At 41.3% G+C, this 71,431-nt stretch overlaps 4 protein-coding genes across 13 annotated transcripts; 3 read left to right on the forward strand and 1 right to left on the reverse strand.

The window, feature by feature from the left end:
- The first annotated feature begins 3,257 nt into the window (after positions 1-3,257).
- On the forward strand, positions 3,258-7,363 carry ARMCX1 (armadillo repeat containing X-linked 1). 7 transcript variants are annotated; one of them, XM_082610447.1, is made up of 5 exons: positions 3,258-3,365; positions 3,707-3,775; positions 4,204-4,366; positions 5,112-5,226; positions 5,480-7,363. In XM_082610447.1, exon 5 carries the CDS (start codon positions 5,610-5,612, stop codon positions 6,972-6,974), a length of 1,365 nt encoding a protein of 454 aa, XP_082466573.1. In that variant the 5' UTR covers positions 3,258-3,365; positions 3,707-3,775; positions 4,204-4,366; positions 5,112-5,226; positions 5,480-5,609; the 3' UTR covers positions 6,975-7,363. The 7 variants fall into 7 exon arrangements, with proteins under 7 accessions (XP_082466573.1, XP_082466576.1, XP_082466574.1 ...); XM_082610450.1 differs by having other exon boundaries at positions 4,264-4,366; XM_082610448.1 differs by having other exon boundaries at positions 3,710-3,775.
- A 10,923-nt stretch (positions 7,364-18,286) lies between these two features.
- On the forward strand, positions 18,287-28,875 carry LOC309796241 (protein ARMCX6-like; the record flags this gene model as incomplete). Its single annotated transcript, XM_082609287.1, has 2 exons — positions 18,287-18,446; positions 27,712-28,875. 2 exons carry the CDS (start codon positions 18,287-18,289, stop codon positions 28,260-28,262), a joined length of 711 nt encoding a protein of 236 aa, XP_082465413.1. The 3' UTR covers positions 28,263-28,875.
- Positions 28,876-45,023: 16,148 nt separating this feature from the next.
- Positions 45,024-47,930, reverse strand: LOC309796522 (protein ARMCX6-like). 3 transcript variants are annotated; one of them, XM_082609751.1, is made up of 4 exons: positions 47,822-47,930; positions 47,446-47,525; positions 46,995-47,114; positions 45,024-46,682 (listed from the first exon to the last, which is right to left on the reverse strand). In XM_082609751.1, exon 4 carries the CDS (start codon positions 46,531-46,533, stop codon positions 45,637-45,639), a length of 897 nt encoding a protein of 298 aa, XP_082465877.1. In that variant the 5' UTR covers positions 46,534-46,682; positions 46,995-47,114; positions 47,446-47,525; positions 47,822-47,930; the 3' UTR covers positions 45,024-45,636. The 3 variants fall into 3 exon arrangements, with proteins under 3 accessions (XP_082465877.1, XP_082465875.1, XP_082465876.1); XM_082609749.1 differs by having other exon boundaries at positions 46,989-47,114; XM_082609750.1 differs by having other exon boundaries at positions 46,989-47,114; positions 47,434-47,525.
- Positions 47,931-53,495: 5,565 nt separating this feature from the next.
- ARMCX3 (armadillo repeat containing X-linked 3) lies at positions 53,496-58,266 on the forward strand. 2 transcript variants are annotated; one of them, XM_082610215.1, is made up of 5 exons: positions 53,496-53,632; positions 54,162-54,241; positions 54,541-54,601; positions 54,876-54,946; positions 55,215-58,266. In XM_082610215.1, exon 5 carries the CDS (start codon positions 55,364-55,366, stop codon positions 56,498-56,500), a length of 1,137 nt encoding a protein of 378 aa, XP_082466341.1. In that variant the 5' UTR covers positions 53,496-53,632; positions 54,162-54,241; positions 54,541-54,601; positions 54,876-54,946; positions 55,215-55,363; the 3' UTR covers positions 56,501-58,266. The 2 variants fall into 2 exon arrangements, with proteins under 2 accessions (XP_082466341.1, XP_082466342.1); XM_082610216.1 differs by lacking the exon at positions 54,876-54,946.
- Positions 58,267-71,431: the final 13,165 nt, after the last annotated feature.

Here is a 71,431-nt window from a genome sequence, read left to right on the forward strand (position 1 = left end):
TCCTTCAAAGTATTTTTCTCACTTTGTATGTATATGTGATTATTTCATTAAGGACCTGTTTTCACTATGAGAGCAGAATTAGTGTCTGTTTTTGCTCATCAACATATTCACAATAAGCACAGCACTTGTGGCAATGCTCCCTCTTTCTCTCCCCCTCCCAATATTTTGATGTAGACAGTTACATTTTCTCAGTCTTACATAAAGGGTTATGAGAGTGCAGGTTTTAAACATCTCCCCCATCACAAAAACACAGATGAAGAAAAGCACAGCAGAAACAAATAGCTAACATTACACCAAATGGTGAAATATTAGCGCCATTCTCATTTACTTCGAGAACAAGATAAGGAGACTCTCAGATCACCATTATTATTCAACATAGTTCTGGAGGTTGTGGTTGATGTAGTACATCCAGAAAATCAAAGAATAAGAGATAATAATGATTGGAAAAGACAAAATTAAAAAAATCATCATTTTCAAATGATTATGTATGCATACCTAGAAAAACCAGTTATCAACTGAAAAACTACAGACATACCTTAGAGATATTGCGGGTTCAATTCCAGACTACCACAATAAAGCCAGTATCGCAATAAAGTGAGTCACACATTTTTTTGGTTTCCCAGTGCATATGAAAGTTTTGTTTACACTATACAGTGGTCTATTAAGTGTGCAAAACATTGTCTTTAAAAATGTATATACGTTAATTTAAAAATATGTTACTGCTAAAAAATGCTAACCATCATTTGAGCCTTCAACGAGTTGTAATGTTTTTGCAATAGTAACATCAAAGATCACTGATCACAGATCACCATAACAAATATAATAATAATGAAAAGGTTTGAAATATTGTGAGAATTACCAAACTGTGACATAGAGACGTGAAGTGAGCACATGCTGTTGGAAAAATGGCACTGATAGACTTGTTTGACACAGGGTTGCCACAAACCTTCAATTAGTAAAAAAATCAATGTCTGTGAATCACAATAAAGCAAAGCGCAATAAAATGAGTTATGCCTCTATTAGAAATATTAAGAAAGGTCACTAAAAGTAAATATATCAGAATTATTTCCTTCGGCAATAACCTGGTAGAAAATATAATCATAAAAGGAATGTCATCCCTCAAAGCAACAAAACCATAAAACACCTAGGAATAAACTTAACAAATAATGAGTATGACCTATCTGAAGAAACATAAAATTTATTGAAGATCATAAAAGTTGACATGGATAGAAAGAAACAATTTTTAAAGATACCAGTTCTCAAATTAAAGTGAAGATTCTTTGCACTTTATGTCACTCAGTGTGAGCCTTCTTGCCCTGTATATAGTTGTTCTGTATATTGTTGTTCAACACATATGCATTCATAGACTCTGTATTTGCATGAAGAAAGGTGGAAATTGTTATAAGTGGTTGTGGTGGAACAGGCATTGCAGGGAACTTTCACATTCTACTTTATACATTTCTGGGTTATTTGCACATATTTTTAAAAAATAAAGAGTGTGTATAATGTGTGTGAGAGAGATACAGAGATTGATTTCTACTAAGGGGATGTATCTTTTTTTTTCAAAGGGAGTTATTTTTAGTTTTTTTTTAAGTCTTAGTTGCCTGTGAGAATGTGATGAGAGCTATGAGCCCTCTTCCCACTCTGATGGACATATGCGTGCACATGACTTTGATACAATTTTAGGTAGAACACAGAGGTGGCCAGTTGAGAATACCTACTCTAGGTTAATCAGTATGGTTAGTGGGGAGAGTCCTTCAGGCCCAGGATACATTTGGCTGAGGGAGCACCAAGGTGGGTGTGGGCTGCGGGCAGTGACCCTGCAGCAAGGCTGGGTTCTCCCTGGGTGCCCTGAGGTAAGGAGGCCAGGGGTGGGAGGCCAGTAGGCTGCCCCTCTGAGGCCAGGTGGTAGCAGCAGACGGCACCAGGAACAAGGTTAACTGGGCCACCATTAATCAGGGCAGAGCAGGACAGGCAGGCCTGGGTGCTTCCCCCAGCAATTGCTTCTCTAGGCTTCATGGAAACCTGCAGCTGCAGGAGTAGGTGGGAACAGCAGTCCCTTCTCTGCATCCCTGAGTTACCTCTGTGGGAATTTGAGGGAGGGAGGGAGGAAAGAAGTCAAAGGTGTTTACTCAGTTTTGTCACCTGAGTAAAGGTGGCATTTACCACTTTGGTCACCTGTCCATGTATATTTTTAGAGTGTGCAAAAAGTCAGGTTCTATAATGCAGGGGATGAGAAGCTCTGGAATATAGGAGAGGTGGGAGGGCATCACCTTCCACCCTTCCTTCTTGACAAGGCCGGGAAGATCGGATGATTTCTGTGTCCCTCACACCCTCAGCTTCCTCAGCTTTAGTAGACTAAAAGCTAATCTGGGGCAGGTGTTCAGAACAGCCATCAAATCACAAGAGGTTCACACAGCAGACAGCCAAGACTTTGGGACATTGAATGCATGTCTTTCTTTAATCAAACAATACAAGATTTTATTGTTTTTGTTTTATCAAATTGTAAGTTGATCCAAAATTAGAAAAAGTAATAGATCATTTATGTAAAATGGCAAAGATTAGACAACTAGTCATCTTTGTGGACTAATTCATAGACCATGTGAAAAATAACAGTTTTCCATTTTAAAACAGGTTACTACGTTTTGAAAGCTTCTTTTTGACTGTAACCAGTGGAAACATTTTCCTTGTGTTATAAATAAATATAGTAAAATTAGCGAGGCCTTTTGGGTTTTCCCCTCCGACTTAAATTCTTCTCCAATCAAACAAAGATAGCATCATTTTATTTTCTCAATATAAGAGTAATGCATTACTGATTTTTAAAAAATGAACAGAAAAGTTTAAGAAAGTAAGACATTCCCACTACCCATATCCTTTTCTGAGATCTTGAATCCCATTTCGTATAGCGGTGCAGGGGAAACGCTGAGCATTGAGGCTGCGTTGTGCGGGGGGGGGGGGAGTGAAGGGAGAGGTGGGTGGACAGGGAGTAAAGGAGAGAAAAATTATTCCTCAAAGAGGAAGAAAAGACCAATGGACATGGGAGCAGATGTAGTTTCTCTCTGCTAACCAAAGAAAGGCAAATGCCAACCGCAAGATAAGCTACTTCTGGTTTCTGGGATTGGCAGAGGAAAATGAGTGGCAGGACCTGCTGTGAAGGGAAAGGAAACGGGTGGGCCGGCTCCTGCCGCACTGCTGGTGGGAGTGGTAATTGGGGTTCTGAGCTCACGAGTGACGTAGCTCTCACGTGAGCAGGAGCCGACGTGTGCAGACGTCCTTCTAATCCCGGTCTTTCGTTTGGTCCGGTTGCCATCTCCCTATTACCTCGAGGGCTGGCGGGCCTGTGGCCAGGAGAGGAGGAGGAGGAGGTAACTTTCCTGATCCCAGCCAGTCTATGTGTGGATGGGTGCTTGCCCAGGGGATTCCCGCGGTGCGGGTAGCGGAGGGTGGAGACTAAAGAAGGACGAGGCTCGCTTTCTCCACACCCTTGCACTATCCCCGGCCCTTTCAAGAACAAGAATGGTGGACCTTGGGGGCCAGATTCCACGGGAGACCCCAGACCAGGAGGGGGGAAACCTGAAACCTTTGGCATCCAGGGCCTTGAATCGGGAAGGGCCGATGTTAAGATTCTTGTCCTGTGTGCTGGTCCATCTAGCAAGCCAGTATCTTGGGGCTGGGCGTCTGTCTTGTCATTCCCCGTGTCTTTCAGTAGGGCGCTGTACCACTCCGAGCAAAGGAATAAAGAATCTTCCCCGAACCCCTGCAAGTCAGTGTAAAGGTGGGATTGCCCCGCGGCCCCCAGAAGGGCGGGGATGGATGGCTGGGGTCCTCCTCCTAACTCGGGCGCATTACTGACTCCCCAGTTACCTCCCTGATCTTTTATATAGGAAATAGGAGAAGACAGCGCGTACAGGAAACATAGTTGTCGTTGGCGCTATGACTGCGTCGGGCAGGGGAATCAAAGAGATCTTTGGGTTTTCTTTTGCTCCTCCGGTTTTTCTCACTCCCTCGCCCCGCCTCCCCTCTTTCCAGTTGTTCGAAAGGGGTGTGGTTTTTCCTGGGAAAATGGCCGACCGCTGGGGCTGGGGCTGGGGCTGGGGGAGGGGGTGGATGGACGCCCTTGCTGGAAGAGGGTTGCTGTTAGCGGAGTCCTGAGAAGTGGGGGTAGGGTGAGAGACCAAAAGGTGAAATCCGTTTGACAACCAGGACCTTGGATTCGGAAAGGCTGGAATTGGGACTGTCTGAAGTGCTGTTCTGTCTGCCTAGCGATCTGTCTCTGCCCTGTCGCCTGTCTGTGTCTTTGGATCTTGCGGCTGAAGGCAAATCCAACTCTAGGAGCAGGAAGAAGAGGAAAATTGTCCAGAAACAAGTATGTCAGAGTGAGAGTGGTGGCACTATTTAGGGATCCCTGGGCTGGAGAATGGTGAAGACTGCAAACTCCAGTGGGCCCGTGGACCTCCCCCACACACCCCTCCTCCTCTCCTCTCTGGACCATTGCGGAGCTTGCAAAAGAAAGTGCTCTGGACGGAAAAGTGGCTGGGAGGACGAGGGTGTCACGAGAGTCCTGGGGTGGGGGTGGGGATGACCTGTCTCCAAATTACTCTTTGGTCCCAGAGTTGTCAGTCCTTAGGTTAGGTGGAGGCGGAAACCGAGATGAGGGAGGAAGGAAATTGCTCCCGAGCAGTGGATATAATGGGTGGGGGTAGGAGTATCCTGGTACCTCTGAGTTGGTGGGGGTGGCGGAGGCAAGGGCGGAGTTCGAGACTTTTGTGCATTTTACGCCTGTCTGGCTTCTAGACACTCTCCCTCCACCACCATCCATTTTGTTACAGGGAAGGAGTTGTGGCAGTCACCTTTGAAGGCAGTGACTTTCGGGGGTGGGGGCTGGGTGGAGGATTGGAGGAGATCGAAGGAACGGGGTGGGGGGCGGGTCATAATGAACTTCAAAGCTGCAGCTCAGTGAAGAGAGAAGGGGAACCGAACGTGGGAAATATTGGGCTCCGCGGGACTAGGGCCAGTGATTCCGCAGAGGAACGTGGGGCCTGTCCCGGGTGAGGTTCATCTGTCTGTCCCAGGAGCTCTCAGCACCACCCCCCCCACCGCTCTGTATGCAGGTTTGCAGGACTCAGTGTACTTCCAGGCAAGAAATAGAAGGAAGAAACTACCTGGACCCCTGCGGGTGTATGTGGGGCTGCCACTGCCCCCAGGACATCTGGAGGGGCAGGGGAGGTAGGGAACTGATAAGCTATCTTAAATTTAACATACTGGGGTGGGGTGGTTGAACATGAGGTTGGAGAATCTGGAGGTGGGGAAAAATTTCAAAATTACCTTCCTGATTAAAAAAAGGAATCAGTGATCAACCCTTGAGTCCCTGCCATGTCCCCATTTGTTTTGTCTGTTTGTAGGTCTGTAGTTCAGTCTGTCTGCATGCAAAGGCACAGGAGGAGGAGACTGAAGCCTCAAATCTCTCTTTCATTCTTAGGTCCCCCAGTATCTGTAGCTGCAGCAGAGCCTGCTGGCTGTAGCTGAAGACTCCACAGCCCCCTCCCCCTGCCCCCTGACTTGGGAGCACTCTTCTGGCCAGAGCAAACCCTCCAGACACTCGTGGCAGCATGGGCCGAACTCGGGAAGCTGGCTGCTTGGCCGCTGGTGTAGTGATCGGCGCTGGCGCCTGCTACTGCGTATACAGACTGACCTGGGGAAGAGATGAGAGTGAGAAAATCTGGGACGACCACGATGACGATGAGGAGGAGGAATCTAGTGATATTGCAGAGACTGGGAAAGGAGCTAAGGCTAATGCTGGGGCAGGGGCTGGAGCCAGACTTCAGGGTGACTCAAAGGCCAAGGCTGAGGTGTCCGTGGAACTCAAGAGTGGACCTGATGTAAAGGCAGAGGCCCACTTGAAGGCCCAGAGTGGAGGTGGCCTAGAGGCCAAGGCCAAGGCCCTTTTCAGCACCCTGAAGGAACAGGCAAGTGCAAAGGTGGGCAAAGGGGCCAGGTTGGGTACCATCTCTGGGACCAGGACCCTTACACCTGGTTTACCCTGCCCAGGAGTCAGGGGTGGAGGCTGCCACCCTGTGAGGAATGGAGCTAGGGCTGGGAGCAAGACTAGTGGCAAGTCCAAGGGAAGGACCAGAGGTAAGAGCACCAGGACTCCAGCTACATCATGGCCTGTTCGAAGGGGCAAGTTCAACTTTCCCTATAAAATTGATGATATTCTGGGTGCTACTGACCTTCAAAAGGTCCTTAACATCCTAGAAAGAACTAACGATCCTTTTATTCAGGAAGTAGCCTTGGTCACTCTGGGTAACAATGCAGCATATTCATTTAACCAAAATGCCATTCGTGAATTGGGTGGTCTCCCAATTATTGCAAAACTGATAAAAACGAAAGATCCCATTATTAGGGAAAAGGCGTACAATGCCCTTAATAACTTGAGTGTGAATGCGGAAAATCAGGGCAAGATTAAGACATATATCAGTCAAGTGTGTGATGACACCATGATCTGTCGTTTGGACTCAGCTGTGCAGATGGCTGGTCTAAGACTGTTAACCAACATGACTGTGACAAATCACTACCAACATTTGCTTTCCTATTCTTTTCCAGACTTTTTTGCTTTGTTATTCCTGGGAAATTACTTTACCAAGATTCAGATTATGAAACTAATCATAAACTTTACTGAAAATCCAGCCATGACAAGAGAGCTGGTCAGTTGTAAAGTACCATCAGAATTGATTTCCCTCTTTAATAAAGAATGGGACAGAGAGATTCTTCTTAATATCCTTACCCTATTTGAGAATATAAATGACAACATAAAAAATGAAGGGCTTGCCTCATCCAGGAAAGAATTCAGCAGAAGTTCACTTTTTTTCTTATTCAAAGAATCTGGAGTGTGTGTTAAGAAAATCAAAGCATTAGCAAATCACAGTGATCTGGTCGTGAAAGTAAAAGTCCTAAAAGTATTGACCAAACTTTAACTGGGGTCTGTCCCAAACAATACTGAGGTAATTTTTTTAGTTTGCACTTGGGAACAATGCATTTTGTAAATTCTTTGCTTTTCACTGTGCTTATATGGCAAAGAGATCCTTTCAGCTGCTATTTTGGAATAATGAATATCACATATCAACAGTGATGCTGGTTTTGATGGTTGGTTTTAGGCTAGACCATTTTAAGGATGTCAGATGAATACTAGAGCTTGTACAAAGAAAGCATTTATTGATTCCATCTTGCTACCTAGATTGAGATATTTTTACTCTTTCCTCTACTTAAACTGACAGCGAACTAATCACGAATAAGCTATACTTTTGTATTGGTTTACATTTGTTAATCTTGTGTTTCATCAATAAAGTTGTGTGTTTTAACCAGCAAAAAAAAAATTATCATGTTCTTGAGTTTATGATATATTTGGAGAGGCAAGATGTATGCAAACAAAAAGATATTAACAAAACTTATAACCTCTAATCATGGCCATCTGCTTCCTATTTCTGCAGGCAACAGTGCTCTCCTCCGGATGCTTAAGTAGAACTGGGCATGAAGGATGGGATAAAAACAGGGCGGAGGGCATTGGAGGAAGGAGGAGTGATGGGAAGAAAGGCATGGAGGTGGGAATTTTTCTCCACAGAGGAAGGAGGCTGTGCCTCCTCTGTGGAACAAAGTGTGGGGAGGGGAGTGATGGAAAATACAGTCTAGCAGTTGGGTGAGTTCCATTCATGGAGGATCCCTGATTTCTAAACTTGAGGTGTCTGTATATTATTCCACCAACCCCTGGGAGACACCAAACTCTTTTGTGACCAGAGGAGCGACAGGATGAAAGGAACATTATGTGGCTGACTTGTGTGCAAAATGGGTCAGAGTTGGGGTGGGGAAAGGAGTGGCCACTGGAGATTGGAACACCACTTAGGAAGTTACCACCATAGTTCAGGCATAGATGCTAAAGGCGTGAAATTTCACTGGTGGCAATGGGAGTGGCAAGGGGAGGAAGGAAGTGAGAGATGCTTTGAATGAAGAAGTGCTGGAACCTATCCTGGGGACATACAGAGAGGGACAATTTTATTGTAGAGTCCTGAGGGAATTTGATAAGAAAACATCTTCTTTCTTATCCAACTCTGGTGTCTATGGGAGTGAATATGTTAGTGATTATTTTGAAATTATGAGAAAATATAAAATAATAATTTTTAGTGCTTCTATCAGATTTCTTTTACAAGATTGGTTGAGGTAGGGTCTTTATGGAACCATAGAGAGGGCTGTTGGCATCCATACTGGAGAAGATCCACCTCTCTTCCAACCCAGAGTATGGTGAAGGTGTGGGTGGAGGGACACTTTCAAACTGTGCTGGTGGGAGCATACTTGGTACAAGATCCGTTTGGATACATGTTTCAGAAGCTTTCAAGATGTGCATGTTCTTTGACCCAGTGATTCCACTTATACAAAATTTGTCCTTAGGAGATATAATTGGCTTAGGAGAAATAACTGGCTTGTACAAGCTCGTGCATCTTTGCACTGTTTTGAAGAGTGAAAAACTGTGAATGACCCAAGTGTCTTAAAATAGGCACTTAGCTAAGAAATTAAGGCATTGAAATATTATTCAGCTCTTGAAAATGTTGATGGGCAACTATACTTATTTACATGGAAAAAATTCAGCATATATTTTAAGTGGAAAAGCCAGTTACATGACCATATACATACTGTATTCCATTTTTGAGAAATATAAAATATTTACATGCATTAAAACTTCTGAAAGGCTATATACCAAAAAAAGAAAAATGGCTATGAGTAATAGGACAGTGCATGAATTTAATATTTGAATCTTTTCCCTCATCTGTATTTTCTTATCTGTAATGTATATTGATTTTCTGTGTAATTGTTGGAAAATAAAAATGTTGGATACAGGCTAGGTTGGAAGTGAAGGAGATGATAGAATGGGAGAATGGGTGGGGTTTATATGGATATGTTTCCCACATACTGAGTGGGAAAATATTTAGACCAAAATGGAAGGTGTGTTGAAATGATAGATGAGCTGTCAAGATGTGGATAATAAGAGTCCTTATATCATATGATTAAATGAGGTAATGTGGGTAAACTGCTAAAGTAGTGCTGGAACATAGGAGTTAATTGATAAAAGTGAACACCCTTAATTAGCTAAAAGACAGGGTGGATGATTTTTAATTTACCTTTTTTCTAAGGTGTCCTTCTGCCATACACTAGTGTTATTTTTCCCCAGCTTTATTGAGATATAATTGACATAACATTGTGTAAGTTTAAGGTGTATGACCTGTTGATTGATACATATATATATGTATATATATTGCAAAATGACTACTACGATAGCATTAGCTACCACCTCCATCCTGTCACATAATCACTATTTCTTTTTTGGGGTGAGAATATTTAAAATCTACTCTCTTAGCAACATTCAAATACATAATACAGTATTACTAGCTATAATCACCATGTTGTACATTAGGTCCTCAGAACTTGTTAATCTTATAACTGGAAATTTGTACCATTTGACCAATATCCCCCCATTTCCTCCACCCCTAGTCCCCAGTAACTACCACTCTACTCTCTGAGTTCGTCTTTTTTAGATTCCACATATAAGTGATATCATACAGTATTTATCATTCTCTGTCTGACTTATTTCACTTAGCATAATTTCCTACAAGTTTTCCCAAAGTTATTGAAAACAGCAAGATTTCCTTCTTTCTCATGGCTGTGGTATATATACTACATCTTCTTTAACCATGCATCTGTTGATAGACACTTAGATTGTTTCCATATCTTAGCCATTATGAAGAATGTTGCAATGCTTATGGGTGTGCAGATATCTTTTCGAGATCTTGTTTTTATTTCCTTTGGACATATATCCAGAAGTGGGATTGCTAGATCATATGATAGTTCTATTTTTCATTTTTTTAAGGAACCTCCATACTGTTTTGCATAGTGGCTGTACCAATTTGCATTTCCACCAACAGTGCACAAGGGTTCCCTTTCTCCATGCCCTCGCCAACACTTGTTATCTCTTGTCATTTTGATGATACCCATTATAACAGGTGTGAAGTGATATTTCATTGTGGTTTTGATTTCTATTTCCCTGATGGTTAGTGGATTTTGAGCACCTTTTCGTGTACCTGTTGGCCCAGTGGATTTTAATAAATAAACTGATAAAATAATTCCTCTGAGGAATAGGGTCTTTGTTCCCTTCTAAGAACTGAATATGTTTCCTCAATTCCATCTCATCAATTTTTACAACATTCCTAATGCCTGGGTTTAGACATGAAGACATGAAGCCTAAGTATTTCTCAAAGTAGGGTTGGTGGAATTCTGGGAGTACACTTACATGTTTCTGGGTTTAAGGCATTTCCTATAAATGTTTTTTAAGTGTTCTCTTTTCATTAAAGAAATTCATTATAAGTATATTCTGTATTTTCAACTGTCACCTGGTGACTTGGGAGCCAAATTTTGTGTTTATGTTAAATACTGTCATGGATGGCACTAAATGTGAGCACCACTGTATTCATTGGTCATAAGATAGATGTTTCCCTGCCACCCCCTGCCCCCCAGTTTTAGTATTTCTGAAGTTATGATAGATCTTATAGTTGGTGGCACCTTAGCATTGTGTCATAGTTTAAATAGAAGTATATATTTTTCATTCTTAGTGGTATATAAAATACTGATGTATCTAAAAATCAAAGGCATCTTAGATCAATGAAATTGTTTCTCATCAATGAGACTACATAAAGACATAATACATAGAAGATGCATTTGCTCCATAGTAAGCTAAGTATCACTTTGTACTGATAGAGGTTTTGCAGTAGTTTGAGTTACGAAACTGGCAGAGAGTTGAGGGGGAGTCATTAGACTCACCCTACTGAAGGAATGTTTAAATCAAGAGAATCTGTGTTCTTGCCATTGGTATCATATTTATGTTGCAGACTGATTTAGAGCCACCAAAGCAACATTATCAATCTCATGGAATTAATGTTAATTTAAATTTGTTTAGTTATGTAGCTTGATTTATTTTTAATTTGTGAGTTTTTTGCTTTGTACTTTGTATGAGAGTGAAGAGTGGCAGAATATGCTACCCCAAAATATGCCACTTTGGCATAAGGATTATTTTGAGCTAAAAGCACTTGAAAAATATCAGGTACAAGAAGTGTGCTCTGAACTTCCCTTTTCTTCCTGAAGACAAGAGATAAAAATCCAATGTGAACGATGCCCTTCCTGTACTAGGAGGAAAGACATATTATTGTCACCAGAGATGGGGAGTTGAGGCTGAGAGAATTCTGTAAAACAGTTCTTGTCAAAATAACTTTTATCTTCCTTTAGTCTCCACATATATATATATATATATATATATATATATATATATTTTTTTTTTTTTGAGGTATGCGGGCCTCTCACTGTTGTGGCCTCTCCCGTTGCGGAGCACAGGCTCTGGACACGCAGGCTCAGCGGCCATGGCTCACGGGCCTAGCCGCTCTGCAGCATGTGGGATCTTCCCAGACAGGGGCACGAACCCGTGTCCCCTGCATCGGCAGGCGGACTCACAACCACTGCACCACCAGGGAAGCCCTAGTCTCCACATATTTTAGTTTCTTTTGCACAATTGCTTTTCTTCCTTCAATCCAATATATAAGCATTTAGGTTTTGCCACTTCTTTGGATCTCATTTCCTTATGAAGCCTCCTATATCACATAAACCTTGTGTTAAATAAATGTGTATGCTTTTCTCTTGTTAATCTGTCTTTTGTCACAGAGTCCCAGCCCAGAAGCCAAGATGGCTAGAGGAAAGATATTTTTCTCTCCAAGAGCTGTAAGTAAAGGCATTGATGCCTAATTTTAGGTTGTAAATAATTAAATAAGATTATAATAATAATAATTTCAGACAATATTAGAAGCCTTTGAGTTTTCTCCTTCTTAAAATAATATTACTCAAATTTGGTAAGCAAGATATGTATGTCAAAGACATGTATATTATAGAAGAAAAGAGGTGGGCGGTACCTAGCATTTGTCAGACATTGGCATTTTATATATTTCCCTCCCATCCCCACCTTAGTCTCAATAATCATGTCAAGTAAATATTATTATATTTTTGCTGAAGAAGAAATGGGATTTGGATAAGTTGGGTAAGATTCCCAAGATCACTCCATTAGTAAGAGGCTGAGCCAGTGACCTTCCAAACCTGAGCAACTGGTTGCTTTAAAGTTGCTTAGTATGGAGCCAAACATCTGTATAATGCCTCCATAGATACCCAACACAAAACTCCCCTTGATGAAGACAGAGACGGAGATGAGATTCTGGACGTTGACTACGTAACTTTGTAGATACCCGCACAGCAAGGTGTAGAAGAAAGAGTAAAGTCTTAGGGGTTGCCTATAGTCAAGGCTCGGGTGAGAAACAGAGATACTCATATTTATCTTGCTGCTCGTATGTGTCAGGTAGGGTGAGCAGTTGGAGAATGGAGCAAATAATAAAAACTTCTGTATTGATATCTTGAACTTGGGGTGCTGAGTGACTTTTCTACATGGGGTGAAAAATGAGGTCAATTTGCATAATAAAAAGCCACCGTGCAGCAGGGGCACAGGTCTGACCAGTGTCCATCTGCTCCTGCAGGTCTCTTTTCTCATCCCTTCCCATTCTTCTTCCCTATCCCTCCCTCACACTTGTCTTTTCCTTTCCTCCTTCTGAGAGACCATTGGCAGTAGCCTCTTTGTGCTTCTGTGTCTTTTGTGGGTGACCGCTTAATTCCCATGACACCAGGTCATGCAGCGGTGGGCATTTGATACAGAATAATATTTGTCATTGCTGTGGTAATACGGTGACCTGGGTGTGGCTGGATGCCAAGATTTTTTGGACCTTTGTTGAACAGAGACTGAGAAGGCACCAGTCTTAACGTGGCACAGCCCTATGTGCACTGATGTAATTTTGATGTCCCACACCTGGTATTGTTTGGCACGGAATCACCCAGACTTTGGTAAGTGCTGTGTGAGACAGATATGTGACTGCCTGGTCCGGGGAGGCCACAGGGCCGGCCCAGCCACACGCAGATGTCCTCATGCTTTCACATCGGAGGCTGCCACTCTCAAACATTTTGGGAAGGGCACAGTTCTGTGATTGTGGCAGCTCATCGGGGCAGGGAGGGGCCAGGGTCCTCTCTTTAGAGAGCTTGGCAACTTCTGGGTAACTGAGGAAATTAGAAACTCAGAGGATATTCTGCTATTTTGGGTTTTCTCTCATCTAATTGTTTTAGGAATTTAAGTGGATCTATCCCAGTCAAATGTGTTCAAAGGGAATTTTACAAAGATGGAGTATAGTTCTCTTATAAATTGTCACCCAAAGCATAATATTTCAAGGCTCAGGAAACTGGTTTTCTATTTTTAAATTCATATTTTACTTGCCTTGTTTCAAAAGAGGTTCTAAGTGTAGGTTTAGCAAATTGATGTGGTTTGGGCAAATTTTGTGCTTATGCCTCTGTTTGGTTAATTTCTCTGCTAAATTCCCTTGAGAATGGTTATTTTGAAGAGTGATTATGACTACTTTCAATGCTATCTTTTTACATTAATTTTACATCACATCCCAGGTTGAACTTTTTTTCTGATTTCTCTGTTTAAACTGTGGCTCTTCCTTGCCTTTAAACCAGAACTATGGTGCTGCCTTCTCGGGGTGCAGAAGACTAGGGTAATGACCCTTGGTTTGCTCTGCCCTGAGGCGTGGTGTCAAGCAGGATAACACATATTTACTTTCAGAGATGTGTATCTCCATACTTTCCCCTCTCCATTGGGTCCCTCTCAGGCCTTGTGTTAAGGGCTTGGGCAATGTTGGGCTTGGGGGTAAGCCTGAGTGGAGGGAGAAGGTAAGGGGTGGGAAAGAAGCCTTACTGGATGGGTAACTTTATCCTAACAGGTTCATGCCAATGGAATTCAATCCAGCACTGGCAGTGGGCTAAGTGTAACTTTTTGGCCCTGTTGACCATTTACATTTTAAAAAGTGAAAGAGTAAGTGTAGTACAAGCATGTTTGTTTGGGCATTAGAGCCTTCTGTTTATTGAGCATTTTTCTAAGTTTGCACATGGACATAACATGTTATTAAATGGGGTGGAATTTCTTTTTGAAAATAAAATAACAGAATGACAGTCTATGTTACTATAAGAAATGTAATTACCAAATAGATCAGATTCTTAGTGTTGGCTGCTCAGAACATTCTGTCCCTAAGGTCAATGTGCATCAGAAACCAAATTATCATCAGAAGGTTGTTTATTTAGTGCTCAGGGAATCAGGGCAAGCTGACTTAGGTAGAAATTAGTGCTCTCAAAGTAGATGGATATCTAATTCATTTAGCGTCATTCATGATTTTTTTCCCTTTATAGGTGATCACCTGTAGGTGATTAAATTTTTCATATTTTCCCTTTATGGCTTCTGGGCCTTTGTTCATCCTGAGGAAAGTTTTTTTTACCTCTAAGTTATAAAAATAAACTCTATGATACATCTTAATACTTGGTAGTATAAATCGTCTTTATTGTTTTTTTTAGAATTGTCTGATATTCTTGGCACTTTGTGTTTCCATATAGATTTAAAAAATAAGCTTGCCAATTTATGCACACACAGACACAGACACAGACAGACACATCACCTGTTTGGATTTTAATTGTGACTGCAATGAATCTATACATCAATTTGGAAGGAATTAACATATTTACAATATTGGGTTCTCCAATACATTAGCATGGTGTATTTCGTCCTTTAATTACGTCTTCTTCAATTTCTTTCAATAATATCTGAATTTTCATCTTCAGACTTGCACATATGTTGTTAGAATTATTTCTAGGACTTGGGGGTTTTTGTGACTTTGTTCTTAAAATTTCATTTTCTAATTTCTTGCTGCTGTTATAGGAATAGAGCTGATTTTAATAATATATTGACCTTGTATTGTGTGATCTTGTTAAATCATTTATTAATTTTAATAGTTTATTTATAGATTCTTTTGGATTTTCTACATATGCAATAATTTTGTATGCAAATTGTCTTTCTTCCTTTTCAATTCTTGTACTTTTTCTTTTTCTTCCCTTTTTGCACAGTCTATCATCCCCATCATGGTGATGAATAAAAGTGGTGACAGTGGCCATCCTTTTCTTATTACATATCTCAGGTGGAATCTCCTGATATTTCAACATTAACTGTGATGTTTGTTCCTTTGTTTTTGTAGATAGTTTTTAATCAAATTATGGAGTTTCTTTTTATTTCTGGATGGATAAAAGTTTAGAAAAAAATTGTTATTGGGGACTGGCACAGTGGATATGACTCTGTGCTCCCAATGCAGGGGACCCAGATTTGATCCCTGGCCAGGGAACTAGATCCCACATGCATGCCACAACTAGGAGTTCGTGTGCCACTACTAAGGAGTCCTCCTGCCACAACTAAGGAGCCAACCTACCATAACTAAGGAGCCCGCCTGCCACAACTAAGGAGCCCACCTTCTGCAACTAAGACCAGGTTCAACCAAATAAATAAATAAATACACATTTTTAAAAATAAAATAAATTTTTTATTGAAGTACAGTTAATTTACAATACTGTGTTAGTTTCAGGTGTACAGCAAAGTGATTTGGATATTATATATTTTTTTCGAGTCTTTTCCATTATAGGTTATTACAAGATATTGAATATTGTTCCCTGTGCAACAGTAAATCCTTGTTGTTTACCTATTTTTTATATGGTAGTGTATATCTGTTAATCCTATATTCCTAATTTATTCCTCCCCCCTTCAACTTTGGTAACCATAAGCTTGTTTTCTATATTTGTGAGTCTGTTTCTGTTTTGTAAATAAGTTCATTTGTATTTTTTTAAGATTCCACATATAAGTGATGTCATATAATATTTGTCTTTCTCTGTCTGACTTACTTCACTTAGCATAAAACCCTCAAGGTCCATCCATGCTGTCACAATGGCAAGATTTTATTCTTTCTTATGGCTGAGTAGTATTTCATTGTGTGTATCCGGATCACTTTGCTGTATTCCTGAAACTAACACAATGGTATATATGTATACCCCAATTTCTTTATCCAGTCACCCATCAATGGACACTTAGGTTGCTTCCATATCTTGGCATATTATCCATATTATCTTGTAAATAATACCTGCAGTGAACATAAGGGTGCATATATCTTTTTGAATTAGTGTTTTTGTTTTCTTTGGAAAAATATCCAAAAGTGGAATTGCTGGATCATGGTAGTCCTACTTTTAACTTTGTGTGGAGTCTCCATACTGTTTTCCACAGTAGCTACACCAACCTACATTCCCACCAACAGTAAATGAAGGTTCCCTTTTCTCTACATCCTTACCAACACTTGTTATTTTTTTTTCTTTTTTTGGTTTGTTTTGGTGTTTTTTGATAATGGCTATTCTAACAGGTGTAAGGTGGTATCTCAATATGATTTTAATTTGCATTTCCCTGATGATTAGTGATGTTGAGCATCACTTCATGTGTCTGTCGGCTGTCTGTATGTCTTCTTTGGAAAAATGTCTTTTCAGCTTCTCTGCCCATCTTTTAATTGAGTTGTTTGTTTTATTGTTATTGATTTGTATGAATTATCTGCATATTTGGGTATTAACCCCTTATAGAATATATCATTTGCAAATATCTTCTCCCATTCAGTAGGCTGCCTTTTTCTTTTGATGATATTTTCCTTCACTGTGCAAAGCTTTTTACTTTGATGTAGTCCCGTTTGTCTATTTTTGGTTTTATCGCCTTTGCCTGAGGAGACATATCAAAAAAAATATTGCTAAGACTGATTCAAAGAGCATACTGTCTATGTTTTCTTCTAGGAATTTTATGGTTTCAGGTCTTATATTTAAATCTTTAATCCATTTTGAGTTTACTTTTGTATATGGTATGAGAAAGTAGTACAGTTTGATTCTTTTGCATGTAGTTGTCCAGTTTTCCCAACACAATTTATTGAAGAGACTGTCTTTTCCCCATTATATATTTTACCCCTTTTGTCATAGATTAATTGACCTTGTAAGTGTAGATTTATTTCTGTGCTCTCTATTCTGTTCCATTGATCTATGTTTCTGTTTTTGTGCCAGTACTATACTGTTTTGAGTATTGTAGCTTTGTAGTATAATTTGAAATCAGGGAGTGTGATATGTCCAGCTTTGTTCTTTTTTTCTCAAAGTTGTTTTGGCTATTTCAGGTCTTTTGTGTTTCCATATAAATTTTAGAATTATTTGTTCTAGTTTTTTTGAAAAATGCCATTGGTGTTTTGATAGGATTCCATTTGAATTTGTAGATTGGCCATTTTAACAATATTAATTCTTCCAATCCATGAGCATGATATATCTTTCCCTTTGTTTGTGTTGTCTTCAATTTCTTTTATCAATGTTTTATAGTTTTCTTAGTACCAGTCTTTTGCTTCCTTGCTTAGGTTTATTCCTAGGTTTTTTATTCTTTTCTTATGCAGTTGTAAATATTTTCATAATTTTTATTTCTGATAGTTTGTTGATAGTGTATAGAAATGCTACAGATTTCTGTATATTAATTTTGTATCCTGAAACCTTACTGAATTTATTAGTTCTAATAGTTGTTTGGTGGCATCTTTAAGATTTTCTATAAATAGTATCATGTCATCTGCAAACAGTGACAGTTTTACTTCTTCTTTTCCAATTTGGTTGCCTTTTATTTCTTTTTGTTGTCTGACTGCTGTGGCTAGGACTTCCAATAGTATGTTGAAAAAAAGTGGTGGGAGTGAGCATCCTTGTCTTGCTCCTGATATTAGAGGAAATGTCTGTGTCCTTCCCTGGGTTAGAGAAGTTTCCAGCTATTATTTCTTCAAATAAGTTTGCTGCCCCTTTCTCTCTCTCTTCTCCTGGGATCTCTATAGTGCAAATGTTAGCTTAATGACATTCCAGAGGTCTCCTAAACTATCCTCATTTTTTAAAATTATTTTTTGTTTTTTCTGTTCAGCTTGTGTGATTTCCACTACACTGTCTTCCAGCTCACTGATCCATTCCTCTGTATCATCTAATCTACAGTTGATTCCTTCTAGTGTACTTTTTAAAAATTTTGGCCATGTTGGGTCTTCGTTGCTATGCACAGGCTTTCTCTAGTTGCAGTGAGCAGGGGCTACTCTTTGTTGCAGTGTGTGGGCTTCCCACTTGTGGTGGCTTCTCTTGTTGTGGAGCATAGGCTCTAGGGTGTGCAGGCTTCAGTAGTTGTGGTGCATGGGCTCAGTAGTTGTGGCTTGTGGGCTCTAGAGCACAGGTTCAAGTAGTTGTGGCGCACAGGCTTAGCTGCTCCATGGCATGTGGGAGTTCTTTCTACTACAAGGACACTGATGCTAACGAGGAAACTCCCCAAACAGCTGCCCGAGCTTTAAGAGCAGAATCTTTGTTTCCTATACCCCTCAGGCTCTTCTGTTTGCAAGCTCCACTGGCCTTCAAAGTCAGACATTCTGGAGGTTTGTCTCCCTGGTGCAGGACCCCCAGGCTGGGGAGCCCAATATGGGGTTCAGATCTTTTGCTCTTTGGGGAGAACCTCTGTGATTGTGTTTATCCTCCCACTTGTGGGTCACCTACCCAAGGATGTGAGTCTTGGATATATTGTGTGTCTGCCCCTCCTACCCATCTCATTGTGGTTCCTTCTTTATATCTTCAGTTGTGGAAGATGTTTTCAGGTCATTCCCATAGATAGTTGCTCTGTAAATATTTGTAATTTTGATGTTCCCATGAAAGAAGGTGAGTTCAGGGGCTTACTCCTCCACTCTCTTGGCCACACCTCCCCTCTTTCTTATTTTCTAATACAGGTTTCCACTGCTGTCCAAAAGTAGAGTGTTCACAAGCCAAAATGGCTTAAAGTGAAGAAGCAATTACCTTAGGACAAATATTGTTAATGGATGCACAAAATAAACTGAGGTAAAGCACAGATGCTCACAGACACAGTTCAAAGCTATGGTACCTTGATGCTGAGATGATGAGTGTAGTTCACAGGGAAGGAGCTTGGCAGTGAATGCTACTCTCACTCCTTGGGGTGCATGCTGCTTCCATAATAGCTTGGCTTGCTGCAAAACAAATGCTGAATGCTATTTTCTCTTTTCATCTTTTTCCATAAAAGCAAAAATTGCCTTTGGATTTCTTTCAGTTTGTGAAAACTGGTACTAATGTAGGTCTTTTGTAAAAAAACAAGTAGCATGAAGCAAACTTTCAAAAAGCAGGGGAAATTTGTGTATGCATTAAATTCCATAAATTTAGCACTGTTTTCACTGGATACCATAAGTTTTGGTAAGTTGTATCAATATTTTTATTTTCATTTATTTCAAAATATTTAAAAATTTCTTTTGTGACTTCTTCTTTGACCCATGTTTTAGGAGTGCGTTGTTTAATCTTCAAATATTTAGAGATTTTTGCAACTATCTTTCTGTTATTGATTTCTAGTTTAATTTCATGTGGTCTGAGAGAATACTTTGTATGCTTTCTACCCTTTTAAACTTGTTAAGTGTGTTTTATGGCCTAAAATGTGGTCTGTCTTGGTTAATATTTTATGTGAGCCTAAGAAGTATGTGTATTTTTTGCTGTTGTTGGATTAAATATTCTACCAATGTTAATTAGATCCAGTTGATTAATGGTGTTTTTTTTCTCCCTTTACATGAGACAGGAAGTCTAGATGGAGCTGGAGCCAGCCAGTTGTCCTTCCCCCAGGTCAGATAAGGCCCTGGTAAAGTAGTTTCCCTTTCAGGATAGCCTTTGTTATGGAGAACATTTTGGATGTATTTCAAAATGGTTATTTTTCCCCTGGACATAACTCAAAATGGTTATTTTCCCCTCCCCCTGACAGAAACATGAGGGAAATTTTCTCTGATCTTGATTGTGAGAATCTGCTGGGTTCCATCAGGGAAGAAAATAGTGAAAATGTGACGATCCCCCCAAAAGTGCCCCTGCCCATAGATTTTTAACTCTTAAGCTAATCCACATGCAGCCTCTAGCAATTCAAAATGACCATTGAAGGTATTCTGACCAGTTACTGCTTCAAGTAGTCTAATCTTAGCAGTGATTCTTCCTATATCTCCAGACTTTGGGGGTGTTGTTTTGCCCCGTGACCTCAATTCTCTGATCAATCTTAGAGAAGTTGTTGATTTTCTATTTGTTCAACATTTTTCTTATTGTAAGGAGGGCAATGAGGACTTTCAACTCTTCATATGTTGGAGCTGAAGCTGAAGGTCTCTATTACATTTTTACTTTGAGAATTTCCATTTGATTCTTTTCCTCCCACATTTCAGTTATTGGGTGAAAACATCTATCTTGTTTTCTGTTTTCTTGTATACATTAATCACAATTCTTTTAAAGTCTATGTCTGATACCTCTAATAGCTTAATCTTCTATAGGTCCATTTCTATTGTTTATTTCTTTTTCTCCTTTAAGAAATTCTGTTTGTCATATCTCTTGGTATGCTTTTGTTTGAGTGCTAAATATTATGAATGAAAAATTCTAGAAAATGTAGATGACTTTGTCTTGATTTGTAGAAGATTTGCTTTGGCTTTGGCAAGGCAGTATAAGAGTAAATTACCTTAAGCTAATCAAGAATTGAACTAAGTTGAGGTTGGATTTCAATCTTTGTCAGACCTATTCTATTTCTAGTTCACCCTTATTCCTAGGGTGTAATCCTTCAGGGGTTCTAACTGACAGCCTAGGGAATTTATTAGGTCCCCCACCCTTGGAAAACTACAAACTCCAGTTTTTATCTTCCCTGTACTATGAAGCTGCCAAAAGCTCAGTTTATCTTCCTAGCCTCTTAATTGCCTTTTTCTACTTCGTTTCTTTGCTTCTAGCTCTACACCCATTAAGAATTGGTGAATGCCTCAAAGAGAAAATCAGTTTCATTTCTTTGTAATTTCCTTTCTCCAGGATCTTAGCCCATCAAATCCTGGATGTGTAGGTGGCCCTAAGTTCTAGATTTTGAATCCTTAACTCTGTGTAACTGCTGAAAGTTCTACTAAGGTTTTTTGACTCTTAGCAGCTTATTTTTCAGTCTTTCCACCCATGTTGATAATGAATTGACAAATGCTTCAAGAGGAAAATTGGTGTCAAATGTGTTTCACCTCTTTAAGTTTCCCTTCTCTCCACGATTTTGGTACTTCAAATCCTGGCTGCTTTCACAGCTCTCCAATGTCTTTTTATTTTGGTTGCGTTAGGTCTTCATTGCTGTGCACAGGCTTTCTCTAGTTGTGGTGAGCAGGGGCTATTCTTCGTTGCGATGTGTGGGCTCTAGGCGCGTGGGCTTCAGTACTTCCAACACGTTGTCTCAGTAGTCGTGGCACGCGGGCCCTGGAGCGGGTGGGCTTCAGTAGTTGTGGCTCACAGGCTCTAGAGCACGGTCTCAGTAGTTGAGGTGCACAGGCTTAGTTGCCCCGCGGCATGTGGGATCTTCCCGGACCAGGGATCAAACCCATGTCCCCTGCATTTGCAGGCAGATTCTTAACCAATGCACCACCAGGGAAGTCCCTCTCCAATGTCTTTAAACAATTTAACTTGTTTAAATGTAATAACAATTTATTTTTCAGCTTTTCTTGTCCTTCTAAGTGAGAGGATTGGTCTTCTATTAGTAGGCTGTCATAGCCAGAAGCAAACTATCCTCTATAACTTTGAATGTAATATTTTTATTACCATCCCATGCAAAATATTTTCAAATTTTAATTATGATTTCTTTTTTGACCCATGGGTTATTTAAAAATGTATTTCCTAATTCCCAAAAATATGCAGATTATTGGTTATATTTTTATGACTGATTTTTAGTTTATTGCACCATGGTTAGGGAACACACACTGTATGAGTTTAATCTTTTGAAATTTGTTAAAACTTGCTTTATGTAGCAGTATATGATCAATTTTGATACAGACATACCTCAGATATATTGTGGGTTCACTTCCAGATCACCACAACAAAGTGAATATCACAATAAAGTGAATCACATGAATATTTTAGTTTCCCAGTACCTATAAAAGTTATGCTTACAGTATACTGTAGTCTATTAAGTGTGCAATAGAATTATGTCTAAAACATAATGTGCATACCTTAATTTAAAATACTTTATTGCTAAAAAATGCTAACCGTCATCTGAGCTTTCAGCGAGTTGTACTCTTTTTGCAATAATAACATCAAAGATCACTGATCACAGATCACCATAACAAATATAATGATAATGAAAAACTTTGAAATATTGTGAGAATTACCAAAATGTGACACAGAGACATGTAGTGAGCAAATGCTGTTGGAAAAATTGTACCGATAGACTTGATGCAGGGTTGCTACAAACCTTTAATTTGTAAAATATGTAGTATCTGTGAAGTGCAATAAACAGAAGTACAATAAAATGAGGTATGCCTTGTATATGTTTCATACGTTTTTTGGAATGAAACTTTTGTGATTGTTGAGTGTAGTTTTATACCAATTAGGGATTGAACTAATTGAGTCGTATTTGCTAATCATGTTCAAATCTTCTATATTCCTGCTATTTTTATCTGCTTATTCTGTCAGCTACAAAAAAAAGCTATTTTAAAATCTCTCACTATGATTGGGCACCTCTATTATTTCTTATAGTTCTGTCCATTTTTTGCTTTATATACCACATCTTCTTTTTTTTTTCAGAGATGAAAGACAATTTATTACTCACATCAATAGCAGTAGCCAGAGTATCAGCATTTTTACACCAGTTCCTGGATCCCAATTCCCAGCTGGTGATATGAAGAGAGCCAGATGACACCAACACACACAATGAGATGTGTCACAGAAGAACTCTGAGCTTAAAGAATCTGAGTCTTTTATCCTTACTAGCAAATCTTACCTTTGCTCATGAGGGAGACACTATCTCTATCTTCCAAGGCTGTTTGCTATGCAACCTTGAAAAGATAGTTCAGAACAATGGGCAGTGAGTGCCTTACTCAGAATATGTGCAGGCACATGACCAAGCCATAGAGAATTGTCTCCCCACAGAGTGCAGCTTAAGAAGGATTTATTGCACCTAGCCTCGATCAGATGACCAATTAATGATTTCTGACACTGACCCTGGAGAAAGTACTTGCAACATTTATGCCACATATTGCATATTACATAATTAGTTACCGAAAAAGATATAAAACTATAAGAACTATAAGAGAGTTCAGTGGTAATATACAAAATAAGTATATATGAAATCATGATATATATCACATCTTCTAATCCTAAATTTTATCCTACTTGAGATTTGAATGGCTTCTTGAATATGTAGCTTGACAATTTGGAAAGTTTCAGAAAATTGTCAACCATTATTTCCTCAGATATTACTTCTGCCTCATTCATTCTCTCCTCTCTTCATTCTCTCCTCTTCCTGGATTTCAAGTATACATATGTTACTTGAAATCTTTCTGTATTCTCTGTCTCTTAGCCACTCAATTTTTTCATCCTTTTGTGACTGTGGCATTTTTTCTGGATAGTTTCTTCCAACCTACCTTCCTGTTCAATAATTTTCTCTTCATCTGTATGTACTCTTCTGTTAAATCCTTCCATTCAGTTCTTAATTGAGATTATTCTATTTTTCAGGTCTAGAATTTCTGTTTTATACTTTTTAATAGTTTCCATTTATCTGCAGAAATTCTCTATATTGTCCTTTATCTCCTTAAGCATAGTAAGCATATTTATTTTAAATCTATGACTGATAACTCTAATATCTGAAGCCCTGATGTGTCTTTTTCTATTGTGTGTCATTTCCAATGACATTTGTTAATTTTGTCTTGTCTTCTTGTGTACTTAGTTGTTTTCAATTGTGTGCTAGATATAGCATTTTACAAAACTTCAGAAATAATTTGAGACTGATATTGTTTCTCTCTGAAGAGAATTTGTATTTGTCTCTGCAGGGCACCTAGAGGCATTAGCAGTCTGGAATTACCTTAATCCAATTTCCAATGGTTGGGATTACTTAAAGTTAAACTGAAGTCCTTGTAAAAGCCTGTCTACGTGACCTTTTTTTTTTTTTTTTTTTAGATTCCATATATATGTGTTAGCTTACGGTATTTGTTTTTGTCTTTCTGACTTTGTATGACAGACCCTATGGTCATGAAGAAACCTAGGGGCAAGATGGGAATAAGGACACAGACCTACTAGAGCATGGACTTGAGGACACGGGAAGGGGGAAGGGTAAGCTGGGACAAAGTGAGAGAGAGGCATGGACATATATACACTACCAAACGTAAAATAGATAGCTAGTGGGAAGCAGCCGCATAGCACAGGGAGATCAGCTCGGTGCTTTGTGACCACTTAGAGGGGTGGGAAAGGGAGGGTGGGAGGGAGGGAGACGCAGGAGGGAAGAGATATGGGGACATATGTATATGTATATGTATAACTGATTCACTTTGTTATAAAGCAGAAACTGACACACCATTGTAAAGCAATTATACTCCAATAAAGATGTTAAAAAAAAAAGCCTGTCTACGTCTCCTTCACTCTGACTCTGAGGTGCAGCTCTTTCAGCATCACAATCCAAAGATTTTAGGGTTTGCCAGGTATACCTCTTGGCAAGATTTGGATTCCAGTATCTGCCTCCCTAGTCCCCCAAGGCTACCCAAAATTCTACATAGCCCCTCAGTAGTTCCCTCAATAACTGCATATGTGCCATTGGGAAAAGTGGCCGTAACATTAAGCTCAACTTTTCCCACTCCTCTTCTGAACCAGGTATTCTTCACCATCTTGTTAGACCTCTAGTGCCTTCAGGGAAATGAAAATCTATGTTTTGTCCAGCTTCTCCAGATCAGAAGGAGGATTGGTTTCATTTACTCATCTCCCATTTCCCTAACTCGTTATTGAGGACTTCTGGCAAATTTTTGTAGAAGTATACCATATACACAGAATAGTGAACAAATCCTAAGTGTTCAGCTCAATAACTTTTCACAAAGTGAGTAAGGAACAAAACATGAACAGCACATTGGAAGCTTCCCCCATGTGCCCATCTAGTCAATAGTGCATCCCAAGGGTAACCCCTATTCTGACTTCCAAAGCCATGGATTAGGTTTATGTGTTTCTTTTAACTTTCTGTAAAGGAAGTCACACAGTATGTATTCTTTTGTATCTTTTTTTTTATTTTAGCTAACATTGTGAGATTAATCCATACTGTTGCATATATAGTATTCATTGCCATTTATGAATATACACCACATTTATGAATATACTGTATTTTATTTGTCCATTCTACTGTTAATGGATATTTGAGTTGTTTTTGGTTGGGGATAAAATGAACAGTGCTACTATGCATATTGTTATTCTTGTCTTTTGGTGAACATATGTATGCATTTGTGTTGTGCATAAGGTCATCAGTTGTGCATATTTCTAGTCTGAACAAAAAATTAAGATCTAGGTCCTGGAGTGTGTGAACTCAGCAAGGTAAATGCTGCCTTGTGGGGGCCTGTCTGAGAAACCAGGTGGTCTTTACCAAGAGACAAATCTGTTCATCTCCATGTCCCATTGACCTTAGCAGTTGGCACTATACCTAGAATGTATTATGCCTTAAATATATGTCTCAGAAATAACCAGTGGTGACATTTTGGCAAACATCACTCCAGAAAACTCCTTATGCATATAAAAGCATGTACAAATCTTTATAAAAAACCAGTATTTCCAAGAAAATGAGCAGAGGCAATAAATATCTAAATTATCTCTTGCTTTATGTCTTATTTCATGCAATGTGCTTTCTCATGGGTCCAAGAAAGATAATGGATATTAGCAGCTGAGTGGAGGGGAAGTGAAGAGATGGGCTGTTGCCCTATGTTCTAAGAGAAGATAAAGAAGTATAAACTGAAATAGTTGCTCCAGGAGAAGATAGGTTCCTTCCTTGGAAATTAGAGAAAGGCAAATTTCAACAAAATGGAAATGCCTTATCTTTTGGTCTCTAGGATTGGCAAAGACGAAATGAGTGACAGGTCTGGTGTGCTTGGGGGGAAAGGAGAGGGGCGGGCATACTCTTGCATCACTACTGGTAGGAGAGAAACTTGGGGACCATGGCTCATTGGTGACGTATCTCAGGTGACCAAGAATTGTGGAGAGGTGGTCTTTTTGGTCCGGCCATCAGGGAGATGTGTTTGTAGCCAAGTGAAGAAGGAAGAAACTGCTCTGATTGTGTTCAGGTTGGTGTGAGAGTGAGCATTGCCTGAGGAGTCTTGGGGTCGCGGTGGAGTTAGGTAGCAGAGACCTGAAGGGGCAGAGTCAGCTTTCCCCACACCCTCAGGCTATCCACCAGCTCATTTTAGTTCTCTAAATGGTGCATGAGGTCGGGGGGAGAGCTGATGCTGGGATCTGGGAGTGAGAGGTGGGGACCGTTTGACAGTCTTGAATCAGTAAAAGGTAGGAACTGTGGCCTAACACCCTGCACTAAATGTTCACAGACCTTTATCTGTTGGTTAGCTTGACTGTCTGTAGGGGGCAGCACAACCCAAAGGAAAGGAAGAAGAAACCCATTACATACAGGATATTTAGTAGAAACTGAAGTGAGCAGTTCTTTCAAGGAAACGTGGGGCCTGGACCGGTCACAAGGTGGCGGTAGAGGCAAGCCCAAAACCAGAACCTGTTCTTTCACTATCCTGTCTTCAGAAAAGCATTACTTAACCCCAATCCTTTTTGGATCTGGGGAAGCAGTGTTTATAGAGCAGAAATGACGGGTAGAACAGAAAAGTGGCCATTTGATGGGAGAAAGCGAGGTCAAGAGAGTGACTGGGGCACAGAGGAATGGAAAAGGTGGGCATTTGTGGGGGAAGGATGGGGTGATGAAAGGGTCTGGAGGGCAGGGTAGGGGCTGTGCCTAAGAACTAAATGGGTGACATTTGAAAGCCAGATTTCTCACTCTGGAGAGAGGACACTTATGTGCCTGTACATCTACCAGTCTCCATTCTTTCTTCTGTGTCTACAAGTAGACATAAATCTAGGCAAAGGAAGAAGGAAATTGCTCCACACATGGTTATCTCTTGGAGATAGGGATGGGGAGGGAGGTTGGAGTCAGAATGCAGGGTCTAGAGGCAACTCAGATACCTCTCCTAGCCTTTGTTCTCCTCTCCTCTTACTTGGGTGCTAGAAAAGTTAAATGCTGTACCTCTGAGGAAACAGTGGGAATGAGCTTAAGGGAGATAAACACCAGAGGAGAAACATTTGAAAGTTAAGACCCTAACTCAGGAAAGAGAGATACTGATACCCTTGTATCCTGAGTATTGACATGTATATCTATGGAAACTCATATGAAAGCTCTATGTATTTGCATTCCCACTAGTTTCTTGTCAGATGGCAGTTAGTGCAATTTGTGTCCAGGAAAAGAACGTTCAACAGTCTCCTACCTAGAACACTACAATTAGATGGCTTTTAAAAGAGTGAGAACCTCCTGTGGCTTGCCATAGATATAGAGTGTGCTCAAAATGCTGATTTAGTGAAAGCAGTTCTGGAGGTCAGGGCTAGAAGTTGCTACAGTGTTCATCCACTAATCAGAAGAGGATATAACCACAGTGAGAAACAACCAGAATTGTAGGGAACTTCATATGGATAAGGATGGGTAAGGGGTATGGTCTTTACTCGAAGATCCAGGAAAAGCCAAGTCCTGGGGATGAGGTTGACATGAGACATGGGCAGTAAGAACCTAGGGCCTCTCAAAGAGGAAATACTCTGAATGAACAAAAATCACTGTTTCACTAATGAAAATGAGGACCTTTTTTAGTGATGCTTAAGATATTGAAAATTTCAGTTGTGTTCTTGGCCTCTCCAAGTGCCCTTTCATTCAGGGAAAAGTGTTGTTAGCTCAGCCCCGGGACACTGGTTTTTCATTTAGCCACGATATCAGTAGTCATTTGGCCAGCCTCTCCATTGCTGGAAACACGATCCCTATGCCCGACCCTGCTGTTGAGGCTTTCTGTGCCCCGGATAACTTGAAAGCCAGTGTTGAAAATCAGGGCCAGATTAAGATGTACATCAACGAAGTGTGTCGGGAGACTGTGTCACTTTGCTGCAACTCATTTCTGCAGCAGGCCGGATTAAATTTGTTAATAATCATGACAGTTATTAATAACATGCTTGCCAAGTCCGTTTCAGACTTGAAGTTTCCTTTGATACCAGAGGGAAGTGAATGTGCTGAGGGGCACGTTCTGAAACCCTTGATGGGTTTGTCTGAAAAGCCAGTCGTGGCGGGTGAGTTGCTGGGAGCCCAAATGTTGCTCTCCTCCCTGTCCCTCTCTATCAGGAACGCAAACAGACAGTTTCTCCCAGAAATCCCGGCCTCTTAAGTGGCCCCCTCCAACAGGATGGGACTGATCCACCCCAAACCAAAACCCGATCAGTGAACACGCACTTGTGTTCTCAATCAAAGACTCTGCAGTGGGTGCTATTGAAGATCCAGCCTTAGCCAACAGCCATATCTCTGGGTGAAAGTTACACTTGCTAAATCCAGGACCACTCTCTGGTTGGCCAGGCAGGGGTTCCCACAGAGCTTTAAGTAAATTCTTGGTTTTGCAGTCTGCAGGCAGTGCGCATTGTAAATTGCTCCCTTGCAGCCTTCCTCCTGTGGTAAAGGGATCATTTCAGCTGTGTAGTGAAAGAACAACATTTTCTAGCCTGACAAGGGATGCCTTGCCTGTGGTGGTCTCCCTGTCTAAGCTGGACCGTCTTGTGGAGACCAGACCCATATGGGAGCTTGTGCCGAAAATGCATTGTTTGCTGCGTAGGCTGCGTTCTTTTTCATTTACTCTCTTTTCTTCACGAGCCTATGGATGGTAAACCTATTCAGCAAAAAATGTACACTCCCCTTCTATGAGCTGTACTGACTCAGCCTCGTCCACCAAGTCTGCATTTGTATGTATCACCAATAAAGCTGTGTGCTTTAACTGGCAAAAACGAGAACATGGTACTTGTCTTTGAGTTTATAGCCTGCGTGAAGAGGAAGCCCAAAATACATGATCAGTGCTAACTAACTGGGGCATTTGCTCCTGACAAATGTCCGCCTAGCAGTGCCCACAGGAGGCAGGGGAAGAGATGGGCTGCAGGGTTCAGGATAAGCTTCCAGCAGGGGCTGGGGGCGGGGCTGGGGCAGGGGAATGGGGTGGAGGGTGGAATTAAGAAGGACTGTTGGGAGGACTAAAGGAGACAACACCTGTGAAGCAGGCAGCACAGTGCCTGATGCAGAGGAATCCTTCCCTCGATGAAGGTGTCTTTCCTCGCCTGCTGGCCTAGAGAGGAAGGTCAGTATCCTTGAGGTTTTGTCTACACATCTTTGGGGGCCACAGGGCAACCCACCCCTGCACAATTTAGTGCACAGTTATAGCAGTAAGAGTTGCTACTTGCTGAGTGCCTGCTTTGTGTTGTTCTCCCTCCTGAGAAGCAGCTGTGAAACCTACTTCCAGGCCCCCTCCCTTCCTTGGGTTGCCAAGCTCAAATTCCTGGCTGAGTGAAAAGGCTTGGCTGCTGCTTCCTCTGGGGAACCTCCTTTCTGCCCTATCCCTGGTACTTCTGTGGGATCCAGGAAGGGGACAGTGGAGGCCTCCGTGAATCCCCAAAGGGGTGGGAGGGCAGATGCTGAGGGGCGTGGCCTGGCCATGGCTGGTCCATCCATCAGGAGACGTATTCATGCCCTCCATCCAAGCCCCTGGCACCCCTTGGAGGAAAGGAAGAACGCAGCCCTGCACACTGCACCACTCCATGAATCTGGGCAACTCATTCCACCACCCCCTCCCAACATTTCCAGACCCCTCCCAGCAAGCCTCAGCCCCTGCGTCACCAAAGCCAGGTTCCCTGCGTGTTTTTTTTTTTTTTTTTTTTTTTTTGCGGTACGCGGGCCTCCCACCGCTGAGGCCTCTCCCGCCGCGGAGCACAGGCTCTGGACGCGCAGGCCCAGCAGCCATGGCTCACGGGCCCAGCCACTCCGCGGCATGCAGGATCCTCCCGGACTGGGGCACGAACCCGCGTGCCCTGCATCGGCAGGCGGACTCTCAACCACCGCGCCACCAGGGAAGCCCCCCCTGCGTGTTTTTGATGTGTCGTGAAATGGTTCTCTTCCTCAAAGCCCTGGCTAACAGAGGGGACAAGAAGCTTCCTTTGGGCGGTGCTGCTTCTGAGCCCAGTGCCCTGTCCTGGTCTCCCTGGGATGTGACTCTGGGCCGCTGCTCCCTGGGCATCAGCTGTGTACAAGTGCTCTGCCTTCGGACTGCCCTCCTCCATATAGAGCATAGTTTTATTTCACATTTTTAGGTTGTTTTCAATGTTTTCGTCCCTTTTCCTGGAGTTTCGGGGGCAGGTGGGTTGCCACTGTCCTGCTTGTACTCAGCAACCCACAGTTCGGGCTGACTCGTAGTCATGGGTGCCTGCCAGGGACTCTGCCACTTCCCAGGCCCTGGTGCCTTGATTGGCCGGCACGTGACTGTGGTTGCTGCGACATCACACCCCCAGCAATGTTCACCCCGCTGGGGCTTTGTTTGCTGGCTCTGGGGCCCTGTCTTGCTTTCAAAGAGCCGCTAACGTGGTCCCCCCTTTCTCCCAAGCCAGCCTCAGGTGAGCTGGGCAGTCTGTTTCCCACGCAGGATTGCCCTGCGGGCAGCCCCGCATCCACTTGTCCCAGTGGAGCCTGCTGGCCGATGGTGTCCTCAGCGACACCTTACTGCTCAGCCTCTGTAATCTCAGCCCAAAGGCAGAACATTTCTCCTTCCTCCTGGCTCGGGGTCCCACATTAACACGTGCTTCCCTCCTGCCCTGCACTCTGCCGAGTCCCCCGTTTTGAGTCCTGCCACAGGTAGTAGGCCCACCATCTCCGAGGCAGGCATTGGGCGCTTTCAGGCCACAGCTGACTCCTATTGCAGGGAGGGCCTTGGAGACCTTCTGCCCATCTCCTGAGCAGTTCTGTCACAGGGCAGCCTGCCAGCATTGATGTGTCTCCACGGTGTGGTCTTGGCCCAAGTCAAGAGCCCCTTCTCCATTTGCTGGCACTGCCCTCCTGAAAACACTCCCTGCATGTGGAAGCACAGGGCTCTGGTCTGCCCTTCATCCCTTTGTTGGTTGCTGTGCCAGGGCAGGAGCCCAGTTCCCAGTTCTGCCTACTACAGGGGTGCGGAGGGGGACTTCAGAGGGGGGCGTGGAGGGGGGCTGCGGGGGACGGGGCGCATACCTGCCAGTCAGGGCCTGATTAAGACATTCAGAGGCTTTCAGCACTGGAAAGACTAAGGTGCCTCCTCCCATGCTTAATTCAAAAATGAAACAGCAGGGGACCACCAAGCACAAACTAACCCACCTCTCTTCTGCAACCAAATGAGTTTCTTGCCAGGTTTCCCTATGGCAAACATCAGACAAGTTCATCAAAGCTTGAGCTTGTCACACTCTGTGGGGAGGTGCCTGCCTTGATGGGGCCGCCCTAGCCGAAGCTGTCTCTTCGGTAAATCTGGAACTGCCTCCACAGACTGCCCTCCAGCTCCAGAAAGGGCCCTGGATTCCCGTCTTCTTCATCTCATTATCTTGTCTACACTTTGTGCCTGTAGGTACTGATTTCTGCACTAACTCCCAGGGCCCTCCCAGCCTGCTACCTCTCCTGGGAATTTTGTTATTTGACCCCCCACTGCACCCCTCCCTGCCATAAGTGCAGGCAAGGTTGCAGACATCCAGCTTCCCAGCTGGGACACCCAGTCTCACACGCTGCATCCCCACGGGGGCCTTTAGTGCCACTCTCAGAGCAGTTTCAACCACAGTCCCCTCACTTTGAAATGTCACCAGGGACAGGCACAGCCCTCACCAGGTCAGTCTCTTCGCTGGGCCACCACAGCACCTTTTCGCTAAGAGTGTGACAGCTGTGTGGAGCACTGGCCCCCACCTTCTCCTAGAGGCCACCGGTTGGTCTGAGATGCGATGGGCACTGCAGCACAGTCCTGTGGGGCATCAGTCAGTCCCTTGTCTGCTCCTCATGCTGCATGGATCACCTTACACTCTGTCACTTCCCCCTTCACTTTACTCATGACCTCCTCTTCCCCTGAAGGCTCATTTTCCCTTATTGCCTCTTGCTTTTGCGTGTGGCTCAGGACGGCCTTCCCCACTTCCCAATTACACAAGGAGTCTCCTATATGGTTTCCTAGTTCTTTCATACCTTTCCACTTAAAGGGTTGTCTCAGGGATATACTTGGAATTTCCTGACTCCTTTTCCAAATGGATAACCTGTTAACCCAGCACCACTTATCACTCCATTCTCACGGTATAATTGGTGCATTCTGGGACCTTCATGCACCCAGCTGAGCATCCCCCCTGTGGCTTCCTGCTGTGGAATACCTCTTGGGGCACACCCCTTTCTCCCAGGAACCCCTCACTGACTCGGGGACCCTCTGCTCACTGGGTGGCCTGTGGCAGGTGGGGTGCATGTGTTGGCAGGGAGGGTGTGTTGGTGCCTGTGAGCAGGCGTCTGCCCCAGGTACCTTCTCAGGACGTGCTCTGGCCCACAGGAAACTTAGGAACCCCCCGCCCTGCCTGCTTTAGCACCAAGGGAAATGGGACTGTTTTCTTCCCTCACCAAAATTGCCTCATTTTTGTGAGACAAAGCAACTTGGAACACACTGTGTTGTGCATATTATTATAAACATTTTATATAATATATTCTGTCATGTATGCTTTTAAATTTTCTATTTTAGTAAAAATTTTCTTTTTTTAAATCATCATATAAAATTGTGTACTGATACACAATTAAAGGCATAACACTTTTTGTCTCCTTGTGGATATATTGGGTTTGTATGGGAAAAGGTCAGTAAAAGACTCATTTTTATTTTTCGGTCTTTTTTGCCTTTTGAATTTTGTACTTATATATATATATTTTTTCCATCAAAAGTAAGTATTATGGGAAATGATTTTTGCCTGTTTGTATAAAAGCTCTTGCTATAACATTGTTTCTACAGTCAGGCTCCTATGGTGAACTATCTTGTTATATTTATTATTTTGCCTCTTTTTTCTTTCTGACTTTTTTTTTTTTTTTTTTTTTTTTTTTTTTTTTTTTTGCGGTACGCGGGCCTCTCACTGTTGTGGCCTCTCCCGTTGCGGAGCACAGGCTCTGGACACGCAGGCTCAGCGGCCATGGCTCATGGGCCCAGCTGCTCCATGGCATGTGGGATCTTCCCAGACCGGGGCACGAACCCGTGTCCCCTGCATCGGCAGGTGGACTCTCAACCACTGCGCCACCAGGGAAGCCCTCTTTCTGACTTTTTAACTAGACAAACATAGTTTACAAATTATGACAGTTTTATCTCTTCTTATTCAATATTTTATAGCTCGTTTCTTTTTCTTATCTCATTGCACTGTCAAGGACCTCCAGAGCAACAGTATTGATGATACAGTGCTTACTTGTCATGTTTCTGATTTTAATGGCTGATGTTTCAGCAGTAAGGTTGATATTTGCTGTAGGTTTTTGAATAATATAATATGTCATCTATCTATATAATAGAATTTATAAAGCAGTAAAAATAGGTGAACTAGATCTCTACAGATCAGTCTAGACAATTCTCAGAAACCTAATGTTGAGTGAAATAAGCAATTTGTAGAAAGATACAATATAATGTCATTTATATAATTTTAAGATTATAAAACAATACTATATATTGTTTTGGATACAAAATTAAAAATGGGTACTGAAAGATGCACATCAATTTTACAATATCACTTGCTTCTGGGAAGAGATTGAGGAAAATGTGACCCTAACAGTTTTGTAGTTTAATTTTGTCTATTAATAAAGAAATTATAAACAAATACAAAAAAGTGTTAATGTTTGTTGTTAATTATGAATGATTTATATGTAGATCCTCATTATTTTTCTCTGTATTTTTCTTATTTTTTAATTAAAAAGAAACCTGCATTTTGTGTCCAATACAATGAATTAAAAAACCCTCATCTAGACATATCACCAAGAAATTTTAGAATAATAAGGATTTAAAGGAGACCCTAAAATTTCTCGATGGTAGGAATAAAGCCATCTACAAAGCAGACTGGCATCAGACATGTTATTCATAATACTGGATATGATATGACAATGTATAAATGCCTTCAGATTCTTAGAAAATATGTTTTTCTCTAGTATTCTACTTCTAAACAGACATACCCACATATCAAATAGGTATGTGATGACCATACAGATGTTTTCAGGACTGAAAGTATGCAAATTTTGCCTCTTGTGGACCTTCTCTTAGGAAATTATTTGAACATGGACTCCAAGAAAAGAAGGTAGTAATCAAGTCAAAGGTAAATATGGAATCAAGGAAATGGTGATCACAACTTGGGAAAGCAATAAAGGTTAGTTTTAAGATGACAGCTAAACAGCAGGCCCTGGTTTATCAGACCAAAGTGGAGCAAGAAGACAAAAGATTTGGGGGAGTAGGTGAACAAAAGGGGACTTGTTTAAAATCAATTGAGAGGTTAGAAGAACTAGAGGGTATGATACAGGCAAATAAGGGAAGAAAAACAATTAGAAAGACCTCTAAGAAAATATTACAGTAATAGCCCCCAATGGACCATGCCTCCTTGTTACCATACCATTGTATAATCCCCTCCCACACTGAATCTGGACCTGGCATGTGATTTGCTTTGGCCAGTTTGAACATTAGAAAACATGACCCATGAAGAGGCTTGAACAGTGCATTTTCAGTGGGCATTACACTCTTCCTGCTCTGAAACCACCATGTGCCAAGCAGACTAGCTTGCTAGAGGATGAGACCATGTAGAACAGCCATGAACTGTTCTGAGGACCCCTAGGAAGAGCTGCCAGATAAAATACAGGACTCCCAGTTAAATTTGAATTTCAGATGAACATAAAACATTTTTCAGTATAAGTATGTCCCAAATATTGCATGGGGCATACTTATACTAAAACAATTATTAATTATTTAACTGGAATTCAAATTTAACTGGGCATCCTGTATTTTTATTTGCTACATCTGCCAACCTTAGTCAGAGGAAAATCAGCCCCCATCTGATTTGCCGGCTGAGTCCAGTCACATAAATGACCTCAGGCAAGACTAGCAGAAGAACCAACCAGTGTAAATTCCTGATACACAAAATAATGAGCAAACAAAATGGCTGTTTTAAGCTACTGAGTTTTGGAGTGCTTTGTTAGGCAGCAATCAACAACAGACTTAAAAAAACAAACAAAGTGTAAAGTGTGTACTTGCTTCAAATATGTAGTAAATTAAGATAAAGAGTGAGTTCAACATTTGAAGGAGTATAAGGAAAAAGAATCAATTTAGTCTTGAATATAACAACAGTATCCTTTAAATGACTCAAGTCAAGAGCCTTGACCTCGGATTCCAGAACATTTCTAAGTGACTATAGTGGACCAGATTGAAGCAAAAGCTAATCTTAGGTGTCTGTGGGATCTGGCCATGTCACCTAGGATGGTGCAGGCTTGAATGAGCTCCTAAGTTACTAAGCAAATATTCTCAGGATAAGTTGCATCCATACCCTGATAAAATTGATTTATAACTTACACCTAGTTCTACCATACCAGACGACAGTGCATGAGTGGACCATGGCTACATGGCTCCCAGAACAGTCTGAAGTGACCAAATAGATATAAAGCCAACCCTTCTGCATCCCAAGAAACAACTACGTTGAACATGTGAAGGCACCTGAGGGAGTCAGGTGGTATCATCATCAAAAGGGTGTCTTCATGGGGTCTTGAAAGCAAGGGGAACTTGCCCTTCTAATGGAGAAAATGTTCCTAGTTTTTTTGCTTTACATAGCCATATGTCTATTTCTCTATATCTATCTATCTATCTATCTATCTATCTCTATCATGAGTTCTAGTTAACTTTTACATTATGTTCTATAACAACCAAGTCTTCCATTAAAGCTTTCTGCCTTTAACTCTATGCATTTAAAATCAATAAACAGTATATACTTTTTATTGAAGTATAGTTGATTAACAATACTGTATTAGTTTCAGGTGTACAGCATACTGATTCAGTACTTTTACAGATGAAAAGTTATTACAAGATAATGGCTATAATTCCTTGTGCTATACAATATATCCTTTTTGCTTATCTATTTTATACATAGTAGTTTGTATCTCTTAATCCCATACCCCTGGGGCTTCCCTGGTGGCGCAGTGGTTGAGAGCCTGCCTGCCGATGCAGGGGACACGGGTTCGTGCCCCGGTCCAGGAAGATCCCACATGCCGCGGAGCGGCTAGGCCCGGCTAGGCCCGTGAGCCATGGCCACTGAGCCTGCGCATCCGGAGCCTGTGCTCTGCAACGGGAGAGGCCACACAGTGAGAGGTCCGCAAAAAAAAAAAAAAAAAAATCCCATACCCCTAACTTGCCCTTCCCCCCTTCTCTCTCTCCTCTGGTAACCAATAGTTTGTTTTCTATATCTGTGAGTCTGTTTCTGTTTTGCTATATTGGATTATTTTTTACATTCCACATATAAGTGATATCATACAGTATTTGTCTTTCTCTGTCTGACATTTCACTGAGCATAATATTCTCTAAGTCTATCCACATTGCTGCAAATGGCAGAATTTCATTCTTTTTTAATGAGTAATATTCATATATATATATCTCACATCTTCTTTATCCATTTGTCTGTTGAAGAACACTTGGGTTGCTTCTTTGTCTTGGCTATTGTAAATAGTGCTGCTATGAACATTGGGGTGCATGTATCTTTTCGAATTAGTTTTTTCATTTTTCCCAGTTATATACCTAGGAGTGGAATTGCTGGATCATATGGTAGTTCTATTTTTAATTTCTTTAGGAGCCTCCATACTATTTCCCATAGTGGCTGTACCAATTTACATTCCTACCAACAGTGTACAAGGGTTTCCTTTTCTTCACATCCTCTCCAACATCTGTTATTTGTAGACTTTTTGACGATAGCCATTCTGACAGGTGTGAGGTGATAACTCGTTTTGATTTGCATTCCTCTGATAACTAGCCATGTTGAGCATCTTTTTATGTGCCTGTTAGCCATCTGTATGTCTTCTTTGGAAAAATGTCTATTCAGGTCTTCTGCCCATTTTTTGATTGCATTGTTTGGTTTTTTGATATTGAGTTGTATAAGCTGTTTATATACTTTGGATATTAACACCTTGTCTGTTATCCTTTGCAAATATTTTCTCCCATTCCGTAACTGTCTTTTCATTTTGTCAATGGTTTCCTTTGCTGTGCAAAAACTTTTAAGTTTAGTGAGGTCCCATTTGTTTATTTTTGTTTTATTTCTTTTGCCTTAAAAAAACAGATCCAAAAATATGTTGCTGTGATTTATGTCAAAGAATGTTCCGCCTATGTTTTCTTCTAGGAGTTTTAAGGTTTCAGGTCTTACATTTAGGTTTTTAATCCATTTTGAATTTGTTTTTGTATGTGGTATGAGGGAATGTTCTAATCTCATTGTTTTACATGTTGCTGTCAAATATTCCCAGCACCACTTATTGAAGAGGTTGTCTTTTCTCCATTGTATATTCTTGCCTCCTTTGTCATAGATTAATTGACCATAGGTGTGTAGGTTTACTTCTGGGCTCTTTATTCTCTTCCATTACTCTATGTGTCTGTTTTGTGCCAGTATCATTCTGTTTTGATACTGTGGCTTTGTTGAATAGTCTGAAGTCTGGAAGGGTGCTACCTCCAGTTTTGTTCTTTTTCTCTCAAGCTTGCTTTAGCAATTCAGGGTCTTTTGTGGCTCCATATGAATTTTAGGGTTATTTGTTCTAGTTCTGTGAAAAATGTCCTAGGTATTTTGATAGGGATTGCATTAAATCTGTAGATTGCTTTAGGTAGTATGGCCATTTTAACAATATTAATTCTTCCAATCTAAGAACACAGAATATTTTTTTCCATTTCTTTGTATCAACTTCAATTTCTTTCCTTAATGTTTCGTGAACAGTATTTAGATGATTATGACTATATAAATGCTGTTCATTGCTGAGCTGAAGTAGTCTCCTAACATGTGAATCTATTTTGTATAGTTTTAGAAAATGATTCACATATCACCTGTGGGGAGGAAATTTTAAGTAGGCATGAGACAATAAAATATAGCTGACAGAATGTGGGATGTAGAAGAAGATGATAAAAGACAGAAGAAAAGACAGCAGAGCTGATATCCTCATTTTATAAAGTGAGAAGTGAACAAGTCCTGCTGGAAGTTTATGAAACAAAATAAAGGTTTATGTATATAATTTAAAGTTAAATTTAGCTACTTTATTTAGTTTAATTGATTTTATGGCCTACTTCCTCCATAAGAAAGCAAGCTTAATAAAGGCTATGTCTGTCTTGCTCACTACCGCATTCTAAATGCTTTGAATAGTGCTTGGCACACAGTGGTGTTCAATAAATAATTGTTGACTGTATGATTAAACTAAAATAATAATAACATTACAAACATCAGGAATAAGAGAAAGGAAGGAAGGGCTGTAAGATTAATGAGCTAAGTGTCCTATTTACATATCAGAAGTTCATTAGGGTACAAGTATATTTTTGGCATTTTGAAGATGACCACAAGAACAGTTCTCAGTCTTGGCACTATCAACGGTTTGGGCTGGGGGCTGCCTTGTGCACTGGAGGATCCCTGGCATCTACCCACAAGATGCCAGTAGCACACCTGTCCTCTGTTGTGACAACCAAAAATGTCTCCAGACACTGACAAATGTACCCTGGAAGCAAAATCACCCCTGGTTGAGAAACACTGCATCAGAAGAAGCTAACATCAGATAAGTGAAGAAAAGTTGCCTCTGGACTCTAGAGAATGGTCCTGAGTCTAGGGAAGAGCACAAGGGGAAATGACTCATTTTCATCATAAACTCTATACTAATTGCTTTGCTATTATGTATGTATTGTTCTGATAATATTAACATGTGTAAAAAATATTAAATAAGTGGAATAAAAGGGATTTTGAGATAGGCTAGCAACATGGGATGAGAGAGGAGGAAGGAGTCAGTAATGACTAGGTTTCTGGCAGGTGCAACTGGGTGGATGGTGATTGCGCTCACCAAGACAGGGAAGACAGGAAGGGAAACAGTTTTGGTGTGGGACTGGGGAATGATGACTCCAATTTCAAATTTGTTGAAGTTGAAATATCTGTGGGATATGAAATCTGTAGGCATCAAATAAATTAATCTTGGACTCTGGATATATAGACTTGTGAGTCATTAACATACAGGTGATAACTGAAGCCATGGCAATGGCTGAGATTCCTGGAAAGAGAAGAGACTTGAGAACAGGACCTCAAGATACAGAGCGTGTAATGTTCTTGTCTTTTTCAAGTACCTGCATTTTTAAAATTAATTAGGGCCATATTGTAAATATTGTTTAACATACTTTTAAAACAAATTTCTCTTTGCAAACATAATGCACATTTATTGAAGATATTTCTCAAAAATATCTACATAAGCACAAATTCCTGTCCAGAGCCAAAATTGCAGCTTGAATGCTAGACAATCAAATTGAGTAGACACTGAGCACTAATTATGTGCAGGGAAGATGGAGATTCAATAGTAAACAAAACAGGTACCATTCTTGTGTTCATAGAACTTATCATCTAGTGGGGAATACAGGCAAAGAAAATGGAAAATACAGTGGAGTGTGATGAATGCTAAGAAAATTAATCATGAAAAGCCACTTCAACTAAAGACGCAATGAGATGTGATTTAAGCATCTTTTGTGTCACCCAATTTTCTCTTAATTGGCACAAGCTCAGTTACTGGGACAGGAAGAAACTTTGTTGCGTGTTACTTCTCCCCCTGTGTCATGTAGTAAGAACACTCAGGAAGGCTGGCAGAGAGCATAGAGTTATTTGTCTCTCTGAGCCTGAGTAGAGGCTCTGTCCAAACTAAGTCTTGCAGTATGCTGGGCTCTAACTCCTTCACAGAGAACATCTCCATGAATTGTAAATTAGTTTTATGCTTTACAGTCTGTTCAGTTAATTTTCCAGAAACTCTCTAGCTGTGATTCTACTTTCTCAAGTAAGCCACAAGACAACAATGAATTCCAGAAAAGAAGAAGACTGTTTCTTTCTCCCTTCCTTCCTTCCTTCCTTTTTTCTTTATTCCTTTCTTTCTTTCTTTCTTATTATGGTAAGAACACTTAACATGAGATCTACCCTCTTAACAAATTTGTGTATTTCTTAAAGATAAGAAGCATGCACAACTTGACAGCTGGAGCCACCATGGAGCAGAAGATCCATAATAAGAAGGAAAGAGAGATTGGGCCAAATAAGGAGTCACAAAGGTCATATTTGCAGGAAATAATCTGTCCCCAACAAGCATTAGAGATGAGTCTGGCCTCGAGTAGCAGGAGAGAAGAGAGACTGCACTTTTAGCAGCCCCACAGCTACCTCTCTCTAATGACTTGAGCCATAAAAAAATTCTTGGTATCAGACAATCCTGGCCCTTATCCTAGATGAACATTCTGTAAAAAACTGGTTCAATAAAACTTGATATCCCTCAAAGATGGGGAATCAAAATGGAACTGACACAAGAGGTAAACAGAGGTAATGCAGGGGAAAAAAGAAGAAAAGGGACCTGAAAAATGCATGGCAGAAAAAGAAAATTCATCTGAAAAATAGTAGGTGAAAATTGTCACCAGATATTTCACCATGAATTAGAAAGTTTTCATGAAGAAATTAAGCAAGAGCTCAAGAAAAGGATGGTAGGACAAGAATGAGCTGAAATGTGAGCTGTCAGGCCTCAGGGAAAATGTAGAAGAAATTTAACAATCACAGAGATGAAGGCAAAAGTGACAGGAAAGGAAGAAACCTTAGCAAAAGTCTAGCAATTAGTGTCAAATCTCTGCAAATTTAAGACAAAGACCAAAACAAACGTGGTGATTATGGTTACAGAACAAATGTAATGGTGATAAACCAAGATGGAGTAGAAATGATATAATTAGCAACAGTTGGGAGAGAAAGAAAGAAAAAGAAAGTGAGAGGTAATGTAAATATGTTGGTTTTCTTATCCTTAGTACCTGGGGGTCAAAAGATGACATCTAAAGCAGACAAATCTGGCAATAGGGGTCCAAGTATATTGAGCAGTAAAAAGACAAACACTAAGAAATATAATTAATCAACTAAAATTGGGTAGATGAAACAAGGAAATAGAAGGGAAGAAAAAGAAATATATATAATATGTAAATATGTATAACCATTGAATCATTATTTCTAATATCAAGAAAAATGGTGAAAAACCCTAAATATTCACACATAAGGGACTGACTAAATAACTATGGCATATTTATACAATAAAATACTATTAAACTAAAAAGAACATTTTTATGTAGTGATATCAAAGGATTGACAAGATTATTATATGTCTGTGAATATATATATACAAACATATATGACATATTTTGCCATATAGTCCCCCCTCTCTATATATATAGATGCACAAGAAATTGATAATATTGCCTCTGGTGGGGGAAAACTGGGTAGTGGTGACACAGAGGTGAGAGAAAGATTTACAATGTATACCCTTTGGTATCTTTTGAATTTTGAACCATTAGGCTCCTACTTATTTTTTTTTAATAAATTAAATTTAAATTTAAGATGAAATATAAAGAATTGGTTGACCTGTCTTTGCCCAGCCTTGTGGATATCATGTTATGTGAGATGCCTGATATATACTTTATAGAGCTTCCTGACTCCACATACATCTCTCTCTGTTCTAGCCCCCTGAGGAGTGAGGCAAACATACAGGGCAGTGCCCTGGTTGCCCACCTGCCCAACTGTGTCCCTGCCCATTCTTAATCCTGATCTGGCACTGTCTCATTAGCATGTAACAGGAATGATATTATAAAAAATATTTAACCAAACTATATCTAACTCTCCCTGTAAATAATGTTGTTGTATAGCCCATTCATCATTAAGATTAAATAATTAGGATTATAACCTCACACAAAGAGAAACAAACTACTGCTTATACCTGGATCAAGAAACTTAGGGTTGGGTTTCCCTGGTGGTGTGGTTGAGAGTCTGCCTGCCGATTCAGGGGACACAGGTTTGTGCCCCAGTCCGGGAAGATCCCACATGCCGTGGAGCAGCTAGGCCCGTGAGCCATGGCTGCTGAACCTGCGTGTCCGGAGCCTGTGCTCTGCAACGGGAGAGGCCACAACAGTGAGAGGCCTGCGTACCGCAAAAAAAAAGAAAAAGAAAAAAGAAAAAAAAGAAACTTAGGGTTCTCAAAGCTAATTTTTAAAACTCATAACCATCGATTTAGAGTTTTCCTAAATCCCCAAAACTCTCATTACATATAAAACTCAGGCTTGGAAGACTCTGACCATAGATCTCTACCACAAGCTATAGGTAGTGAGAACTTGGAACCTAAAGGAAGTGTCCATCAGAGAGGAACTTTGTGGAGTGAGAGAGGGGAGAAGAAGGGAAAACAGCCAACCACATGTCTCCTGGCTCAAATCAATTCCTAGATTGAAACCCTACAGGGGGGTGGGTGTTGGTAATGACCAGATGAGTTATTGGAAAATCTCAGAGCACTGGGATTAGTTTCTCATTTCCCCAGGTACAAGCTTGGAAAAGTGCGGGGTCTGACATGGGGCAGCACAAGTGACAGAGTAGAAAAGGCTGAGAGAGACAGGTGGTGGGAACATCCTCCATCACTCCCCTTACCTCCACAGGCCCTCCCTAGTTGAGAAAGTCACCAAATCCACCTACTACTTAATTTAAAGGCCTGGATAAAGAAAAATACAGAATTCTGGATATATAGTTATGCATTGACAATTGCTGTTTGTGAGATGCAAATATTTATTCTGAGGGGGGTTGTGTGACATGGTTATTTGGAGTGCTTATCTGTGGAAATAACTTGAGCCATCAAACTACCTTTCCTTCCTTCAAAATCATCCCATATCCAGATATCGAAGAACAAAGAACAATAGAATACTGATGGCTAGACTTAATGGAGACCTTGCCAGGGTTAAAGAAACATGATTGGATAAACTAGAAGAACCTGTCTGAACTACTCCTCCACTGCCAGGGGAGAGGGAGGAAGAAAATATAAAAGTAAAATGAAAGAAATGAAAGGTATGCAGGGAGAGTTCTAAGAAAAGAGCATTTGTGGAACAATAGGGCTTAATGCCTTGTCTTTTCCCCTTCCCTCCTCTTTATGAGTAATGATGCTGAGGCACTTGACCATCCCCCCCTTTTCACTGTTGTTCCAAAGCAGCAGAAAACACAGATATGTCCAGTGTGCTGGCAGATGGGATAAGGACAGCAGAGTTGAAGTAGCATAGCATTGTAGGAGAGGTAAAGACCATGACCCTTCACAAAGCAACAAAAATAGACCCCAAAAGAAATGTGAAAGCCCATTGCGAAGAAAACTTCACTAAGTGACAAAAAGGATCAAAATAAATGTGCCTAGGTGGGAAAATTGTAAAGTTGCCAATTAATCCATCAACTTAGACATTTCAATCAAAACATTAAAAGCAGATTCTGCAAAAAATGACATTAGTGTAATTAATTACACATTCAGAGAAAATTAAGGTACGAGGTCTACCTCAAACCAAATGTACACACACACACAAACACACACCACTAACAGGTTAACAAAGGAACTTACTTTGAAAAGGAAACAATTTGTATTAGAAGGAAATATAGCCAAATGTTTTCTAATAACCTTGGGCTGTCCAAGACTATGCAAAGTAAAATAGAAATATAGAAGTTTAACAGGAAAATATTGAAAGACACAGAAAATGTAAATTCCTGATTGACCAAATATATCACACAAAAGAAAAATAAAGGAAAGGGTTGAGAGAAACCATGGTGAGTTCAACATGTAACAATAGCCATATTTCCAGTGTGGGTAATGACTACCACGTAAATTGTTGAGCAAGTCTATATATAGAAAAAAATCTTGCTTTGTCTCACAAAAATGAGGCAATTTTGGTGGCAAACCACCTGCCCCCCAAACTCCAGGAGAAGGGAGGAAAACACTGAAAAAAACTAAAAATGTGAAATAAAACTATGCTCTATATGGAGGAGGGCAGTCCGAAGGCAGAGCCCTTATACACAGCTGATGCCCAGGGAGCAGTGGCCCAGAGTCACATCAGGGAGACCAGGAGAGGGCACCGGGCTCAGAAGCAGCACCGCCCAAAGGAAGCTTCTTGTCCCCTCTGTTAGCCAGGGCTTTGAGGAAGAGAACCATTTCACGACACATCAGAAACACACAGGGAACCTGGCTTTGGTGACGCAGGGGCTGAGGCTTGCTGGGAGGGGTCTGGAAATGTTGGGAGGGGGTGGTGGAATTAGTTGCCCAGATTCATGGAGTGGTGCAGTGTGCAGGGCTGCGCTCTTCCTTTCCTCCAAGGGGTGCCAGGGGCTTGGATGGAGGGCATGAATACGTCTCCTGATGGATGGACCAGCCATGGCCAGGCCACGCCCCTCAGCATCTGCCCTCCCACCCCTTTGGGGATTCACGGAGGCCTCCACTGTCCCCTTCCTGGATCCCACAGAAGTACCAGGGATAGGGCAGAAAGGAGGTTCCCCAGAGGAAGCAGCAGCCAAGCCTTTTCACTCAGCCAGGAATTTGAGCTTGGCAACCCAAGGAAGGGAGGGGGCCTGGAAGTAGGTTTCACAGCTGCTTCTCAGGAGGGAGAACAACACAAAGCAGGCACTCAGCAAGTAGCAACTCTTACTGCTATAACTGTGCACTAAATTGTGCAGGGGTGGGTTGCCCTGTGGCCCCCAAAGATGTGTAGACAAAACCTCAAGGATACTGACCTTCCTCTCTAGGCCAGCAGGCGAGGAAAGACACCTTCATCGAGGGAAGGATTCCTCTGCATCAGGCACTGTGCTGCCTGCTTCACAGGTGTTGTCTCCTTTAGTCCTCCCAACAGTCCTTCTTAATTCCACCCTCCACCCCATTCCCCTGCCCCAGCCCCGCCCCCAGCCCCTGCTGGAAGCTTATCCTGAACCCTGCAGCCCATCTCTTCCCCTGCCTCCTGTGGGCACTGCTAGGCGGACATTTGTCAGGAGCAAATGCCCCAGTTAGTTAGCACTGATCATGTATTTTGGGCTTCCTCTTCACGCAGGCTATAAACTCAAAGACAAGTACCATGTTCTCGTTTTTGCCAGTTAAAGCACACAGCTTTATTGGTGATACATACAAATGCAGACTTGGTGGACGAGGCTGAGTCAGTACAGCTCATAGAAGGGGAGTGTACATTTTTTGCTGAATAGGTTTACCATCCATAGGCTCGTGAAGAAAAGAGAGTAAATGAAAAAGAACGCAGCCTACGCAGCAAACAATGCATTTTCGGCACAAGCTCCCATATGGGTCTGGTCTCCACAAGACGGTCCAGCTTAGACAGGGAGACCACCACAGGCAAGGCATCCCTTGTCAGGCTAGAAAATGTTGTTCTTTCACTACACAGCTGAAATGATCCCTTTACCACAGGAGGAAGGCTGCAAGGGAGCAATTTACAATGCGCACTGCCTGCAGACTGCAAAACCAAGAATTTACTTAAAGCTCTGTGGGAACCCCTGCCTGGCCAACCAGAGAGTGGTCCTGGATTTAGCAAGTGTAACTTTCACCCAGAGATATGGCTGTTGGCTAAGGCTGGATCTTCAATAGCACCCACTGCAGAGTCTTTGATTGAGAACACAAGTGCGTGTTCACTGATCGGGTTTTGGTTTGGGGTGGATCAGTCCCATCCTGTTGGAGGGGGCCACTTAAGAGGCCGGGATTTCTGGGAGAAACTGTCTGTTTGCGTTCCTGATAGAGAGGGACAGGGAGGAGAGCAACATTTGGGCTCCCAGCAACTCACCCGCCACGACTGGCTTTTCAGACAAACCCATCAAGGGTTTCAGAACGTGCCCCTCAGCACATTCACTTCCCTCTGGTATCAAAGGAAACTTCAAGTCTGAAACGGACTTGGCAAGCATGTTATTAATAACTGTCATGATTATTAACAAATTTAATCCGGCCTGCTGCAGAAATGAGTTGCAGCAAAGTGACACAGTCTCCCGACACACTTCGTTGATGTACATCTTAATCTGGCCCTGATTTTCAACACTGGCTTTCAAGTTATCCGGGGCACAGAAAGCCTCAACAGCAGGGTCGGGCATAGGGATCGTGTTTCCAGCAATGGAGAGGCTGGCCAAATGACTACTGATATCGTGGCTAAATGAAAAACCAGTGTCCCGGGGCTGAGCTAACAACACTTTTCCCTGAATGAAAGGGCACTTGGAGAGGCCAAGAACACAACTGAAATTTTTAAAGCTTTGAGCACTCCAAGTATTTTTACGTTCATAAGGGAATGGGCGCTGTTTTGCTGGATGTGTTCGGTTGGCCTTGCCCCCACCTGAAGGCCTGTCCTCGGTCCCACCAGGGGCCCCAGGTTCAGTCCAATCCCCATCCTCACTCCAGGGCCGAGCCATAGTTGTGAAATCAAACCAAATCTCGGGCTCCTCCTCATCAAGCTCCTGTTCATCATCCCATTCCTCTTCCTCCTCCTCCAACTTCTCACTGTCATCTCTTCCTATGGTTAGTTTGTAAACGCAGTAGCAGGCACCTGCCCCAATCATCAGTCCTGCTGCCATCCAACCCACTTCCCGAGCCCGGCCCATGCTCAGGTCCGTGCCAGCCCGGGGGCAGGACAGGAGAGGGCCTTGCTCCACCTGAATGAAGAGTGTTCTTAAGGCTCCACCTGAATGATGGTGGAGGGGAGACGTCTTCAGCCTATATCCCAGGCTCCTGAGGCTCTCTTGTGATGAATCTATGGGTGAAAAATTATATTAGGACTTTGGGCTGTGCCTGGATTTGTGCCTCACCAGGCAGACAGAGTGGAGTTTGAGTTCTGGTTGAGAGAGGTGGATTATTTGGCAACTATTTCTCTGTTCTTTTCTGTCATCCTCTGTCTACCCTCAGGACTGACCATTTCTCTTCCAGGGCCTACAGAGAAGGGCAGGAGGTGGGGCTGGGCTGTGACAGCCAGGAGGGTGACAGGAGAGTCTAACCCTCAGGTAGTCTCCTCCACCACCCCCCCACCCCCAAAGACTCAGAGGCAGTCCCTCCCACCAACCTCTACCAAAGTCAGGTAAATTCCTTCTCCTTCTCTTGTCTTCTGTGGTCGGTTCTCCTTCCACAGTGATTGACGGACAGACAGTCTGGCAGAAGGACAGATGGAAAGACAGCCGCCTTTGGGGAACTGAAAGTGTAGTGGATGGATCAGCACTGAGAACACAGGTCCCAGTACCCGCTTTTCTGAATTTCCAGCCTTTGAGTTTAAAATATTTCTCACACCCTCCTGACTTTCCTAACGCGGGCTTCCCCGCCCCACCCCCCTTGGCGTCCGCCATTTCCCCAGCAAAGGCCGCCACACCCCTTTCCCTGCACTGAAATGGGAGGGGGTGTGGAAAAAGAAGGGGCCGGGAGGGGGCGACTCGGACCCGGCCCGCACCGATCCCAGCACCCCCTCTGCGCCATCCCCACCGCCACCCCCACCCAGGGGCCAGGGCTCATCCCACCTTCACACCGACCTGCACGGTCCCAAGGCACTTTGGTCCTTCGCTCGCCGCGACTTTTCCCAGCGACCTACTGGCCAACAGATCTAAAAAACCTGCAGACAGACGGGGGACCGAGGGGACGGAGTGCTTGGTGGACGGAGCAGCACTCGGGACACGAGTGCCCTGATTGTGGAACCTTTCTTTCCTCGGAGTCTCTGTACCAGCCATTCACTCCCCTCACCCGCCGCCCGAAGTCCGCCAGTTCTCTCTACTAAAATGGGCATGGGGGGGGCGGTATTTAGAAAGTAGGCGAGAAGGGGACACAGCCCCCATCGGCCCGAACTTGGATCCGTGGCGCTCTTGGCCTTCTCCCATCCCATCTCCCTCCAAGCAGAGCCCACGCTCATACCGATCTGCACGGTCCGGGGCTACTTTCCTTCTTCCCTCACACGCCTGCAGTGTGATAGGGGGCTGGTACCCAGACGGAGGCGACTAGCAGTACTTCTGCTCTAGGCAGCTCTTGGTCACGTGACGACCACGTCACCAGTGAGCTCTGGCCCCCAATTTCCACTCCCACAAGCAGTGCGGCAGGCGCCAGCCTGCCCCGTACCTCCCCCCATCACACTGGGCCCTGTCACTCTTTTCCTCTGTAACAATACCAGAAACCAGAAGTGACCATGGCTCTCTGGTGTTTGCATTTGCCTTTCTCTAATTACAGGAAGGGGCAGCATCTTTTCCTGGGTCTATCATTACTTATACTTCTTTTGGGGGAAATGTCTTATCCTTTCCTTGGCTCTGAAGCTCCTGTCCTCTCTTTCTTAATTTCTACCCTTTCCCACAACCAGTCTCTGCACCAAAATTAAGCGGAGGGGCAGGGAAGAAAAGCCCAAGTAGCAGTGAGATTTTTGTTAGTATTTTTAATATATTTATGTTCGCTTTCGTCAGTCCTTCCTTTTTTATTGATTCAAGCTACACTATTTTGTAATCAGAAAATATAAATATATATATGTGTACATATATAACAAGATTTCCTAGTTAATAAGGAGGCTCATCGATTTAAGCTAATTTATACCACACTGAAAATATTTTCTTCTGACTTCACAGGAAATAGCAGCTTTCAAGCAGCATATTAAAATTTAAAAACATATCCTTACAAATAAAGCCAGTGTGTTTTCAATATGATTTATAAATTGACGGATAAAATGAATCTATAGTGAAGTGATCAGTGCTTTAACTGTGACCAGTTTAGTTAAGTGAACCACTATCCCTTCTTCCTGGCTGAACTCCTGGTGTTAGGCGTCACACGATTGAGATCGTCAGAGGGGACTGCTGGATGGCTTTCATTCTAGCTTCAAAGGACAGACTTTCTGCAGACCCCAAATTCAGGTGAATCTTACAAATCAGTAACTTCACAGATGAGCTTGCTTTTCAGTCAAAGGTCTTTATTTAAATCTATTCTGAAGTTTCACGGTGTAACCCATAAATCATCCAGAAATTAGAGGATTCCCTGCTATCCCACTGATGAAAATGAGACTTGGTAGATGGAATTTTCATTTCATCATTACACTGGTGAAATATCTTTGGTATCTGTCATTCGTGCACTGTATGTCCCCCTAGCAGCGGCTAGTGTCCAGCATTTTCCAGTGGAAATAGTAGTTAGAGTCTGTGGGTGAAGGTAAATCACTGCGACAACCCTTGAGATCCGTCATTTTTCTCTTACAAAAGGCACAGTTTACAGGATCCCAAGCAGTCGCCAGGGGAAAGAGTCCTTTTCATTCCCTGCCTTCTGTTACAATTTCACTGCACCACCCATACAAGCCCCTCAGAATAATCCCAGAACTCAGGGACAAAGTATGCAGAACTTAGTCCCCAGACATTCAGCTGTCCCCGGTGGGGAGTCATACTCTAAATATAGTCCCTTCAGGCAGCCTCTTTCTTAGAACGCTGAAATCTGACACCCCAGCAGGAAGCTCCCTGTGTGAGGGGCCCCAGTGTGGGGGAGGCCCTTTCAGGAGGTGAGCCAGGAAGCCCAGAGTGCCTTGCTAGTGAAAATTCAGAAGTCAAGAACATGTCACAGCTTTCTGGTCTTCCTCAAACTTTTATAGACCAAACAAACCAGTATTACAGCTCGTCTCTCTAAACCCCTACCTCATTTATTTTGCCATCATCTCCTTATACCGTTCTTTTCATTGCCCTTTATTTGCTTCTCTGAGGCAAGTGAATTCTATTTATGAAACCTTACTAACAGAACTCGCAGATTCAACTGTTATCATTCAATCTTTGGCTGCTAAGAACTTATGTAAGTGGCTTTTATTTATTTTGAATATATACATTAGAAAGAACTAAGGAGTATGTAAAGCTTAAAAGAGGCGGGTGCTTCAGTGTCATTGACGTGGCTTTCCAGTAAGAACTCATTCTCACAACTCAGCCAGCCTTCAAGGACAAAAGCTCCACTCTTACCGCTCCTCATTAGTAAAAAATATCTCTCCCCTTTGGTATATTTTTCAATTATTCCAATGTATAACCCCTGACCACCATTCTCCCAGGCTGTCAGACCTTGTCTGTTTGGATCCACTCCCTCTCTTAAACTTCCTAAACCCCATGGGAAGGATAACACTTTCAGTTCTCTTACTTTGTAATTTATTTTTATTTTATTTTATTTTTTTTTGTTACGCGGGCCTCTCACTGTTGTGGCCTCTCCCCTTGCGGAGCACAGGCTCTGGACGCACAGGCTCAGCGGCCATGGCTCACTGGCCCAGCCACTCTGCGGCATGTGGGATCTTCCTGGACTGGGGCACGAACTCGCGTCCCCTGCATTGGCAGGCGGACTCTCAACCACTGCGCCACCAGGGAAGCCCTTACTTTGTAATTTTGATCCACAATTCCTACCAAGGAACCTGGAGACTAGCATTTTTTAAAAAAAATTATTTTATTTATTTATTTTTGGCTGGTTGGGTCTTCATTGCTGCACGCGGGCTTTCTCCAGTTGCGGCGAGTGGGGGCCACTCTTCCTTGCGGTGCGCAGGCTTCTCACTGCAGTGGCTTCTCTTATTGTAGAACACGGGCTCTAGGCGCAGGGGCTTCAGTAGTTGTGGCTCGTGGGCTCTAGAGCGCAGGCTCAGTAGTTGTGATGCCCAGACGTAGTTGCTCCATGGCATGTGGGATCTTCCCAGACCAGGGCTTAGAACCCTTATCCCCTCCCCTGGCAGGCGGATTCTTAACCACTGCGCCACCAGGGAAGCCCGAGACTAGCATTTAAAATCTACTTTTCTCTCCGTTATAAATCCACCAACAAATATTTATTTAAGGGCATGTTATTTGCCTAACATACCATTTCAACAGCAAAAATGGAAAATCCTTAAGCAATTCTTCAGACAAGCCTTCAAAAGGCTATGTGAAGCCACTGCCAAAAAGAACCTTTTGGCTTAAATCAGTATATGGTCACATGTGATGTGTGATTTATAAAGTATCCAAAAACAGAAAGGGATCAGCAGATGGTAACACTAATGGAACTTTGGAGGGTGAGAAAAATAAATTATAGAAGATTGTTATCTTAAAAAGCTATATTACTTTTTGTATTGTGTTATTGGTTTTTGTGTTGTGTACTAGTTAATTTTGTTTAATTGCAAGCAACAGAAAGCAAATCTGTTTAACTTAAATGAATGTTGAAGACCAGCATCAGCTCTGAGGTGTCTAGTTAGAAGGAATTGATATATGGTCTTTTCAGGATGCCATACTTCTGCTGATTTTTGGTTTTCTATCTCTGCTCAAGGTTTAAATTTCAGTAAGAGAGTATTGAGTTGGTCTGTTTTGGGCACAATGCCCACCCTTTTGCTGGGGAAAATGACAGGGCATGTAAAATGTAAAATGCACTTCCTTTCTTTTCCCAGAGAGAAATGTAAACTGTTTCAGATGTTATTGTTGATTTGCAGGAGCCCTTTAACTACTTTGGATATGAATCCTTTGTTCAGCTGTGACTGAGGTGCTGGGGGCCTATTTGCCACAGCATACTTTAGTTTTCACTTTCACATTAAGTGAACGTTATAGAGGTACAATTCTGAAATGGTGATTCACAAGGCTGTCTTCTAAGCTAAAGCTACCTGGCTTCCCTGACAAGATTGTAGACAAGGTTGCATCTACAGTTCAGTCTTGTCCTCATCCCTTCATGATCAATACCTGATTTTGTCTGTACGATGAGAGCAGATGCCTCTGTCAAGGAAAGACTCCCATTCATAGAGACATATATAAATCTATATCTGAATGCCCAAACCCATGGATCTTTGCATTCTCTCCCTGTAAGAAGGCCACAAGGGAAGCTAAGTCTCACAAAGGAATGACAACTGAAAAATTTATCCTGAGAAATACAACCTTCAGGGGTACTAGAGGTTTCTGTCAGTTTTACCAGCCCATTCTCTCCCTGTTGGCAAGCTACTCCTTGGGAAGCCACAACCTCAGAAGGTTGTGTGGTGAGCCTGAAGTCAGAGCAAGGGCATTGGTGCATGTTAAGAAGTGTCTCTCAGCTAAGAAACTTGAAGTACACTTACGCATCACGGGGATGGCTCTGCCAAAGAAAGCTATTTTTTCCATTCATCTTCGCCAAGACTCCCTCTCTTCCAGACAGTGCTTGGGTGGGAACTATCAACACTTTCCTCTGACTCTCCTTTTCATATATTCCTGTGCTTAAATAAGCCCCCTTGCTGCACATGATCTTTCTCCAAACACAGAATCATATAGTTGATTTGGTTTCTGCTTACTAAATTTCAGTCATATCCTGTTCACCTTAAACATACACAGTGTTGTATATCAATTATATCTCATAAAACTGGAAGAAAAAAATAAATTTTAGTCATATCCTAGTACTGTCTTCCAGAAGTTACATCGATATGAATTTCCCTGGAGTTTTGCCTGTTCCCAAACTTCCCAGACTCTTGATTTACTCCCATATGGTCTGTGGATCTTAAAATTTATACTCAGATAATAAACTTATACCTTAAATATTAGGGCATATCCCACCGTAGACCCCGTGTTCCGACATTATTTTATTATTTTTCCCACTCTTATATAGTTTGTTCATTGCTGACAGGTGAATCATTGAGTTCATCAAAGCAGTCAGTGAAAAGGTTTCACACTAATTGCTAGATTCCGAGTTCAGCAAAATTTGTCTTGGTCTCAGTGTTCCTCTAACACCTATTTCATTTAAAGATGATACTATCTGTATATTTTGTAATGTTCTTTGTCTGCCACTCACTTTGTCAGTGTGTGTGCCTCTATGTGAGAGACATCCACGACACAGTTGTGATTTCTACTCAGCCTTTTCTGTGTCACTGTCTTCTGAGGTCTCCATGCCTCTTCCTTGCTAACTGATGGGAGTGAAAGTCTCCTGTTTAGAAGACTGGCCTAGTCAGAAGATTTATGTATCCTCAGACACACTGATGAGCTCATTCAGGATTGTGTTATATGCTAGGCCCCAGAAGACATTAAGATTGCTTTGAGTGAAGTGTGTAACACTCCCTGCAAGTGAGAAAATATGGGACTTTTGGAGGCCATCACCCAACATCACTCTCCAACTCCCACTCTTTCTTTTTTTTCTCAAATGAAAATAGCTTTACAGAAATTCTTGTCTCATAAAAAGAATGTAGGCTGGGGGTGGGAGAGGCCAGAACTGAACGAACAAAAAAGCATTAAGAAAGAAAAAAACCACACTCACTCCAGGTCTCCTTTTCTGATGGCTTTTTCTTTTCAGATCTGGGACTAGATTTCAGAGGAAACGGTAGACATTTGTAGCTGGAAGGTGGGGAGGTGGAAGGAGAGGTTGCTGCCCCAGGAGCCTAGGGAAGGAAGAGGCAATTTTTCAAAAAGTACAAGTGGCCAGTAACCCCAGGGGAAGATGCTGTCCCTTTCTGGTAATCAGAGGAAGGCAAACACAACTACAGGGAGATGGGATTAGCAGAGAAGAAAGAGTAACAAGGCCTGATATGGGGGAGGGAATGGAGGGGGGCGGGCCCTCTTCTGCCGCACTGCTGGTGGGAGGGGAAATTGGGGACCCGAGTTGGTGGATGACGTAGCTCTCACGTGACCAAGAGCTGACGTGTGCAGAAGTCCTTCTTGTTCTGGCCGTTGTTCCCGTCTGAGTACCAGCTCCCCATTGCCCTGAGGGCGAGCGGGCCTGCAGCAGAGGCAAGAAGGAGGAGGAGAAGGAAATTGTCCCGGATCCCTGCAGGTCAGTGCCTGGGAGATTCCAGAAGGTGGGGGTGGCCCAGGGCGCAGGGCGGAGACCGTCGCGGGTCCTGGGGCGCCTCCATCGTCTCTCCCACTCGCCGCCGGCTTTCCAAGACATCTGTCCCGCCCGCAGCCCATTTCGTTGCTGCGAAATGGTGAGCAGCGGGGTGTCTGGGGAGGGGCTCAGAGATTGGGAGGTGGGAATCTGGTGGAACCGAGGCCATAATCTGGAAAGGGAGCTGCGGCCTGGGTGTTTGCCCCCAGTACTCCAGGACAGTGCCGGCGGGGAAAGGCTGGACATGGGGAGGGGGGAGTGCAACGTGATGTGTCAGCAGAACCCCGAGAGGGGTCATAGGGGTGGGAAACCTTTGACAACCAGGCCTCCGAATTAGGAAAGAGTTTTCTGTTCTGGGGACCGGTCCGTCCACCAAGCACTCGGTAGCGGCTGTTTCCCGTCTTTCTGACTGTGACTGTGTCTTCCTGACTATGGCTCTGTGTTTTGTGGGTCCGAGCCTCTCCTGGGTTGCCAGTCTTTCCGTAGGTTGCGGCACTACGCCGGGCTAGAGAAGAGGAAGGAAATTAACCCCGATCGGTGAAGGTCGATTTGAGGGTAAGACCAAATGGGGACCCTAACAGGGGCGGTGGTGGGGGTGGGAAGAAACCGGAGATGGCAATAATCTAGGTTGGGTCTGAGTCTGAGTGTGTTTCTTGCACTCCCGGGACTGTGGCGAAATGGCGTGCGTTGTGTGTGTGTGTGTGTGTGTGCGTGTGTGTGCGAGCGCGCGCGCGTGTGTCGCGGGGGGTGGGGTGGGGGAGAATGACAGAAGGGAAACCTATCAGATAGTTTGTTCATAATCCTCTTCTCTCAACAGTATTTAGTCCCCATGTTTTCGATCTGTCATCCTGCAGGTCTGCTGTAGCAGGTGGCACCACTTGAAGCGAGGGAGGAAGTTTCCTCAGATCAGTAGAGGTCGGTGTGGGCGTGGGGGCTGCTTGGAATGGGGGAGGGGTTGGAAATCGCCCGCGGTTGGGCAGGCTCACCCAATCCTACCTTATTTCCCTAACATCCCTCCCATTTCAGGCTAGGGAAGGGGCAGGCACATGCATGTTTTGGATGGCATAGAGAGGTTTTTTTTTTTTTTTTTTTTTAAATCTGACAACCTAGATAGGTGAATCAGGAAAGCAAGGAATGAACAGTCAATCCATCAAGGCTTCAGTTCTCACTGGCTCTGGTCTCTCTGCAGATTGCAAGGGTTGTTGGGCGTGGCACGCCTCCAGGGGAGGGAAGAAGGGGCAAACTGCCTGTCTGAAGGAGGTTAGTGCAAGGTGCCACTCCCTGGGAACACCCGAGGTTGGGGTGGCTGAGGGCCCAGCAGAGACTGTGGGCTCCGTTGCCTTTATCTAGGCTTGGGGAGGGGGTGGACTGCGGAGGGTAGGGGGAGAGTGAAATGAGGAAAGAGCTTGTTAACAATCTACATTTTCTGCCAAGAACTCATTTACTTATCCCTCTGTGCAACTCTCTGCATGGGACAACACAAGGAGAAGAGAAACTCAAACCCCCTTTCCTTCCTCCACCCCCTAAGGTCCACCTCCAGAATCAGCTGTTGTGGCCTTGAAGTGGCTGAAGACAATCATCCTCCGAAGGCCTGCACCTAGGCCAGGCACATAGCCCTCCTCCCCCAGCCTGTGACTACTCTGTTCCTCGGTCCCTGATATCGTCAGGGACGATTGCATGGGCTACGCCAGGAAAGTAGGCTGGGTGACCGCAGGACTGGTGATTGGGGCTGGAGCCTGCTATTGCATTTATAGACTGACCAGGGGAAGAAAACAGAACAAGGAGAAAATGGCTGAGGGCGGGTCTGGCGACGTGGATGATGGGGACTGTCCTGGGGCCAGGTACAATGACTGGTCTGATGATGATGATGACAACAGTGAGAACAAAGGTATAGTATGGTACCCACCTTGGGCCCGGATTGGGACTGAGGCTGGGACCAGAGCTAGGGCCAGGGCAAGGGCCAGGGCTACCCGGGCTCGTCGGGCCGTTCAGAAAAGGGCTTCCCCCAATTCAGATGATACTATTTTGTCCCCTCAAGAGTTGCAAAAAGTTCTTTGCTTGGTTGAGATGTCTGAAAAGCCTTATATTCTCGAAGCAGCTTTAATTGCCCTGGGTAACAATGCTGCTTACGCATTTAACAGAGATATTATTCGTGATCTGGGTGGTCTCCCAATTGTTGCAAAGATTCTCAATACTCGGGATCCCATAGTTAAGGAAAAGGCTTTAATTGTCCTAAATAACTTGAGTGTGAATGCTGAAAATCAGCGCAGGCTTAAGATATACATGAATCAAGTGTGTGATGACACAATCACTTCTCGCTTGAACTCATCTGTGCAGCTGGCGGGACTAAGATTGCTTACGAACATGACTGTTACTAATGAGTATCAGCACATGCTTGCTAATTCCATTTCAGACTTTTTTCGTTTATTTTCAGCAGGAAATGAAGAAACCAAATTTCAGGTTTTGAAACTCCTTTTGAATCTGGCTGAAAATCCAGCCATGACTAGAGAACTGCTCGGGGCCCAAGTACCATCTTCACTGGGTTCCCTCTTTAATAAGAAGGAGAACAAAGAGGTGATTCTTAAACTTCTGGTCATATTTGAGAACATAAACGACAATTTTAAAGGGGAGGAAAGTGAACCTACTCAGAATCAATTCAGCGAAGGTTCACTTTTTTTCTTTTTAAAAGAATTTCAAGTATGTGCTGATAAGATTCTGGGGATAGAAAGCCATCATGATTTTTTGGTGAAAGTAAAAGTTGGAAAATTCATGGCCAAACTGGCTGAGCATATGTTTCCAAAGAGCCAGGAATAACTTCTTGATTTTGTAGTTTAGAAGCAACACACATTGTAAACTATTCCTTTTCTCCACCTTGTTTATATGGTAAAGGAATCCTTTCAGCTGCCAATTTTGAGTAATGAATATCATATTGTATCATCAACGCTGATATTTATCTGAGTTGGTCTTCAGGTCTAAGCTGGATGAATGAATATCACTACCTGTTCTGAAAACAAGTTTGTTGCTTTTTATCTCACTGCCTAGATTGAAATATTTTTACTATTTCTTCTGCATAAGTGACAGTGAACCTATTCATCATAAATAAGCTCCCTCCTGTCATGGGCATTGACTTAATTTGTGTGTCATCAATAAAGTTGTGTGTTAATGCTGGAAAAAATAAGAAAGAAGGAAAAGAAACCATCCTTGTCTTTTGGTTTATAATCTAGTTGGAGAGATAAGAAACATACAAACAAAAAGATAACAGAATATCTCAAGCATATATTCATCATCAAATATGTGCGTTCAGAGCACAGAGGAAGCAAAGGTTTCTGTGGGATACAATAGTCGGCTACAGATTTATGGAGGAAGTGGCCATTTAAAATGAGTCCTCTATGGGATAGGTAGTTAAGGCATTCCCTATGATGGGAGTGATGGGGGACTGGTATGAGAAAGGCATGGAGGTAGGAACTCTTCCTATGACAGTAAGGGGGAAACTAGTCTGCTTAGAGTGGAGAGTGTAAGGGTCGGAAGTAAATAAATTTGGAAAGCTGGCTGAAGCCAGTTTGTGGAGAACTGTTTGAATATTATCCCACTGAACGCTGAGAGCCAGTAAATAATTTTGACTAGAAAGAATAATTGGAATTCATATAAAAGTTCCTCTCTCACCCACTGTGCAGTGTGCTTGAGGGTGTGGCAAAATGGATCCTTTCAAACCCTGGTGGTAGGAATGAGCTTACACTGGCACAAGGTTTGTGGAGGGCCATTTTGTAATACATATCATAAGGCTTAAAATATGTAAACCCTTTGTCCTAAGGAAATAATTGATTCATTGGCCAAAAACTGTATATACAAGGCTGTTCATCCCAGCAATGTGTGAAATAGTAAAAACTGGAAACAACTTAAACAATTTAGCACACTGGATTGGTTAAATAAATTAAAGAATATTCACACGGTATAAGATAAATATGTCACTTGCAATCCATATTGCCAGGGAACGATATTCATCATGCATTGTTAAGTGAGAAAGGTAGGTTAGATAGCAGTATTCATAGTATGATTCCATTTTTTTGAGAATATAAGATGTTTAAGTAGACACTAAAAACTCTGGAATTACAGACACCCAAATAGTAACAGTGGTTATCTTTGGGTGGAAGGATAGAGTAATCTTTACCTTTTTACTTTTTATTCATCTATGTGTTCTTATTTATCTAAAACAAATACTGATTGTTTCAAAAATTTTTGGAAAAGAAAAATGTTGGGAATGGAGCAGGTGATTGATTGGAGCATGTACTGAGTGGAAAAAATATTTAGATTAAACATGAGATGGGTTGAAGTTTTCTCTCTGAAATAATAGATGAGTGCTGAAGATGGGGCTCGTTGTGAGGATTAAATGAAGTAATACATGGGAAATACTTAGAATGTTCTGGCACATAACAGTTAATTAAGAAAAGTGAGCACGCTTAATTCCCTGGAATTCAAGGTTGATAGCTTTTTTGGTTGACCTTTGTTTCACTGGGGGCATTCTGCCACGTGTCAGCATCATTTAATAAATAATAACAACAATAAAGTTTAGCACTTATTAAGTGACCACTGTGTAGAGTGATGTCATTCCTGCAAGGCAACTGTTACAATAATTTCTCAAAGAAATAGGGTTTTCTTATTTCTAAGGACACAAAGTGTTTCATCAGACATGATCTCACCCGCCCTCACAACATATTCCTAGTCAGTTTGGAGATGTTATCCTGCTTTATACATGAGGCCAGGAAAGGGTAAAATCTCTGTTCAGTTATGATCTCGTTTTAGCCTCAGGCTTCCATATACTTACTCTAATGTTGCCTATAGTAGACAAAAGGACCAAGGACTGGTTAGCTTAAAGTTGTTGGGTATGGTGACCCTATTGAATCATGAACATGTGGGGGCTAATTTGACATCAGTTTTAAGGATGGGATGAAGGTAAAGGGAACTAACATTTTTCTTGCTCTATTAGGCAGGAGAAAAAGATTTGGGAGGGGAAGCCTAATCCATTTAAAATAAATTGAGTTTGAGGTAACTGTGTGACATCCAGATGGATACACCCTATTGTCACTTGAATGTATTGACCTGGCGCTCAGAGAAGACTAGGCTATAGATACAGATTTGGGGGCCACCGGAGGATGAATGATAATTGAGGACATTGGAGTGGATGTGATCCCCAGAGAGAAGGTGCAGAGAGTAAGAGTGGAGGGCTGCAGAAAGAACTGGGTAAGGGACTGTGGCAGCTGGGGAGAGAAGCATAGAATTGCAACTGTGGATACCCTTCCAGACACTTGTACTATCCACATACCTATATATTCTATACATCAAATTGGATGATACTGTAGATGAATTTTCAGAGCCTGATTTAAAATTTTTCTATTTTTCTACTAAAAATCATTCATTGGAGATACTTAAGAAAATAGACAGCAAGAACAAACTTGACCCCTGACCCGGATCTGTATCTTGAACATCTAAAAAATATTCAGATCAAGCCATGTTGAACTTGGGGTGCTGAGTGACTTTTCTACGTGGGGTGAAAAATGAGGTCAATTTGCATAATAAAAAGCCACCGTGCAGCAGGGGCACAGGTCTGACCAGTGTCCATCTGCTCCTGCAGGTCTCTTTTCTCATCCCTTCCCATTCTTCTTCCCTATCCCTCCCTCACACTTGTCTTTTCCTTTCCTCCTTCTGAGAGACCATTGGCAGTAGCCTCTTTGTGCTTCTGTGTCTTTTGTGGGTGACCGCTTAATTCCCATGACACCAGGTCATGCAGCGGTGGGCATTTGATACAGAATAATATTTGTCATTGCTGTGGTAATACGGTGACCTGGGTGTGGCTGGATGCCAAGATTTTTTGGACCTTTGTTGAACAGAGACTGAGAAGGCACCAGTCTTAACGTGGCACAGCCCTATGTGCACTGATGTAATTTTGATGTCCCACACCTGGTATTGTTTGGCACGGAATCACCCAGACTTTGGTAAGTGCTGTGTGAGACAGATATGTGACTGCCTGGTCCGGGGAGGCCACAGGGCCAGCCCAGCCACACGCAGATGTCCTCATGCTTTCACATCGGAGGCTGCCACTCTCAAACATTTTGGGAAGGGCACAGTTCTGTGATTGTGGCAGCTCATCGGGGCAGGGAGGGGCCAGGGTCCTCTCTTTAGAGAGCTTGGCAACTTCTGGGTAACTGAGGAAATTAGAAACTCAGAGGATATTCTGCTATTTTGGGTTTTCTCTCATCTAATTGTTTTAGGAATTTAAGTGGATCTATCCCAGTCAAATGTGTTCAAAGGGAATTTTACAAAGATGGAGTATAGTTCTCTTATAAATTGTCACCCAAAGCATAATATTTCAAGGCTCAGGAAACTGGTTTTCTATTTTTAAATTCATATTTTACTTGCCTTGTTTCAAAAGAGATTCTAAGTGTAGGTTTAGCAAATTGATGTGGTTTGGGCAAATTTTGTGTTTATGCCTCTGTTTGGTTAATTTCTCTGCTAAATTCCCTTGAGAATGGTTATTTTGAAGAGTGATTATGACTACTTTCAATGCTATCTTTTTACATTAATTTTACATCACATCCCAGGTTGAACGTTTTTTTCTGATTTCTCTGTTTAAACTGTGGCTCTTCCTTGCCTTTAAACCAGAACTATGGTGCTGCCTTCTCGGGGTGCAGAAGACTAGGGTAATGACCCCTGGTTTGCTCTGCCCTGAGGTGTGGTGTCAAGCAGGATAACACATATTTACTTTCAGAGATGTGTATCTCCATACTTTCCCCTCTCCATTGGGTCCCTCTCAGGCCTTGTGTTAAGGGCTTGGGCAATGTTGGGTTTGGGGGTAAGCCTGAGTGGAGGGAGAAGGTAAGGGGTGGGAAAGAAGCCTTACTGGATGGGTAACTTTATCCTAACAGGTTCATGCCAATGGAATTCAATCCAGCACTGGCAGTGGGCTAAGTGTAACTTTTTGGCCCTGTTGACCATTTACATTTTAAAAAGTGAAAGAGTAAGTGTAATACAAGCATGTTTGTTTGGGCATTAGAGCCTTCTGTTTATTGAGCATTTTTCTAAGTTTGCACATGGACATAACATGTTATTAAATGGGGTGGAATTTCTTTCTGAAAATAAAATAACAGAATGACAGTTTATGTTACTATAAGAAATGTAATTACCAAATAGATCAGATTCTTAGTGTTGGCTGCTCAGAACATTCTGTCCCTAAGGTCAATGTGCATCAGAAACCAAATTATCATCAGAAGGTTTTTTATTTAGTGCTCAAGGAATCAGGGTAAGCTCACTCAGCTAGATGTTAGTGTTGTCAAAGTAGAAGAACTTGGTGCATCCACATCTGCTATGGAGATTGACTTGTGGCTGAAATCAAATACTTGTATTCAAGAGCTAGAGCATCTTTCTCCCTGGACACAATTAAAAATTTTGTCTGCCTAGATACCCCTTTGCCAGAGGTGGATCATCAGTTGATGGTAGTTTTATGACTTTTAAGATATATTATCAATTAGCTTTCACACAGAGTTTGAGAGATGTATACTTTTACAACAGGAGAGAACTGTAGTATTTGCAATGCATCCTCTCCTACATGTTGATTAGTATCTTTCTTTTCTGGATATTTTTTGATGAGTAATGATAACTTGTAATGATATTTTTTTTGAAACTCAAGCAAAATGAATTGTCACCCCTTTAGTTATTTTTCCATTTCTATTTCAGTGTTTGCTAAAATGTGGTTTAACTATAATCTTGCTAATTTTTGTGGCTTTCTTTCAATAAGCTGTAATGAAAACCCTGACATAATGAAATGGATCAATAAAAGAAAACGTTTAATTTTTACCTTCTTCCATCATTTAAAATGAATTAAATTGGATTCTCTTTTTGATATTAGAAAGGATGGAATCTAGGCAAGACCAGATAAAACAAACAATATTTAAAATATTTTCTGAATCTTAAATCCATTTAAGCTGACTTGGGGAATGATTCTTTGTAATCACTTATTATTTAACATCATCAATCATCAGCTCTTGTTATGCTGGTCTGTGTAATCTATAGCCAAAATTGGAATTATTAAATTGCACCATGTCGCTTATAATTCCATTAAATTCTGGTTGATTTTCTTCTGATATAAAAGTTAAATCTTTATTTATGAATGTCATAACTTGTGAATGTCTATAAATGTCATACATATATCATCACATGTGTTTAGGTGGAAATGACTATAATTGGGGAAATATTAACATATTAGTAACACTCTGGAATTGTTTTTCAGCTATTTTAAAACTATCAATAGAAGTCCCAGACATATTTGTTTTAACTTAGAAAGGGGAAAAATTAGTATCTGGGGAAGAAGGCCATATTATAGCTTCTGCATTGGTGGACAGGATTATGCATCCACCTGGGCATTTGACTACCACTCTGAGACAGATTTGGGAATTAACACCACTCTGAGAGATTATTTTTCATAATGAACTCTATTTTAATCTTCTTTATTGTATTTTCTTAAACCATAGCAGTTCTATTAAAAGCTAAAACAGATAAAATATAAATTAAAATGTAAAACTACCCTTATCTCGCCCATTTTTAGTTACCTACTATGAATGTGTTTTATATGTATTTAAACATAAATGATACACATATTCATATTTTTATCAGAAAATGAAATCACAGTCCATATATTGTTCTGTTCTGCAACTTTTATTTCACTTAAAATACATCATGTGTGTATTTCCTTGCATATCCTACCTCATTTAACTTTGTTCATGGTGTCTTTTTCTGTAGAAGAGCTGCATATTTAGGTAGTCATATAATTCAGCCTTTCCCTTTATGGCTTCTAGGATTCTGGACATTCTGAGGCAAGCTTTTCCTACCCCAAGAGTTTACAATAATTTTTAATATTTTCTTCAAGCTTTTAAAAATAGCTATTTGCATGTGTGTGTGTTTAATCCTTCTGGTATATAATTTTGTATGTGGTATGAAGTAGAGATGTAATTTTATTTCTTTTTCCCATCCCCAGACATTGAATATGCCATCCTTTTCTCCACTTTTTGACAGACCTTTTTAGAGATTATTAGTTATAGGTTATTTACCACATGTTATTCTTTCTATAAATGGAAACATTATTGCTCTTTTTGCTACCTTTGAGGCATGATGCACTGAAGACTGTTGGTGAAGTCCTATATCACAGAACCTGTTTTATTAAAGTTGGAATGAATAGTATTGGGTTGTGATACTAGTAATTAATTGTTTATGGGTCTATTATGAAGAAATTTGAAACACCAAAGGGTAAATATAGTGCACTATGGGCTATGAAAATGCCACAATTTGTAAAAAGTAGTCTAGCAAGTGACTTACACGAGTGTGACAACACTTCACTCAAAGCATTGACAATGAACAAGCTAATTGGTGTATTTGAGAGTTTGAAAATCCGCTAGCTAACTCAGTCTTCCAAGCAGGGGAGTTATTACATATTGTCACATGTGCCTTGGAACCGAAGGTAAGAAACCGATCTTTTTGAAACATGGAATGAACTGTCAGATCTAGAAAGCTTGAGCACTATGAATTAAGACATTTTGGTGGACAGTTACAAGATAAAGTAATATTCTTATCAAAAAACTGGTAGTGATACAGATCTAAATTTATAAAAGACACTTGTGTACAAATAGAGAAAATAATATAATGAAAAATCTGAAATAAACATCAGTGACACATTGACACTGAAACAACTGTTTGAAGTAACAATTGATTAAGACATTCTATGGATGAGTTTGATAGAGAATACTCCTTTCATTAGTAATATATATCCTTTTAAGCAAAAGAAATAAGAAAATAATGTTAGCACATGGTCTCTAGAGTGCAATACTTCCTAAAAACTTGCTAGAATAGAGGAAAGCTATTGATTTTTTTGTGTTTATCTTTGCCTCACCACCTCTTCTATTTTGCTTATTGACTTTGTGATTTTTAAATAGTCCTCTGTGTTTTAGACAAATACAGTCATATCAGTTGTAAATAGAAATTGCTTTTAACTTTTCCCAGTTTTACACTAATTATTTATTTTATCTTATTGCAATAGCTAGAATCACCCAAAATACTATTGAATAAAAATGGAGATTGTGGATGACCTTGACTTGTTCCTGGTTTTAGTGGAAATGACTTTGGCATTTCATGGTTAGAATGAGGATTGCTGTTGACTGTTGGTAAAAAGCACTTTCAATATTTAAGTTATTCTCTTCTATACTTGTTGGTACCCATTAGAAGTAGCTGCTGAATTTTTTTCTAATCCTACTAGGTCATAATAGAGCTTTTTATTGCCAGACTTCTGAGTTCTGTTTGTTTATAAGTTTTATAGTTTGTTAATGTTTTATTTTGATTTTTATATTTATTATTAATATTTGTTTATAGTTACCTTTTATGTACTACCTTTAGCAGGTTTTGGTCTTAGGTTTGCTAGCTTTATAAAATTCATTAGTGAACTTCAATTTTTTTCCTCTTTTCTGGTAGAGTGTAAATAATATTGGTATTATCTCCTTTTTAAATGTTAGATAGAACTGAACTGCAAAACCATTTGATCCTGATTCCTTTTTTAGTAGTAGGTCTACAATCACATTTCCAATCTTATCTCTCATAATTTGTCTACTCAAATTTTCTATTTCTTGGGTTAATGTTGGTAACTTCTACTCTACTGGGAAATCATCCATTACCTTTAGATTTTTAAATTTGATGTCAAAGATGTATATGTAAAATTATAACTTTTAATCACATCTATTTTTGTAGTGAAATCCTTTATTATTCATAATTTGTATACTTTTGCTTTTCTTCCATTATTACTTAGTTTTACTTATGAAGAGTGTGTTTATTTTATTGGTCTTTTCAAAGAACCAGGCTTTTATTTATCATTTCTACAATGTTTTTTCTGGTCATTATTTTTAACTTTAACTTTACTAATTTCTTCTATCTTTGGATTTGTTCTATTGTGCTTTTCTAATGCTTCAAGAATAGGGCTTATTTCTTTTATTTATGGTCTTCTTGAATAATAATAGTAATTAAGATTATTTACTTTTCTCTGAATACAGCTTTAGCCATGCCCCATAAGCTTTGATATGATGTATTCTCTTTTTCTTTGCTTTCCTTATAGCTTGCAATTTTACTTTTAATTTCCTCTTTGACCCGGGGGTTATTATGGAGAACAGTGCTATATTGTCAGGCAGTTATGTTTAATGGTGATCTTTTATTATTTATTTCTAATTTTATTTTGTTAAGGTAAGAGGATGTGCCTATAAATTCTCTCCTTTCTAGAATGTATTTTCTCTTATATTTATTCTGAGTTTTTTAATTTGAAAATCATGTTTTTCAATCCCAGAAATTATTTTTTTCTGCTTTAGTTGTACTCCTTTCAGTGCTCTTATTACTTATTTTGCTAAAGATTATATCTGACTCCTTAAGTAGTTCTATTTCAGTGGGAGACAATATAAGTTTTGAAGTGCACAGACATGAATATGAATAGTCATCTGTGGAAGTAATACAAGGGACTGGAGAAATTTGGAGAATAGAAACCCCAAGGAAGGTCTTCTGGGAGATATCCCTTGGAGGCAGGACTGGAATTTGATTGAAATAATTTTATGATTCTGCATTTATTCTTCACTATATGTGCATTTTCTTCAAACATTGTTTCTTAGACATACCTAGTGATGCCTACCTAAGTGGTAGATTAAAGATTTTTTAGAAAGTATCTTTAGACTCTTACCCATAAGTCATTTGTTTTCTCACTCTGTCTCTCTTACCTCTTCCAGATTTGCAGTGTATCTCATTAACACAGTGCTCCAGCTATCATTATTGTATTGTATTGTACATTGATTACCTTAGTTGTAGCTTTAAAAAGCTATGCTCAGAATTTAGAGTCCAAGAGAAAACACGGTGCAGGCAAATAAGCTGTGTAGAGACTGTGGCTTGACCAACAGCTGATAACCATTTCCCAATGGGCTCATCCTACTTAAGTCTCTGAGGGAAACCTCTGAATAGTCAGAAAGAAAAAAATATACAGTAATTTACTAAGGGATGGGGTGGCAGACATCAAAAACTACATGAACATTTCCATGTACTCTCTCACATATTTATGTGTATGCATATATGATATAATATTATGTTTTAAATATAAACTTATATTCTTGTTTTTCTCTCCCACAATATTTCTTACTTTTCCATTTTCCCCATTCCTTTCTTCAGGAAAGGTTTATGGAAGGGCTTTGTCATTTCCCAAAGCCCAAACACATGAAAGTATCATGCTAGGTATAGTTGATGCTCTACACTAAGATGTGTCTAGTTATGGTTTTATTTGTATTCAAACTGCTCAAGAGTCAGTGTGTTCCATATAAGGATTCATGTCTTGCTTCAGTTGTTGAAAACTCTGTGCCACAATCTCTTCAAATATTACCTTTTTCTTATTCTTTCTTTTTGTATGGAACTTCTTCCAAGCGTATTTTGATATCTTTAATTCTTTCTGCCATGTCTTCTAGGTTCTCATGCATATTTTGCACCACTTTATCTTTTTATGCTGCATTCTGGGTGATTATTTTTTGAAATATATCTTTGAATGTCTTAATTATCTCCTTGGGTTTGAGTTTACCTCTGCTAGAGTCACACAACTTTAACCAGTTCCAGATTAATTTTTATGTTAGTTTGTGTCCTTTGGGTTCACTAACATGTAGGAACTGTGAATTCAACCCTACACCTATGGGTGGAGCTGGCCTGGATTCTGATTGCTCTCAGGGATCTCTTTATCCACCCATAACCTCACATAAAAGACAAGCTTTCTTGTTATATATCTTTGCTGTGAGAAAAGGTTTTCTAGTCATCATTTTAGGTACTGGTTGTGCTTCTGTGGGATCTGGATTAAGACAGGAGCTCAGTACCAGCCTCCCATCTTCCATTGCCTAGAGGCATTGCCTAGAGGCATTGCCTCCTGTTGCCATGTGGGATTAAAACCCTGTTCCCCAGCCCTTAAAGCCAATATCCATCTGTTCATCTTTATCTCTTGCTCACTGCTGTTAGTTCCTTCTTTGTTCCTTGGGGATTTGCATTTCATGATTATGAGCTTGACTATATTATTACTTTTAGAGGGGGTTCATATTCTATAATTTCTGTGAGTTTTAAGTGGAAGGGGTCAGTTCAGTATGCTATTGACTGGAAATTCCTCATATAGGTTTGTTGGATTGGATTGTGTAGGTGACTTATGTGATGCCTCTTAAGAGATATCTTGGGGGAATGCTGTTTTATATTTCTTCCAGCCAAATAGTATAGGGTCTTACCAAGCTTTCTGTATCCCAGAATGGCAATGGCAGGGAAGCAGCAGAGAAAGTCTTGATCATTCAAGGAAGACACAGAAGCAAATAGAGAGCCATCTTGTCTGAAGGGGCCACAAGGAGGGAATGGAAGTGGTGAATTATGTAGAATAATACTAGAACCACATGGACTCCTTCCTTCTAAGAACTCTAAGGCACTCCATAAGCATCCTTGAACTTAGACACACCATGGAGAAAACAGTAGATCTTGAACTGATACTGTTTCAGTCACCCCCATGGAATGAGAAAACAAGATGAAAATTGTGAGTATTGCTATGGAAAATAAAAGTTGGATGTCTTACACACTTGAATATGTGGACTGAGATTTATTCCAGTTACGTATAAATACATACATATATACACACATGCATATTTGTATATGGATAGTAAACAAGCTGGAAGGATATACCACAGTGTATTAGAATGGCATTCTGTAGCAGTAAGGTTACAAGACATTTACATTGTCTTCTTTGCCTAGTTAACTACACTTTTCCTTATTTTAGCTCAAATTTTACTCCTTGGGGAATTTTTTCTGACCCCTTTCTAACCCCTTCAGAGAGCTTTGATCTTCTGCTGTATATTCTTATATACCGGTGTCCCATTCTTTCTTTGTACTTATATGGAATTATAATTATACATGCACTTGTGTGATTATTTGATTAATGTATATCCCCCACTATTCTGTGAGCTTCATGAATGCAAAGACTTAGTTTGTTTTTCTCACCATTGTATTCTCAGTGCCTTGCATAGGCACTCAATAAAGACTTACTAAATGGATAAATGAATACATTTCTACATTGTTTGAATATTTTACAATGATTGTATTAATTTCATTATTAAAAGAAAATAAAGATTATCCTATTTAGAACAAATATAAACATAGATCTTCTGGGCCAGTGATTATTTGAGGGTCACACTTCCTAATAAGAATGTGTTAGTAATTATAGCTTCTCTCTCCTGAAAAATCCACATACACCCTCCTTTCATTCCTAACACACAACTTTACATATACTTTAGGTATTTCTAGACTTGGTCAGAGAACACCTGGTCTAGGTTTATCAGTATGGTCAGTGGGTGAGAGTTCCTTGGACACTGGCCTAAGTCTGGCTGAGGGGCCACCAGGGAGGATGTGGAATGGCAGGCAGCAACCCTGCTGCAAGGCTAGGCTCCTCCTGGGTTCCCTGGAGTTTGGGAATGAGAGGCCTACCAGACTGCACTCCTCAGGCTAGGTGGGAGGTAGTAGACACGGTCCAGGGAAGCTTCTACTCAGGGAGAGAACAAGTGGGTCTCGGGGGCTCTCCCCGCAACAATCACTTCTCTAGGCTACATGGAAACCCTCAGGTGCAGGGGTCTAGGAGAGAGCGATCCCATTCTGTTTTCCATTGGTGGGAACAATGCTCCCATCTATGTTGAGGCTGAGTTATCTTTATGGGAATTTGGGAGAGGGATGGAAGGGGCCAAAGGCATTTACCCAGGTTACCACCTTTGTCACTTGTTCGTGTATATTTTTGAAGTGAGCAACAGAGTCAGGTGCAAAGAATGAGAGGCTGTGGAATATGGGAAGGGGTTGGGAGACAGCACCTTATGCCCATCTTGACAGGACAGGGAGAATCAGACCATCTTTGCAGCCCTTACACTCTCAGCTGCCTCGGCCTCACAGCTCTGCCCTTTGCTCAGAGTTGAATCTCACTGTTCAGAAGGATTCAGTCTAAAAACTTATCAAATACTTTAAGCATGTGGGGGTCTTCCCTGGTGGTCCAGTGGTTAAAGACTTCACCTTCCAATGCAGGGGGTGTGGGTTCAATCCCTGGTTGGGGAGCTAAGATCCCATATGCCTTGTGGCCAAAAAACCAAAACGTAGAATGAAAGCAATATTGTAACAAATTCAATAAAGACCTTAAAAATGGTCCACATTCAAAAAATCTTAAAAAAACATACTTTAAGCATGTTTATAACACTTCTTATGTAGAAAAACAGTACAATCGTAAAACTTAATTGGACTAAGGCACTTGCATGAAGCAAAGCCTCCTTCTTAAGTTGGAAATATTTTTTATGATATATTTTTCCTCGAATTGATTCCTTGTTACTTTTTCAGTGAAAATAATTTCATTGCCTTTTTTTCTGATGGTAAAAAAATGATTGCATGCTGATGCTTAGTTTTAAGGGCTGCAATAGTACTAGAAAATATGAGGAAGTAAGTACAAATCTCATGTTTACTCTCTGCCTCTACTACTGACTTCCTGCCCACTCTCTAACCCCAATCCCCTGCTTCATTTTGGTATATGGATATGGTTGCAGGGGAGATGGAAGATGTTACTGCCCCAGGGGATTGAAGGTGGAGGGAGGGGGCCTGAGGATCAGGCTAGTCTTGTGAAAGATATTGATGGGGCTGAAAACATTTGAAAACTGTTACCCAGAGTCAGAAAAAGCAGCCACTGAGACCAGCATCCTGGATGATTAATGTCTTTTAATAGCATTTTATAATCCTTCCACAAAGCTCTTGCCTATTGTGGCAGAGGCTGTTAATGCTCCCCAATATTCATGTTGCCTGCTTCCTCCTGGGTATCCAGCTAGATGACAGTGGTAAGTGTCCCTTTTGATTGAGTGCAGCCATAAGTCTGATTCTGGGCCAAAGAATTGTGGCAGAAGTGATGTAAGTCACCTCCAGATTTTTCCACGTAAAACCTCTCCATGCTTGACCTGTGCTCTCTCTTTTCCCATACACCAGCTGAATGGATAGACAGCAGAACCTCCCTGCTGAACTGAAACATTAACTTGAGACTCCTTTGTGGGAAAAAAATATTTTTTCTTTTAAGATCATACTTTTTTGAGTCTTTTGTTGTAACAGTTTTACCCTTTTATGCTACTATAACATCGATGGCTTTCTTTCCTTCCTTTTTTTTTTTTTTGGACCTCAGATGATGAAGATTACACTAATCAGATTCCTTCCTTCATATCATACCATTTGCATAGGTCTAATCAAAACCTTTTCCTCTTTGAAAGGCTTTTTGGCACAAGATCTATTCCGCTTATTTTAATAAATATATAAATAAGTTTAAAAAAACCCTTTTCTTTATTCATTCATTTACTACTTTGTTTCTTTCATCTCTATTCCTCACTTCCATCTTCCTCCCAACAGGCAACCATTCTAATATATTTGATGTGTATATTCTTGTTTGTCTGAGTTTTTTTTAGAACTTACGTTATTTAATATGCATGAATTTTTAATTTAGATAGTGATATGTTGCTGTGGTTCTTATTTTGTTTTTTTCCCCACTCAGCAGTATTTTTTTATGTTACATGTTATTCTGGGTACATCTAATCTGTAGTTTACAGCTTTTGCATGATGTACCAAAGTGTTCATCCATTCTAATTTACTTCTTCATTTTCCTAGGAATAGAATCTAGACTGCTTTCAACTCCTTACTACCTCAAACACTGAGATGAATGTCCTCATATATGTCCCCTTATGGACCTGTGAGAGAAGTGTTCTGGAATATAAAAATGGAATTGTTAAGTCATAGGGTACATATATAATTAATGTGATTAAATACTGTCAGATTGCTTTTTGGAATAGCAGTGACAGTCTAAAATCTAATTAGCTGCCTGTATGTGTAAGAGTTCCTATATCCTTGCACCCTTACTAACACTTGGCATTTCCCATCTTTTGAATTGCTGGCCAAATAGGTGTAAGTGTACAGGTATCTTCCGCTTTTTGAAAGTTCACTTTTACGAAAGACTTAACCTTAGTAGCTCCTTCTGCTAACAGAAAGAAATCTGAAGAGGATTTTGCTTTTATGAAAAATGGAGAAAAGTGAAAATAGCAGTTCAGGGTTTGTTTTGCAGCAAGCCATTATAGAGGCAGCGTGCACCCAGAGCAGCAGGAGTAGCACCATCAAGCTCCTTCTCCCGGAACTACACTCAGCATCAAGCTACCATAGCTTTGAACTGTGTCTGTGAGCATCTGTGTTTTACCTCGATTTATTTTGTGCATCCGTTAGCACGATGTGTCCTAAGGTAATTGTTTCTTCACTTTAGACCATTTCTGCTCATGAAACACTCTACTTTTGGCCAGTGGGGGAAATTATAATTTAATTAGCAATTATCTGATTAATAATGAGTTTGAACATCTCCATGTATTTTTAAGCATTTTGGTTTTCCTCTTCTCTAGGTATACTTTTCATATATTTTGCCAATTTAGGGTGGTGTGTCTCTGTCTTTTTCTCTTGGATTTGAAGAGTACTGTGCATATGCTAGATATTAATCCTTTGTTAGTTTAAAATATTGCAGATATTGGGCTTCCCTGGTGGCGCAGTGGTTGAGAGTCCGCCTGCCCATGCAGGGGACACGGGTTCGTGCCCTGGTCCGGGAAGATCCCGCATGCCGTGGAGCAGCTGGGC

The sequence above is a fragment of the Mesoplodon mirus genome (genome assembly GCF_964341445.2).
Source record: "Mesoplodon mirus genome assembly, chromosome: X".
Classification (NCBI taxonomy): Eukaryota; Metazoa; Chordata; class Mammalia; order Artiodactyla; family Ziphiidae; genus Mesoplodon; species Mesoplodon mirus.

Excerpts from the sequence above, each read along its gene's own strand:
- ARMCX1 (XM_082610447.1), top strand. The coding sequence starts at position 5,610 with ATGGGCCGAACTCGGGAAGCTGGCTGCTTGGCCGCTGGTGTAGTGATC.
- ARMCX3 (XM_082610215.1), top strand. The coding sequence starts at position 55,364 with ATGGGCTACGCCAGGAAAGTAGGCTGGGTGACCGCAGGACTGGTGATT.
- LOC309796522 (XM_082609751.1), bottom strand. The coding sequence starts at position 46,533 with ATGGGCCGGGCTCGGGAAGTGGGTTGGATGGCAGCAGGACTGATGATT.